Source organism: Lycium barbarum, chromosome 5, assembly GCF_019175385.1.
Source record: "Lycium barbarum isolate Lr01 chromosome 5, ASM1917538v2, whole genome shotgun sequence".
NCBI classification, from domain to species: Eukaryota; Viridiplantae; Streptophyta; class Magnoliopsida; order Solanales; family Solanaceae; genus Lycium; species Lycium barbarum.
The window spans coordinates 11,581,414-11,653,502 of NC_083341.1; the positions used below are offsets into that span (position 1 = coordinate 11,581,414).

Consider the following 72,089-nt stretch of genomic DNA (forward strand, 5'->3'; position numbering starts at 1 on the left):
AAATGAAATACTACACACTAAAATATTCAATACAAAACAAGGAGTTGAAGAAAGGTTTAAGAATTATCTCATTAAAGTGCTCCAATCTTCTCCTCCAATGGTGTAGGTGAAAACCCTAGCCTCCAAAACTTGCAAAATGACCAAAGATAGAAAATGTTTTGCCCTAGCCTCTCTTTTGTAGCTCCCCCCAATTTTTCCAAGTCCAAAAAATGTCAAAATCTGCCCCCATATTTCTGTTTTTGCAATTCTGCCCGTTTTTGCAAAACTGTCCACTTTTTGACAGTTTTGCAAATCTGTCCCGTTTTTGCAAAACTGTCCAGTTTTGACAGTTTTGCAAAAATGTCCAGTTTGACCTCTTTTTGACTTTCTTTTCACTTGGTATCTTCCGATCACTCATTTCAGCTACTTGGCTTGTTTTGCTCTATTTTGTTCCATTTTGGTCCATTTTGATCCATTTTGCTCTTTTATGCTCTCCGGGCATCTTTTCCTACAAAACAACATAAAAACACAAAAAGTAACAACAAAAGTGCTTAAGGAGTCACAAAAGCTTAAGGAATTAGCGTCGAATATCGCGTAATTTCACGACTGATCATGTACACCTCGTGAGCATGTTGACTAATTCCACAGAATACCTACCACCTCCTACCAGCAACAGGTAATGGCAACTCTGTCCACCAAGGCTAGGACAGATGGAAAGAAATCACCTAGTATTTTGTCTATGTTGGAATTTGAAGCTGAGACATCATGTTGTTCTACCCACATCATTGACCACTAGGTCACACCCTTGGATGCTATGCCATATACATTCGGACAGAGAAAAATAATAGTTAAACATAAATATATCCTCCGAGTAAATAGCACTTGGTTCTTCAATGTCACGCCTCGAACTGTGGTCTGGGCGCAACACGGCACTCCGTGCCTGACTGCCTGTGACTGAGCAAACCACATAGCTGGTTGAATCAATATGGACATATACTGAATAAGGAATATAATATGTATCATGCTATGTTACTGAAATGTCTAACTGAATAATCATAAATGAAGAATAAGTCTGAAATATATGATGTTGACACCCAATTTTGTCCCGCCTCTCCCCCGAAATACCTATTTATACTTCTGGTATTTTGAGAAATTAAAATATGCATTTAAATTTTACTATAATTATTAGTCTTTTATTAACACCCACGTTTATTATCCTACTGCAATTATTATTATTATTCTTATTTTTATCATTATTATTATCACTATTATTAATTATTGTTACTATTCTTAAATTATTATTATTACTAATTTGTCATTAATTATTATTATTCGGGTTATTCCCAATTACCATCATTATCATTATTATTATTAATTAGTATTATCAGTGTTATGTTGTTATCAATTATTAATCATCATTATCATCGTTGTTTCATTATGATCGTTGTTTTCATCGACAATTGTTATTTATTATTATTATTTTATTAGCATTATTATCATTATCATATCGTTTTATTACTGTCATTATTATTATTATTAATTATCACTTTTGTTATCATCAATAACTGTTATTCTTTTATTATTATTATTATCATTAATTTATTACCATTTACTGTTATTTTTATTATCAATAATTGTTGTTTATTATTATTATCATTATTTTTTTTATTTATTATTATTAATTACCATCTTTAGTATTATTATTAATTATTATCATCATTATTATTGCTACTTTGTTATTAATCATCAATATTTGTTATCCATTATTGTTGTTGTTATTATTATTATTATTATTATTATTATTATTATTATTATTATTATTATTATTATTATTATTATTATTATTATTATTATTATTACCACCACAATCATTATTAGGGGGCATCAGTATTATCATCATCATTTATCGTTATCATTGTTATTGATTATTGATACTATTATTATTATCATTATTTGCAGCGTTATCACCGCTAGTTATTCGTTACGGTGTTTAGTATCATTGAAACTGGCATTTCTCGGCATTTTATCAACTCCCGCATGCACATCGCATTTATTTTCGCGCATTTAAAATGATAGCTTTATTTATCGTTAACATTTTTATCACACGGTCATTGCAACAGCATAAATTTTATTATCCGGGTCTTTTCTCAATCACACATTTTTTCTTTTCGTACCAGGTAATATTCTGACACCCTTAGTACATCGTTGATCAAAATCGATCTCTTATTCAAATTTAGGAGTCAAACTATTTCTTGCACTCGGTCCGCATTTTGACTTACCGGACTCCAAATTAAAGCCCGATTGACTCCTGATAATTTTGGACTAGTCCATATCCCTTATCTCAATTTTTAGAATAATCCATGTTTAATTTACTAGTCCGTTCTTTTAATACCCAGTCTAAAATTTGACCCGGTCCACAAATGGACCGGGTCCAATTCATTTTTTAGCCAAATAAGGAAACCCTTTTAGGGTTTTCCCCATCATTTTTTCCTCTATACCACCGCCGCACCCTCCATCGTCTCCCTCCCCTTTTCCCCGTCGTCATCCTCATCACTCGCCACCTCCGCACCACCACCTCCACCTCCCACACCATCGCACCCTCACCGCCACCCACCTCCGCCGTCTCCACCCATCTCTCCGTCATCACCCCTCTCGCTGTCACCTACCGCCTCCACCAACCACCATCGTCGCGTGAATTCCACCGCTTCATCCGACATCTCTGACACTCCACCCCACGCCTCTGACACATCTATTTTCTCGTGTTCCCCCATCGCCTCTCTCCTCTCCCACGTTACACCCACGTCTCCACTGCTCTGACACCACCACGTTGCCACTGCTACACCCACGTGACCGCTGCCACCTCCATCATCCCCCATTCCTCTGTTCCCCACGCGTATCACCTTTTATTTCGACACAATGCAAAGCAAAATGGGGATAAATAGGGGTGGCGAATCGGCATCTTGGAGGGGAAGAAAGGGACGCAATCTAAAAACCCCCTAAGAATCGAAGTGCTTGAATCGCCAAAATTTCCCTTAAAAATACGAGTCTTTGATTGTTCCAGTTCTTCTTTTAAAAACATCGATTTTTAATTTTCTCGATATCGGCACAAGAATATCAAATCTGGTTATGTTCTTGCTTTGAGTGCTCGTTCAAATTTGAGCACCCACGATTTCGAATTTCGAAGTGTTTCGAGGTATATCGGAAGCTCGAGTTCCATTTCGCTGCACCCGGAGAAGGTGTGTCAATTCCTTTGTGTTTATTTTTTATCTTGTTGCATTTTTTTTAGCTTCATAGTTGTTGCGTGTTAGCATTAGATATTGTCTTCATGATTTAGCGATTATTATGTTTGATTCAGTGAGTGGTTGGTGAAGTATGTTATATGCTGATGGATTAAACAAATGCCTATGTCTTAATCGTGCTTAGTAGTCGACAGTGTCTATGTGTTTATCTCGGAATCGTGCAGTTTAGTCTCTATATGGTTGGTATATGTCCTGTTTTGGGTATGATAAGGTTATATTAGGTCTATAATGCTTTTATTGATATAAATTTGATTATGTGAGTTGATTAATGGTGGTGTTACTCATATTAAGTGTGCATAAATGGAGTGTTTAGTCCTGTCTAGATTATGTGTCCTCAATCAATGAATTTAAATCATGTTTAAGGGTATCCAAATTCTTGTGCTCATATGGTATTACTGGTTTGAGCCTTCAAAATAGTTATTCCTGAAACTGTTCGGTGTCCTTTCGTTTTGTCTTTTATCGAAGTACAGTCACAGCTCGATATAAGTGGGAATAAAAATAGGTATACAGTTATGTCCATGTAATTATCCATTTCCGCCAAGCGTTGAAGTTTGAGTTCTAACAAATGGATATAGGCTTGCTTATTTGTGACTCTTGGCTGAAAATCTTTTAAAAAGATCTGTTGTAGTTTGGTGTGAAGGACAAGGAGTCCAATGCTTAGTTTGGTGTTGTGGATTGAACGATTACCTATATGGGAAGCCTAAAAAAAGCAATCAATCTTGACGTGAGTTTGAAACATCTCTAGAAGCTTGAAGGTTCTAAATCTGTCAAGCCTTTGCGCTAAGTTAGGTTTGGATCTGTTTTTCATTCTCCTGTCCTTTGTTTGTCCAAATGATTGCATAAAAAAACGAATTAAAATATGTATGCTATCATGCTTATATGATGGAAGAACCAGAATACTTTGCCCTCTAGCTCAATATGAAACATAACTTCATTTAGCATTTTCTTTCACTTTTCATGCTTGTCCTCTCCCTATTCCCTTCTGATTTTTCAAATAGGCTTAAGGTACATAATTAACCAGTACATGTACACTTATCTGATTTCCTTTTGTGGTTTGTGATACATCATTGATAGTCTAGGGTCACTGGTTGTTCCCATTTCAGAGCAATGTAAATGCTGATGGTTGAGTTTGGAACTGAAATTACTCATCTCTGGTATAGAATGTTGATATGAACCAACGTAGACTAATTCTGTTTGAAAAGGATTGAGGAAAAGGATTTCAACTCTGAACCACGTATTGAACTGTTTTTTCTATCTATATGACTATAAATTACTTTATGTTAAGAAGTAATGGTTCGACATATGTTAGAATTCTGCGTTTATGCTGTAACTCGCCAGTTCTCTTTCACCTCGGCTGTTGTTTTCTTTGTTGTTCCATGATATATTAAATCTTGTGTTCAAATAATACATTACGTTGACTAAATTTGGAATTGGTACCACTGGACGGAAAACCTGTTTTTTTAGAGATGAATCGTGAGCGGTTGGCAGGGGTGATATTTGATGTAGTCATTAGTGTTTTCTTGATAATATAAAAATGTGGACTAGAATGTGTCCGAATACCGTGAATATCCCTCCTGAATTCAATAGATGTTCGTATATCACAAACCTGTCGTTCAGATTCCCACTTTCTTTTAAATTATGCATGTGCTATGTATGCAAAATGTCTTGATTTAAAATTCTTCAAAAAACATGTCTGAATATTATTAATACGCTCAGTCTGATGATATGCATTTTGTGCAAATAAACATGTATTAGCAAGTCCCGGGTATCATTGGGGTTGTTTAAATTATGTGCGTTGTTGCAAGTATATTTCAGTTGGTTATGTATATTTACGTATATTACTGGTAGACCTTTATTTAAAATAGCTATAAACGCGTATACCTGAAGTATACCTAAATAAACATAGCATATACACAATCTGCTAATTTGCTTTGAGTTTATATTTCATATGTTTAACCTTATTTATTGATCGTATACTAATTCTTTCCTTTCATTTTATGCATGACCATCGCATACGAGTCCAAGGGATTCGTTCTTCTTCCGCATTCGGCGTTGGGCCAAGGCCCAAAGAAACGTCATTCCTCTCTGTCCAGCCTCTTGTCCACATCCAATATATGCAAAAATATGTGGGCTGAGCCCATTTCCAGCAGCAGATTTGCAACAGTGGCCCTAGAAATGGGCCAATCCATTTTCTCTACCTCATTGTATTGTTGTGTATTTTTGATTTGCCATGTATGACTAACCTTTATCTTATTTTTATTTGTTTTGTTCTTACTTAGCTTAGATAAATTATAAGGGGATTAGCATGGAACTTAGTTTAGCATAATGGGTAGTAAATTTAAGAGAAAAACTAACAATTAATCCCATGAGTTTCATTTTTCATATTAAAGTTATTTAAAGTGTCTATAATATTTACTTCTAGAATAATTGATAGCATAAATTCATATTTTCAAGTTAAAGGAATCATATTTCATTCTTATTATCTCAATTTCAAAACACCACTAACATGCAAATGCAAATTCCAGTATATTTTATAAATCACTCTCCAAATTTTGAATCAATCACACGTATTTTAGCTAAGTTAATAAGAGTCAATAAAAAGAGAAGGGAAATTCACTCCTTTTGCCATATTCATATCACATGATTTTGTTCAAAATTTAAATGTGCTAAGTCCTTTCTTAAAAGTTATCACTTATATTGCACAATATTGCATCTCCTGCAAGCATCATTTTAAAATAGCATTTTTTTATTTAAAACCTTAGCAACATTTATAGTTTATTTTAAATAGCATTGGAGGTCTTTTTTGTGCAATTTATTCTCCAAGTCTTTTCTTTTAAGTAGCATTTTATTTTAAAGCCTTAGCAATTTTTTTATAAGTTTTATTTTAAATGGCATCTAAAAATCTTTTTTATGCAAATTATTATATTTTTTTTCTAAATTCTATCTTGAGCAATATTCTTATATTTTTCTTAAAAATCTTAGCAACATTTCTTAGCCCCTTTTCTTAAAATTTCAAGCATCTTATTTAGCATCAATTAATTAATCTAAGTTTGGCCGGATAACCGTAGTTAACGGATTCTAAAGGATGCCTAACCCCTTCCCTTTAGGATAACATAGAACCCTTACCTAGAATCACACTGATTAAGCAGACTATTAACGGAGGTTTTGTTAGCTTTACCTTAGTTAAAATCAGGTGCCCTAATTCACCTTAAAATCAATTAGGTGGCGACTCCTTAAAACAAAACAATTTGGGAATCTCCAATATGTTGTACTCCGCTCTAACCCGGTTAAAATGGGGTATAACAGCTTGGCGACTCCGCTGGGGACTTTTAGGTTCTTAACCATAACAACTTAGGTTAATAATTAAATTTGTTGGATGTTTGGTTGTTTTCTTTATTTTTTGCCTTTATTGCTTCTTTATTTTTTTATGTTCTTTTAAGTGATTGTTTTATTATGCAAATTTCTATGTAATATGTATGTTATTGCTTTCCTTAAATTGGCATTCCGCTCATATTTCTTCCATTCCTGGAAAACTCACACATATTCACACACTTAAAGCGGCTTCGCAGTTTGCGCCCGTGCACTACTAAATTACCCCTTTAGTTGGATTGGTCTAGTGGATTTAGTCGATCAGCGGTGCAGTCGACGGCCACGGACTTTCCACTCCCAAGTTGTCCGCTTGGGGGAGCCTTGCGTCATAAGAAAACAACTCCTACTCAGCCTAAGATAGAGCTAAGCCAAAACCCTTTAAGGGCATGCACGAACCTAGGAGGCTTAATACCCAGGGTGTATTAAGTCCATTAGTCAACCTCTTCCAAATGTCCAGGTGGGTCTACGACCCCGAGCGACGGTTATCACGTTATGTGCATTGATTTGAAGGATGAATGTGCGTTATGTGGACCATGTGCTATTTAGGTAGAACTAACCATTTGTGAACGCAGGTGACCATGAGTCAACACAATACCTACCCGAGATTCAGCATGGTTTTGAGCGTCCCTTCCCAACTAACAGCATGGTGGGTTGATTTGGGGGATTACGGACAACGGGTTGTACGTGGAGCATTGGGACACTTACCGTCTTTGATGGATATCCAGCCCTGCAGAGACATCATCGAGGCTGCAACCGTGTTTTGGGATGAAAAGAGGGTCGTGTTTAGATTTGGCAACATTGAGATGACTCCGTTGTTAGAGGAAATAGGAGGCTATATAGAAAATGTGGCATTATTACGTAAACCGAGAAAATGGCAGAACTGTGGCATGATTATTCCAAGGCAACCTTTACCAAAAGAATTTGCTGACAGCTTCGGGTTCAGAGAGGGTAAAGGTGTGGAATGTTTGCAGAAGTCTATGATACCACTCGAGTATTTGTATCACAGATTCGGTTATCAAAGGAGTTTCGTCGATCATCAGGATGAATTCTTCTCATATGACTCTTGGAAGCAGAAACGGTGCTTCGCTTTCGCAGTATGTTTTTTAGGGACTATAGTATTTCCTAAAGGAACCACAAAAGACATTCACACACATCTTGTTATTGTAACTAAGGCTCTTTTTGGTGGCATCGACGGGAAACACTACACTCTGGTCCCTATGGTCGTGGCAGATATCTACCGAGCATTAGGTCGTTGTAAACACGGGTATAAACATTTCGAAGGATGCAACTTGCTTCTGCAAATTTGGTTAATGGAACATCTTCGGAAAGTCAACGGGGGTCTAGAATTCCAGAAGCCGACGGGTGAGAATCACGTTCTGGGTCACGTTCCAGGTGCTATCTTAACAGCAAAATCATTTGAGAAACCAAAGTGTGTGAAGGAGTGGGTAGAATTTCTTAGCCATTTGAACGATGACTCGATGCAATGGATGTTCAGTTGGTTTCCGTCCGAGGTTTCGGTGTTTCGAACGAAGATCATACCATTTTTGGTCTTGATAGGACTTCGAGGTTTGCAGCCTTACGCCCCGCTGAGAGTTTTGAGACAATCAGGGAGGAAGAAAAACATACCTTTAGTGGCAGATATGAATCACTACTGTGCTGACTACAAAGAAGGGAAAATTCCTTTTGCAAAAGAGGTTATTCGCATGTGGAAATTGAAAGAGACTACAAAAGCAGATTCAGTGGAGCCAAATAGATACCAAGCCGGGTGCGAGGACAACTATATGGAATGGCTGGCCGCTGATTTGGAGGAATCAATCAAACCCGGCGTTAGTCTGAAAGATCGGATTAAGGATGGGGAAGCCGAAGCATTCATCTTACTCCGACAATTGCGTAAGAAAAATCTTGTTTCTGAAATTGAGCATCATGCGCAACTTAAGGAAAAGGAAAGGGAAGTAGAGAATTGGAAACAACAAGCACTTAGCTACGAGCAAAGCATGCAAGAGCTGGATACACTGCTGGCTGAGCAGGGCGATACTTGTATCAAAGAGGGCATCAAAACAGGGGGTGTTCTAGCTATGTCATACCTTGCCCAGAATCGCCGAAAGATTGATCAGTCAATTCGGGCAACCAAGAGACTCAAGAGCGACGGAGGGCCATCTTCATTTTAGTTAACTTGTTCAATAGGCAATGTAATAATTTCTTTTGCATTGGGATTTTAAGCACTGTATTCGTTTTTGGGCCTTCAATTAATAGCGCACTGGAATGACGCATGACTACATATTTTATCCTTCAAATCCACGCTAAGCCTACCTTTGGCACAAAAAGGGTCCCTTGCATAATAGGACGCATTGATATGTTTTGCTGTTCAATATATGTTTGTTTGCTATATGCGTTTCGTTTGCTACACAATATACGTTGGTTCGACATGCAATATGCGTTTCTTTCAACGTTATTTACTAAATTTTCACATTAATTTCAAAGCAAGCATTTGCCCTGTACTAACGCAGTTTTCTTCATTTTTGAAGGTTATTTTAATTCTTATTATCCCCCCAAAGGTTGATTCGCGTTGACTGCGAACTGGCAGACCATCCATACTTCACGAGATCAAAAGCACGAACATCCGGCAATATGAATGATTCAGGGGCATCCGAACAAACTGGCCTGGGACTCGTCACTCTTCCAAGAGAGGAACCTGAGGCTTCGGGAGGGGGAAATGATGAGCTCATTGCCCAATTGTTGCAGCAAATGGCCAATATGCAAACCGAAATTGAGCGACTGCGGAATCTCACCAATCTGTCCATCACCCTGAACGCCCCTCACCCTGAACAAAGAACAAACGCGACAATTCCACCATCCTTTTCGCCTGTCGATTCGCCCGCTCCACAACCTTCTCCCTCAAACCCTCCGCTTTACACAGTCCACCCAAATACCTCCAACCACCAACAAACTAACCAACAACAATCCACTTCACAACAATCGAATCCACAACAAGCCATTCCACACCAGATCCACCCACAACCAACCATCCCGCAACAAACTGTCCAACAGCAAACAACCCCGCAACAAGCCAACATACAACAAACTACCTCACAACCAAATGACCAGCAACAAGCCAACTTCCAACAAACCAATTCGCAACCTTTCACTACCCCTTACATTCCTCAACCTGCAGTTACCCAAATTAACCCACATACCCAAAACTACCAAGCAGTTCAACATACACCACTGGCGCGTATTGCTAGCCATAACACGCAATATGTGGCAGAAGCTCAGCCTTTCACTACCCAGATACAGGCCTTGCAGCATCCAGAGGTTGACCCTTATGAAGAGTTAGAAAGGGAAGCCAGGGCAAGAGCAGACGAGGATGTGGCAAAAGAGCTTCGCAGTCTGAGGGAAGCTGTCAGAAATATCCAGACCAACAGGGGATGTGAAGGGCTTGAATATGAAGATCTGTGCATTCACCCTGACATTGAATTACCCGCTGGGTATAAAGTGCCGAAGTTTGACATGTTCGACGGGAAGGGAAACCCTCGGGCTCATTTGAGATCATATTGCGATAAGCTTGTCGGAGTGGGTAAAGATCAAGCTATCAGAATGAAACTATTCATAAAAAGTCTAACAGGAGAGGCACTCGATTGGTACACATACCAAGACCCGCAGAGGTGGCACAGTTGGGGAGATATGGCCCAGGAATTCATGGACAGATTCAGGTTCAACACTGAGACTATCCCGGACAGGTTTTATTTAATGAAGCTGGAGAGAAAATCAACAGAAACTTTCCGGGAATACGCTATGCGCTGGAGAGCAGAAGCTGCGAAAGTCCAGCCTCCAATGGTAGAGAGTGAAATGACGATGCTTTTCGTACAATCTCTAAAGGACCCCACATATTATGAGAGAATGTTAAGTGTCATTGGGCAGAAGTTTGCTGAAGTCATCAGGATGGGGGACTTCATAGAAGAAGGGATTAAAACAGGGAGAGTTACAAATCTTGCGGCCTTGCAGGCCACAAATTAGGCCATTCAGGCAGATCCTGCTAAGAAGAAGAGAGACGGAGTATCCCCGGTCATGGCCATCCAAGATCAAAGACCAACCCAAAAATTAACCCGCCAATATTCTTCACCCCAGCCCTCACACTACAGCCAGTACACCCAAACACCTCAGCCTTATTACCAACCCCCACCTACCCCCCTTCCCGTCTATCATACTCAACCAACATACTATTCACCCCGGACCCCTCCCTACCAAAACCCACCATAACACCGTCTAACCTTCGCAACGCAACCCCAGTACCATCCGCCAAACCGCCCACAAAACACCCCTAGACCACGCCCAAATGTCGAAAGAAGACCAACCAAAACTTACACACCATTAGCCGAACCTTTAGCCCAACTGTACGAGAGGCTGAAAATGGCAGGGATACTCCAACCGATTCAAGGAAGAACTCCTGATCCCATCCCGGGATGGTATGACGGGACTAAACATTGTGCATATCATTCGGGAATTGCAGGGCATGATACCGGAAGCTGCTTTGCTCTCAAGGATAGAGTTGAGACATTAATCAAGGAAGGGGTCATACAGCTTAAGGAAGCTCCCCCAAACATAAACAACAATCCACTGCCGAATCACGGCGATGAAAATGTGCACATGATCACCCTTGATGAAGATTGCAATCTGGAGGGGACTATCGTGCCAGTTAAAGAAAGGGAGGAGGTTGAATCGTCAGCTTGTGTTGCTCCAATAATCACAGTTCAAAAGAGGGCTCCATTCGAAGTTCTCACTCTGGGGCCCAGGATCACAGCTTTCGTTGCCCCAACACCTTCTCGCAACACCAAAGCGGTCCCTTGGGATTATCAATCCGGTGAGAGAGATAAAGGGAAAGGGAGAGTGGTCGTGGAAACCATTGCCACCGGAATGACTAGGTCTGGACGGTTCTATGCCCCTGAAGAGATAGCACGAGGGGCGTCAAACAAGGAGAATGGTCCGAAAAAAACTGTTACAGAAGCTGAAGTCGAAGAATTCTGGAGGAAAATGCCGACGAAAAAATATTCTGTTATAGAACAATTGAAGAAAACACCAGCTCAGATTTCTTTGTTTGCATTGTTGATGAACTCTGAAGCGCACAGGAGTGCCCTAGTGAAAATACTAAGTGAAGCCTATGTTCCCGCTGAGACTTCCAGTGAGAAACTGTCGGCTATGGTGGGGGAAATCCTTGAGGCCCATCGAGTATCTTTTCATAATGACGAGTTGCCACCTGAAGGTTTGGGGCATAATAAAGCATTGAACATCACCATCAGATGCAGGGATAGGTTCATCTCCAAAGTATTGATCGACGGAGGCTCAGCTGTCAATATATGTCCTGTCGCTACTCTACGAGCCTTAGGGATCGATGTCGGGAAACTCCGCGGCAGTCAGGTCAGTGTCAAAGGTTTTGACGGAGCCCAAAGAGATGTTGTTGGAGAGATTGATCTGTTTCTGGAGATTGGGCCTGTGGAGTTCACAGTGAAGTTCCAAGTGATGGACATATCTACTAGCTACAACTTGCTGATCGGGAGACCATGGATCCACATGGCTGGCGCGGTTCCTTCTACTTTGCACCAGAGTTTAAAGTTCGTGTGGGATCATCAAGAAGTAGTAATCCATGGAGAAGGCAATAATTCTCTATACCCAGAATGTTCAATTCCTCCTATTCAAAGTGTGGAAAGGCTAGACGGATCTGTTTTCCATATCAAGGAGAACGTGTGCACCGCTCAAGTGAGGAAGATGGAATTGCCACAGGTACTTATGATGGTGGCGTGGGAGATGCTGAGAAATGGCTTCCGACCCGGTCAAGGCCTCGGCCCGAACTCAGATGGAATTGTGGAACCAATTCAACTGCCTGGGCACAAGTATACTTTCGGGCTCGGATATGAGCCCACCCCCGAGGAGATTGCTTCAGCTAGTCTCAGAAGAAAGAGCGACGTTCCCTTGCCAAAGCCTGTTCCTCGCCTGAATCAGTCATTTTCTAAAGCTTCCGATACTCAAGCACCACAGGAGATATTTGAGAATACCCTCCTGGAAAATTTTAAGAACTTGTTCATCACTGAAGAAGAAACCGAATGCAACATGGTTTCGGACGGTTGTTCTGAAGATTCGACTATTCGGGATGCAGAGCCGGGATGCCGCTTGAACAATTGGACTTGTACCCCGCCCCCGTTTCTTCGGGAGTCTTGGTAGACTAATTGTATTCAGCATTTGATGAAACAGACACGATTTGAAATTGAGGCCTGAATCGTGCCTATGCTTTTGTTATCTTTGCCTCCAAACTTTCAAAGTTTAAATGCAATTTTCAAGTCGTGCTTTTATTTATATTCTTCCTGTCTTTGTTTAATAAATTTCTTTTTACTTTTCAGCAATCAAATAAATAAATCTGCCGATACTGCGAATGTGACACATAATGAAACAAGCAAGCCCGTAGGAAATGCCGAGCAAGATTCTGAAGAATATGAAGAAGATATGCAACCTGAAGGATTAACCAAAGATTTCGAACATTTTGAGAATAAGCCAAAACCGAATCTGGATGAAACGGAAGTTATAAATTTGAGTAATTCAAAAATTATGATGGAAGTGAGAATCAGTGTCCATTTGACCCCGTCGCAGAGGGAAAAATTGATCAAACTGTTGAAAGAATATATAGATGTGTTTGCTTGGTCTTACGATGATATGCCCGGACTAAGCACTGACATCGTCTCGCATAAGTTGTCTCTTGATCCATCCTGTCCTCCGATAAAGCAAAAGAAGAGAAACATTAAATCGGATTTGAGCTTGAAAATCAAAGAAGAAATCTCCAAACAGTTTGATGCGAAGGTCATTCGGACTACAATGTACCCCACTTGGCTAGACAATATCGTTCCCGTACCAAAGAAGGATGGTAAAGTTAGAGTATGCGTGGATTACCGGGATCTCAACAAGGCTAGTCCAAAAGACGATTTTCCTCTCCCGAATATACACATGCTCATTGATAATTGTGCGAAGCATGAGATGCAGTCTTTCGTGGATTGTTACGCAGGATATCACCAGATTCTAATGGACGAAGAAGATGCAGAGAAAACAGCATTCATCGCACCTTGGGGAGTGTACTATTATCGGGTAATGCCTTTTGGGCTCAAGAACGCAGGAGCTACCTACATGAGAGCCATGACCACCATTTTCCATGATATGATCCATAAAGAGATTGAAGTCTATGTGGATGATATCATCATCAAATCGCGAAAGAGCTTAGACCATCTAACAGATTTGAGAAAGTTCTTCGACAGGTTGAGGCGATACAATCTGAAGTTGAACCCCGCAAAGTGTGCATTCGGTGTTCCTGCAGGGAAATTGTTGGGTTTTATTGTGAGCAGAAGAGGCATAGAGTTGGACCCCTCGAAGATAAAAGCCATTCAGGCATTGCCTGCTCCAAAGAGTCGGAAAGATGTGATGAGTTTCCTCGGGCGTCTCAACTACATCAGCCGGTTTATAGCACAATCGACGGTGATATGCGAACCAATAATCAAGTTATTAAGGAAGGATGCTCCTACCAAATGGACTGAAGATTGCCAAAGAGCCTTTGACAAAATCAAAGAGTATTTGTCTAGCCCGCCTGTTTTGGTACCTCCAGAAGCTGGAAGACCTTTGTTATTGTATTTGTCCGTATCAGAAAACGCTTTCGGATGCGTATTAGGACAACATGACGAAACAAGAAGGAGGGAGCGAGCAATATACTACTTGAGCAAAAAGTTCACGCCTTACGAGGCGCGATACACGTTATTGGAACGCACATGTTGTGCTTTGACTTGGGTTGCACAGAAGTTGAGACATTATCTGTCTGCATATACTACTTGCCTCATCTCAAGAATGGACCCACTCAAGTATATTTTTCAGAAGCCTATGCCTACCGGAAAGCTAGCCAAATGGCAGATGTTGCTGAGTGAGTTCGACATTGTGTATGTTACCCAAAAGGCTGTCAAAGGGCAGGCGATAGCAGATCATCTTGCAGAAAATCCTGTGGGTGGGGAATACATACCCCTTAAAACTTATTTCCCGGATGAAGAAGCGTTGTTCATCGGGGAAGATATCGCAGAAGAGTACCCGGGGTGGAGACTGTTCTTCGATGGGGCGGTAAATTCTAAAGGAGTCGGCGTTGGAGCAGTCTTGATTTCAGAGTCAGGGCAGCATTACCCCATTTCAGCAAAGCTCAAGTTCCCGTGTACCAATAATATGGCAGAATATGAGGCTTGTATTCTTGGCCTCAGAATGGCCGTTGACACGCATATACAAGAGCTTTTGGTTATAGGCGATTCAGATTTGCTGGTTCATCAAGTGCGAGGCGAATGGACCACTAAGAACCGGAAGATACTCCCGTACTTGCACTGCGTGAAAGATTTGTGTAAAAGATTCATCAAGGTAGAATTCAAACACGTTCCAAGGACACAGAACGAGTTCGCTGATGCGTTGGCCACTTTGTCTTCTATGATTCAGCACCCAGACAAGAATCGCATAGATCCTATCAAGGTAAATGTGCACGATCAACATGCTTATTGTTTCTATGTGGATGAGGAACCTGATGGAGAACCTTGGTACCACGACATTAAGAAATATCTTAAGACAGGAGACTATCCGGAAGGCATAACCAGTGTTCAGAAGAAAACACTTCGGAGATTAGCAAACCATTTCTTCCTAAATGGAGAAATCCTGTATAGGAGGACTCCGGATTTAGGGCTATTAAGATGTGTTGATGCTAAAGAAGCAGCCCGTTTGATTGAAGAAGTGCACGGCGGTACGTGTGGGCCTCATATGAATGGCTTTACACTGGCCAAGAAAATCCTTCGCGCAGGCTATTTCTGGATGACTATGGAATCAGATTGTATCCGTTTTGTGCAGAAATGTCACCGATGTCAGATTCATGGTGATTTGATTTGAGTTCCGCCAAATGAATTGAATGTGACGAGCTCTCCGTGGCCTTTCGCAGCTTGGGGTATGGATGTCATTGGTCCCATCGAGCCAGCCGCCTCGAATGGACACAGGTTCATTTTGGTAGCCATTGATTATTTCACAAAGTGGGTGGAAGCATCTTCGCACAAGTCGGTAACCAAGAAAGTGGTAGCAGATTTTGTTCGGAGCAACATTATTTGCCGATTCGGAGTCCCAGAATCAATTATAACGGATAATGGAGCTAATCTTAACAGTAATCTGATGCGGGAGATTTGCGATACATTTAAGATTACCCATCGCAATTCCACTCCTTATCGCCCTCAGATGAATGGGGCAGTTGAAGCAGCCAATAAAAACATCAAGAGAATACTGAGAAAGATGATCGATAATTACAGGCATTGGCACGAAAAACTGCCGTTAGCTCTTCTCGGATATCGTACTACTGTGAGGACTTCAACGGGGGCAACACCTTATCTTTTGGTCTATGGGACAGAGGCGGTGTTACCTGCTGAGGTAGAAATCCCATCTCTGAGAATCATCCAAGAAGCTGAGTTAAGTGACGCTAAATGGGTACAGAATCGATATGAACAATTGATGCTCATTGACGAAAAGAGATTGAATGCAGTTTGTCACGAGCAGCTCTATCAGAACAGAATGGCCAAAGCTTTCAACAAGAAAGTAAGACCGAGACAATTCAAAACGGGGCAATTGGTACTGAAACGCATATTTCCATGTCAAGATGAAGCTAAAGGAAAATTTGCACCTAACTGGCAAGGACCTTATATGGTCCATCGAGTATTGACTGGAGGAGTGTTAGTCTTAGCAGAAATGGATGGTGAAATTTGGCCGAAAGCTATCAACACAGACGCCGTCAAGAGATATTATGTTTAGGAGTTTTCTATTTATTTGTATGTAATATTCCGCAATACTTTCCATGTAATGGCACTACTCTCCCGTGGCGGGATGCGTAACAAACCTACACCGGGTTGGATTTTAAGATAAGATTTCCATCTTTTTGCTTGTAAGTATGAACTACGCTTGGCCTGATTCCCATGGGGGATACGTAGGCGGCCTGCATAGGCCTCGGTCATATTATTAGAAAATCCCATTTCAGTCCTGTTTGTAATATGAACTACGTTTTGACCTGATTTCCTGTCGGATACAGGATATGTAGGCAGCCTATATAGGCTCGGTCTCGCCATTTTAGAGGCTCAATATCCCTTGTGCCAGAAACTGGGACAATTTTTTTAAAGAGCGTCGCCGCAAGATGACATCGAGAGACTTGGAAGAATATTGTTTCAACAGAGTCATCGGGCAGAGGAAAACATTGGAAAAGGGGCATTCGCTTTGTTTCACAATGTGTCACAGTTCCGAGTTCAGCAGAAACCATTTATCGCTATACACATATTTTACTATGTCTATTTTACTTTGAAATAATGTAATTGTAATCAGACTGTTTACCAGTTGGCCAAGACTTAAAATGAGCGGAGGTTACAAGTTCAGACGAAGTTGGAGGCATGAAGCGCCAAGAGCCGGATCCTCCAAGTCAACGCGAATCAACCCCCTCCCCAAACTTACAAAATTTTCTTTGGATGCAGGTTTCCAAGTTGCAGAAGCTAAAACATGTACAGCCTTGTAAGGATGGCGCGTCGAACGGTTTGAGAGTTCTTCCATCAATTATGCCTTTAAATGTCAATAATTTTCGGCAATCATAATGAGCTAATCTTGCAAATTATCCTTTTCAAATATATATCAACGCACAAATATTTTCTATTGCCTTCGAATACATTGCTTTGTTTATTTTTAAGTACCCCTGCGTATGCTCGCCGTTTCCATATCAACTCACCCTTTCATATGATGCATGAGCTGCGCACCGCTCTTTGCATCGCTTTCATATATTTACTGGGCCATGCACCGCCCTTTTAAATTTCTGCATAAGGCCATGCACCGCCTTTCATATGATGCATGAGCTGCGCACCGCTCTTCGCATCGCTTTCATATATTTACTGGGCCATGCACCGCCCTTTTAAATTTCTGCATAAGGCCATGCACCGCCTTTCATATGATGCATGAGCTGCGCACCGCTCTTCGCATCGCTTTCATATATTTACTGGGCCATGCACCGCCCTTTTAAATTTCTGCATAAGGCCATGCACCGCCTTTCATATGATGCATGGGCTGCGCACCGCCCTCGCATCGCTTTCATATATTTACTGGGCCATGCACCGCCCTTTTAAAATTTCTGCATAAGGCCATGCACCGCCTTTCATATGATGCATGGGCTGCGCACCGCCCTTGCATCGCTGTTATATATTTACCGGGCCATGCACCGCCCGTTTAAATTTCTGCATAAGGCCATGCACCGCCTTTCATATGATGCAGCAGCTGCGCACCGCTCCTCGCATCGTTTTCATATATTTACTGGGCCATGCACCGCCCTTTTAAATTTCTGCATAAGGCCGTGCACCGCCTTTCATATGATGCATGAGCTGCGCACCGCTCTTCGCATCGCTTTCATATATTTACTGGGCCATGCACCGCCCTTTTAAATTTCTGCATAAGGCCGTGCACCGCCTTTCATATGATGCATGGGCTGCGCACCTCCCTTTGTATCGCTTTCATATTGCCTGGGCCATGCACCGCCCTTTTAAATTTCTGCATAAGGCCATGCACCGCCTTTCATATGATGCATGAGCTGCGCACCGCTCTTCGCATCGCTTTCATATATTTACTGGGCCATGCACCGCCCTTTTAAATTTCTGCATAAGGCCGTGCACCGCCTTTCATATGATGCATGAGCTGCGCACCGCCCTTCGCATCGCTTTCATATCGCCTGGGCCATGCATCGCCCTTTTAAATTTCTGCATAAGGCCATGCACCGCCTTTCATATGACGCATGGGCTGCGCACCGCCCCTTTGCATCGCTTTCATATTGCCTGGGCCATGCACCGCCCTTTGTAATTCCTGCATAAGGCTGAGCACCGCCTTTCATATATTACATGGGCCATGCACCGCCTTTTGTAAATTTCTGCATAAGGCTGAGCACCGCCTTTCATATATCACATGGGCCATGCACCGCCCTTTTAAATTTCCGCATAAGGACATTGCACCACACCTGCCTTGTTTTATTATTTTATTAGTACCCTGCACATGCTTGCAGCCGCATTGCACCGCATTTGCGTCGCTGTATTTCAATATTTATTCTTACTGACTATTTTCATCTAGTTTTTAGTTTCGCAGGAGCTTTAGCGCAACGTGGAACTATTTCTTCGGCAGCGAACTGGGGCAATACGTCGGGAAGGACAAGCAGACTTCTCGACAAGGGTCAAAGATCTACCTCGAACACTCGGCTCCAAATTCGAATTTCCCGTTCACATTCCAGCACAATCAATTTTCAGGGTTCTATCACAATACCCAGTGTCATCATAATTCGACACTGGGACAATATTTTTTGCGAAGATTCGCATCAAATCGTGAGTTGCCAGTCATAAGTGTCGTAGACATTTCAGAACTACACGCGGCCTGATTCTCGTACAGCCCGAGATATGTAGGCGATTCAGAGACCAGAATTCGGCCGTAATACTCTTTACCTTTAGGCTCCACAATCCTTTAGCCGGGACAAAATAGGCTACTAAGTCAACGTCTTTGCCCGAAAATTCTTTCATCATTACCAGGCAAAGAGGGACAAGTTGTTGACACCCAATTTTGTCCCGCCTCTCCCCCGAAATACCTATTTATACTTCTGGTATTTTGAGAAATTAAAATATGCATTTAAATTTTACTATAATTATTAGTCTTTTATTAACACCCACGTTTATTATCCTACTGCAATTATTATTATTATTCTTATTTTTATCATTATTATTATCACTATTATTAATTATTGTTACTATTCTTAAATTATTATTATTACTAATTTGTCATTAATTATTATTATTCGGGTTATTCCCAATTACCATCATTATCATTATTATTATTAATTAGTATTATCAGTGTTATGTTGTTATCAATTATTAATCATCATTATCATCGTTGTTTCATTATGATCGTTGTTTTCATCGACAATTGTTATTTATTATTATTATTTTATTAGCATTATTATCATTATCATATCGTTTTATTACTGTCATTATTATTATTATTAATTATCACTTTTGTTATCATCAATAACTGTTATTCTTTTATTATTATTATTATTATCATTAATTTATTACCATTTACTGTTATTTTTATTATCAATAATTGTTGTTTATTATTATTATCATTATTTTTTTTATTTATTATTATTAATTACCATCTTTAGTATTATTATTAATTATTATCATCATTATTATTGCTACTTTGTTATTAATCATCAATATTTGTTATCCATTATTGTTGTTGTTATTATTATTATTATTACTATTAGTATTATTATTATTATTATTATTATTATTATTATTATTATTACCACCACAATCATTATTAGGGGGCATCAGTATTATCATCATCATTTATCGTTATCATTGTTATTGATTATTGATACTATTATTATTATCATTATTTGCAGCGTTATCACCGCTAGTTATTCGTTACGGTGTTTAGTATCATTGAAACTGGCATTTCTCGGCATTTTATCAACTCCCGCATGCACATCGCATTTATTTTCGCGCATTTAAAATGATAGCTTTATTTATCGTTAACATTTTTATCACACGGTCATTGCAACAGCATAAATTTTATTATCCGGGTCTTTTCTCAATCACACATTTTTTCTTTTCGTACCAGGTAATATTCTGACACCCTTAGTACATCGTTGATCAAAATCGATCTCTTATTCAAATTTAGGAGTCAAACTATTTCTTGCACTCGGTCCGCATTTTGACTTACCGGACTCCAAATTAAAGCCCGATTGACTCCTGATAATTTTGGACTAGTCCATATCCCTTATCTCAATTTTTAGAATAATCCATGTTTAATTTACTAGTCCGTTCTTTTAATACCCAGTCTAAAATTTGACCCGGTCCACAAATGGACCGGGTCCAATTCATTTTTTAGCCAAATAAGGAAACCCTTTTAGGGTTTTCCCCATCATTTTTTCCTCTATACCACCGCCGCACCCTCCATCGTCTCCCTCCCCTTTTCCCCGTCGTCATCCTCATCACTCGCCACCTCCGCACCACCACCTCCACCTCCCACACCATCGCACCCTCACCGCCACCCACCTCCGCCGTCTCCACCCATCTCTCCTTCATCACCCCTCTCGCTGTCACCTACCGCCTCCACCAACCACCATCGTCGCGTGAATTCCACCGCTTCATCCGACATCTCTGACACTCCACCCCACGCCTCTGACACATCTATTTTCTCGTGTTCCCCCATCGCCTCTCTCCTCTCCCACGTTACACCCACGTCTCCACTGCTCTGACACCACCACGTTGCCACTGCTACACCCACGTGACCGCTGCCACCTCCATCATCCCCCATTCCTCTGTTCCCCACGCGTATCACCTTTTATTTCGACACAATGCAAAGCAAAATGGGGATAAATAGGGGTGGCGAATCGGCATCTTGGAGGGGAAGAAAGGGACGCAATCTAAAAACCCCCTAAGAATCGAAGTGCTTGAATCGCCAAAATTTCCCTTAAAAATACGAGTCTTTGATTGTTCCAGTTCTTCTTTTAAAAACATCGATTTTTAATTTTCTCGATATCGGCACAAGAATATCAAATCTGGTTCTGTTCTTGCTTTGAGTGCTCGTTCAAATTTGAGCACCCACGATTTCGAATTTCGAAGTGTTTCGAGGTATATCGGAAGCTCGAGTTCCATTTCGCTGCACCCGGAGAAGGTGTGTCAATTCCTTTGTGTTTATTTTTTATCTTGTTGCATTTTTTTTAGCTTCATAGTTGTTGCGTGTTAGCATTAGATATTGTCTTCATGATTTAGCGATTATTATGTTTGATTCAGTGAGTGGTTGGTGAAGTATGTTATATGCTGATGGATTAAACAAATGCCTATGTCTTAATCGTGCTTAGTAGTCGACAGTGTCTATGTGTTTATCTCGGAATCGTGCAGTTTAGTCTCTATATGGTTGGTATATGTCCTGTTTTGGGTATGATAAGGTTATATTAGGTCTATAATGCTTTTATTGATATAAATTTGATTATGTGAGTTGATTAATGGTGGTGTTACTCATATTAAGTGTGCATAAATGGAGTGTTTAGTCCTGTCTAGATTATGTGTCCTCAATCAATGAATTTAAATCATGTTTAAGGGTATCCAAATTCTTGTGCTCATATGGTATTACTGGTTTGAGCCTTCAAAATAGTTATTCCTGAAACTGTTCGGTGTCCTTTCGTTTTGTCTTTTATCGAAGTACAGTCACAGCTCGATATAAGTGGGAATAAAAATAGGTATACAGTTATGTCCATGTAATTATCCATTTCCGCCAAGCGTTGAAGTTTGAGTTCTAACAAATGGATATAGGCTTGCTTATTTGTGACTCTTGGCTGAAAATCTTTTAAAAAGATCTGTTGTAGTTTGGTGTGAAGGACAAGGAGTCCAATGCTTAGTTTGGTGTTGTGGATTGAACGATTACCTATATGGGAAGCCTAAAAAAAGCAATCAATCTTGACGTGAGTTTGAAACATCTCTAGAAGCTTGAAGGTTCTAAATCTGTCAAGCCTTTGCGCTAAGTTAGGTTTGGATCTGTTTTTCATTCTCCTGTCCTTTGTTTGTCCAAATGATTGCATAAAAAAACGAATTAAAATATGTATGCTATCATGCTTATATGATGGAAGAACCAGAATACTTTGCCCTCTAGCTCAATATGAAACATAACTTCATTTAGCATTTTCTTTCACTTTTCATGCTTGTCCTCTCCCTATTCCCTTCTGATTTTTCAAATAGGCTTAAGGTACATAATTAACCAGTACATGTACACTTATCTGATTTCCTTTTGTGGTTTGTGATACATCATTGATAGTCTAGGGTCACTGGTTGTTCCCATTTCAGAGCAATGTAAATGCTGATGGTTGAGTTTGGAACTGAAATTACTCATCTCTGGTATAGAATGTTGATATGAACCAACGTAGACTAATTCTGTTTGAAAAGGATTGAGGAAAAGGATTTCAACTCTGAACCACGTATTGAACTGTTTTTTCTATCTATATGACTATAAATTACTTTATGTTAAGAAGTAATGGTTCGACATATGTTAGAATTCTGCGTTTATGCTGTAACTCGCCAGTTCTCTTTCACCTCGGCTGTTGTTTTCTTTGTTGTTCCATGATATATTAAATCTTGTGTTCAAATAATACATTACGTTGACTAAATTTGGAATTGGTACCACTGGACGGAAAACCTGTTTTTTTAGAGATGAATCGTGAGCGGTTGGCAGGGGTGATATTTGATGTAGTCATTAGTGTTTTCTTGATAATATAAAAATGTGGACTAGAATGTGTCCGAATACCGTGAATATCCCTCCTGAATTCAATAGATGTTCGTATATCACAAACCTGTCGTTCAGATTCCCACTTTCTTTTAAATTATGCATGTGCTATGTATGCAAAATGTCTTGATTTAAAATTCTTCAAAAAACATGTCTGAATATTATTAATACGCTCAGTCTGATGATATGCATTTTGTGCAAATAAACATGTATTAGCAAGTCCCGGGTATCATTGGGGTTGTTTAAATTATGTGCGTTGTTGCAAGTATATTTCAGTTGGTTATGTATATTTACGTATATTACTGGTAGACCTTTATTTAAAATAGCTATAAACGCGTATACCTGAAGTATACCTAAATAAACATAGCATATACACAATCTGCTAATTTGCTTTGAGTTTATATTTCATATGTTTAACCTTATTTATTGATCGTATACTAATTCTTTCCTTTCATTTTATGCATGACCATCGCATACGAGTCCAAGGGATTCGTTCTTCTTCCGCATTCGGCGTTGGGCCAAGGCCCAAAGAAACGTCATTCCTCTCTGTCCAGCCTCTTGTCCACATCCAATATATGCAAAAATATGTGGGCTGAGCCCATTTCCAGCAGCAGATTTGCAACAGTGGCCCTAGAAATGGGCCAATCCATTTTCTCTACCTCATTGTATTGTTGTGTATTTTTGATTTGCCATGTATGACTAACCTTTATCTTATTTTTATTTGTTTTGTTCTTACTTAGCTTAGATAAATTATAAGGGGATTAGCATGGAACTTAGTTTAGCATAATGGGTAGTAAATTTAAGAGAAAAACTAACAATTAATCCCATGAGTTTCATTTTTCATATTAAAGTTATTTAAAGTGTCTATAATATTTACTTCTAGAATAATTGATAGCATAAATTCATATTTTCAAGTTAAAGGAATCATATTTCATTCTTATTATCTCAATTTCAAAACACCACTAACATGCAAATGCAAATTCCAGTATATTTTATAAATCACTCTCCAAATTTTGAATCAATCACACGTATTTTAGCTAAGTTAATAAGAGTCAATAAAAAGAGAAGGGAAATTCACTCCTTTTGCCATATTCATATCACATGATTTTATTCAAAATTTAAATGTGCTAAGTCCTTTCTTAAAAGTTATCACTTATATTGCACAATATTGCATCTCCTGCAAGCATCATTTTAAAATAGCATTTTTTTATTTAAAACCTTAGCAACATTTATAGTTTATTTTAAATAGCATTTGAGGTCTTTTTTGTGCAATTTATTCTCCAAGTCTTTTCTTTTAAGTAGCATTTTATTTTAAAGCCTTAGCAATTTTTTTATAAGTTTTATTTTAAATGGCATCTAAAAATCTTTTTTATGCAAATTATTATATTTTTTTTCTAAATTCTATCTTGAGCAATATTCTTATATTTTTCTTAAAAATCTTAGCAACATTTCTTAGCCCCTTTTCTTAAAATTTCAAGCATCTTATTTAGCATCAATTAATTAATCTAAGTTTGGCCGGATAACCGTAGTTAACGGATTCTAAAGGATGCCTAACCCCTTCCCTTTAGGATAACATAGAACCCTTACCTAGAATCACACTGATTAAGCAGACTATTAACAGAGGTTTAGTTAGCTTTACCTTAGTTAAAATCAGGTGCCCTAATTCACCTTAAAATCAATTAGGTGGCGACTCCATTAAAACAAAACAATTTGGGAATCTCCAATATGTTGTACTCCGCTCTAACCCGGTTAAAATGGGGTATAACAGCTTGGCGACTCCGCTGGGGACTTTTAGGTTCTTAACCATAACAACTTAGGTTAATAATTAAATTTGTTGGATGTTTGGTTGTTTTCTTTATTTTTTGCCTTTATTGCTTCTTTATTTTTTTATGTTCTTTTAAGTGATTGTTTTATTATGCAAATTTCTATGTAATATGTATGTTATTGCTTTCCTTAAATTGGCATTCCGCTCATATTTCTTCCATTCCTGGAAAACTCACACATATTCACACACTTAAAGCGGCTTCGCAGTTTGCGCCCGTGCACTACTAAATTACCCCTTTAGTTGGATTGGTCTAGTGGATTTAGTCGATCAGCGGTGCAGTCGACGGACCACGGACTTTCCACTCCCAAGTTGTCCGCTTGGGGGAGCCTTGCGTCATAAGAAAACAACTCGTACTCAGCCTAAGATAGAGCTAAGCCAAAACCCTTTAAGGGCATGCACGAACCTAGGAGGCTTAATACCCAGGGTGTATTAAGTCCATTAGTCAACCTCTTCCAAATGTCCAGGTGGGTCTACGACCCCGAGCGACGGTTATCACGTTATGTGCATTGATTTGAAGGATGAATGTGCGTTATGTGGACCATGTGCTATTTAGGTAGAACTAACCATTTGTGAACGCAGGTGACCATGAGTCAACACAATACCTACCCGAGATTCAGCATGGTTTTGAGCGTCCCTTCCCAACTAACAGCATGGTGGGTTGATTTGGGGGATTACGGACAGCGGGTTGTACGTGGAGCATTGGGACACTTACCGTCTTTGATGGATATCCAGCCCTGCAGAGACATCATCGAGGCTGCAACCGTGTTTTGGGATGAAAAGAGGGTCGTGTTTAGATTTGGCAACATTGAGATGACTCCGTTGTTAGAGGAAATAGGAGGCTATATAGAAAATGTAGCATTATTACGTAAACCGAGAAAATGGCAGAACTGTGGCATGATTATTCCAAGGCAACCTTTACCAAAAGAATTTGCTGACAGCTTCGGGTTCAGAGAGGGTAAAGGTGTGGAATGTTTGCAGAAGTCTATGATACCACTCGAGTATTTGTATCACAGATTCGGTTATCAAAGGAGTTTCGTCGATCATCAGGATGAATTCTTCTCATATGACTCTTGGAAGCAGAAACGGTGCTTCGCTTTCGCAGTATGTTTTTTAGGGACTATAGTATTTCCTAAAGGAACCACAAAAGACATTCACACACATCTTGTTATTGTAACTAAGGCTCTTTTTGGTGGCATCGACGGGAAACACTACACTCTGGTCCCTATGGTCGTGGCAGATATCTACCGAGCATTAGGTCGTTGTAAACACGGGTATAAACATTTCGAAGGATGCAACTTGCTTCTGCAAATTTGGTTAATGGAACATCTTCGGAAAGTCAACGGGGGTCTAGAATTCCGGAAGCCGACGGGTGAGAATCACGTTCTGGGTCAGGTTCCAGGTGCTATCTTAACAGCAAAATCATTTGAGAAACCAAAGTGTGTGAAGGAGTGGGTAGAATTTCTTAGCCATTTGAACGATGACTCGATGCAATGGATGTTCAGTTGGTTTCCGTCCGAGGTTTTGGTGTTTCGAACGAAGATCATACCATTTTTGGTCTTGATAGGACTTCGAGGTTTGCAGCCTTACGCCCCGCTGAGAGTTTTGAGACAATCAGGGAGGAAGCAAAACATACCTTTAGTGGCAGATATGAATCACTACTGTGCTGACTACAAAGAAGGGAAAATTCCTTTTGCAAAAGAGGTTATTCGCATGTGGAAATTGAAAGAGACTACAAAAGCAGATTCAGTGGAGCCAAATAGATACCAAGCCGGGTGCGAGGACAACTATATGGAATGGCTGGCCGCTGATTTGGAGGAATCAATCAAACCCGGCGTTAGTCTGAAAGATCGGATTAAGGATGGGGAAGCCGAAGCATTCATCTTACTCCGACAATTGCGTAAGAAAAATCTTGTTTCTGAAATTGAGCATCATGCGCAACTTAAGGAAAAGGAAAGGGAAGTAGAGAATTGGAAACAACAAGCACTTAGCTACGAGCAAAGCATGCAAGAGCTGGATACACTGCTGGCTGAGCAGGGCGATACTTGTATCAAAGAGGGCATCAAAACAGGGGGTGTTCTAGCTATGTCATACCTTGCCCAGAATCGCCGAAAGATTGATCAGTCAATTCGGGCAACCAAGAGACTCAAGAGCGACGGAGGGCCATCTTCATTTTAGTTAACTTGTTCAATAGGCAATGTAATAATTTCTTTTGCATTGGGATTTTAAGCACTGTATTCGTTTTTGGGCCTTCAATTAATAGCGCACTGGAATGACGCATGACTACATATTTTATCCTTCAAATCCACGCTAAGCCTACCTTTGGCACAAAAAGGGTCCCTTGCATAATAGGACGCATTGATATGTTTTGCTGTTCAATATATGTTTGTTTGCTATATGCGTTTCGTTTGCTACACAATATACGTTGGTTCGACATGCAATATGCGTTTCTTTCAACGTTATTTACTAAATTTTCACATTAATTTCAAAGCAAGCATTTGCCCTGTACTAACGCAGTTTTCTTCATTTTTGAAGGTTATTTTAATTCTTATTATCCCCCCAAAGGTTGATTCGCGTTGACTGCGAACTGGCAGACCATCCATACTTCACGAGATCAAAAGCACGAACATCCGGCAATATGAATGATTCAGGGGCATCCGAACAAACTGGCCTGGGACTCGTCACTCTTCCAAGAGAGGAACCTGAGGCTTCGGGAGGGGGAAATGATGAGCTCATTGCCCAATTGTTGCAGCAAATGGCCAATATGCAAACCGAAATTGAGCGACTGCGGAATCTCACCAATCTGTCCATCACCCTGAACGCCCCTCACCCTGAACAAAGAACAAACGCGACAATTCCACCATCCTTTTCGCCTGTCGATTCGCCCGCTCCACAACCTTCTCCCTCAAACCCTCCGCTTTACACAGTCCACCCAAATACCTCCAACCCCCAACAAACTAACCAACAACAATCCACTTCACAACAATCGAATCCACAACAAGCCATTCCACACCAGATCCACCCACAACCAACCATCCCGCAACAAACTGTCCAACAGCAAACAACCCCGCAACAAGCCAACATACAACAAACTACCTCACAACCAAATGACCAGCAACAAGCCAACTTCCAACAAACCAATTCGCAACCTTTCACTACCCCTTACATTCCTCAACCTGCAGTTACCCAAATTAACCCACATACCCAAAACTACCAAGCAGTTCAACATACACCACTAGCGCGTATTGCTAGCCATAACACGCAATATGTGGCAGAAGCTCAGCCTTTCACTACCCAGATACAGGCCTTGCAGCATCCAGAGGTTGACCCTTATGAAGAGTTAGAAAGGGAAGCCAGGGCAAGAGCAGACGAGGATGTGGCAAAAGAGCTTCGCAGTCTGAGGGAAGCTGTCAGAAATATCCAGACCAACAGGGGATGTGAAGGGCTTGAATATGAAGATCTGTGCATTCACCCTGACATTGAATTACCCGCTGGGTATAAAGTGCCGAAGTTTGACATGTTCGACGGGAAGGGAAACCCTCGGGCTCATTTGAGATCATATTGCGATAAGCTTGTCGGAGTGGGTAAAGATCAAGCTATCAGAATGAAACTATTCGTAAGAAGTCTAACAGGAGAGGCACTCGATTGGTACACATACCAAGACCCGCAGAGGTGGCACAGTTGGGGAGATATGGCCCAGGAATTCATGGACAGATTCAGGTTCAACACTGAGACTATCCCGGACAGGTTTTATTTAATGAAGCTGGAGAGAAAATCAACAGAAACTTTCCGGGAATACGCTATGCGCTGGAGAGCAGAAGCTGCGAAAGTCCAGCCTCCAATGGTAGAGAGTGAAATGACGATGCTTTTCGTACAATCTCTAAAGGACCCCACATATTATGAGAGAATGTTAAGTGTCATTGGGCAGAAGTTTGCTGAAGTCATCAGGATGGGGGACTTCATAGAAGAAGGGATTAAAACAGGGAGAGTTACAAATCTTGCGGCCTTGCAGGCCACAAATTAGGCCATTCAGGCAGATCCTGCTAAGAAGAAGAGAGACGGAGTATCCCCGGTCATGGCCATCCAAGATCAAAGACCAACCCAAAAATTAACCCGCCAATATTCTTCACCCCAGCCCTCACACTACAGCCAGTACACCCAAACACCTCAGCCTTATTACCAACCCCCACCTACCCCCCTTCCCGTCTATCATACTCAACCAACATACTATTCACCCCGGACCCCTCCCTACCAAAACCCACCACAACACCGTCCAACCTTCGCAACGCAACCCCAGTACCATCCGCCAAACCGCCCACAAAACACCCCTAGACCACGCCCAAATGTCGAAAGAAGACCAACCAAAACTTACACACCATTAGCCGAACCTTTAGCCCAACTGTACGAGAGGCTGAAAATGGCAGGGATACTCCAACCGATTCAAGGAAGAACTCCTGATCCCATCCCGGGATGGTATGACGGGACTAAACATTGTGCATATCATTCGGGAATTGCAGGGCATGATACCGGAAGCTGCTTTGCTCTCAAGGATAGAGTTGAGACATTAATCAAGGAAGGGGTCATACAGCTTAAGGAAGCTCCCCCGAACATAAACAATAATCCACTGCCGAATCACGGCGATGCAAATGTGCACATGATCACCCTTGATGAAGATTGCAATCTGGAGGGGACTATCGTGCCAGTTAAAGAAAGGGAGGAGGTTGAATCGTCAGCTTGTGTTGCTCCAATAATCACAGTTCAAAAGAGGGCTCCATTCGAAGTTCTCACTCCGGGGCCCAGGATCACAGCTTTCGTTGCCCCAACACCTTCTCGCAACACCAAAGCGGTCCCTTGGGATTATCAATCCGGTGAGAGAGATAAAGGGAAAGGGAGAGTGGTCGTGGAAACCATTGCCACCGGAATGACTAGGTCTGGACGGTGCTATGCCCCTGAAGAGATAGCACGAGGGGCGTCAAACAAGGAGAATGGTCCGAAAAAAACTGTTACAGAAGCTGAAGTCGAAGAATTCTGGAGGAAAATGCCGACGAAAGAATATTCTGTTATAGAACAATTGAAGAAAACACCAGCTCAGATTTCTTTGTTTGCATTGTTGATGAACTCTGAAGCGCACAGGAGTGCCCTAGTGAAAATACTAAGTGAAGCCTATGTTCCCGCTGAGACTTCCAGTGAGAAACTGTCGGCTATGGTGGGGGAAATCCTTGAGGCCCATCGAGTATCTTTTCATAATGACGAGTTGCCACCTGAAGGTTTGGGGCATAATAAAGCATTGAACATCACCATCAGATGCAGGGATAGGTTCATCTCCAAAGTATTGATCGACGGAGGCTCAGCTGTCAATATATGTCCTGTCGCTACTCTACGAGCCTTAGGGATCGATGTCGGGATACTCCGCGGCAGTCAGGTCAGTGTCAAAGGTTTTGACGGAGCCCAAAGAGATGTTGTTGGAGAGATTGATCTGTTTCTGGAGATTGGGCCTGTGGAGTTCACAGTGAAGTTCCAAGTGATGGACATATCTACTAGCTACAACTTGCTGATCGGGAGACCATGGATCCACATGGCTGGCGCGGTTCCTTCCACTTTGCACCAGAGTTTAAAGTTCGTGTGGGATCATCAAGAAGTAGTAATCCATGGAGAAGGCAATAATTCTCTATACCCGGAATGTTCAATTCCTCCTATTCAAAGTGTGGAAAGGCTAGACGGATCTGTTTTCCATATCAAGGAGAACGTGTGCACCGCTCAAGTGAGGAAGATGGAATTGCCACAGGTACTTATGATGGTGGCGTGGGAGATGCTGAGAAATGGCTTCTGACCCGGTCAAGGCCTCGGCCCGAACTCAGATGGAATTGTGGAACCAATTCAACTGCCTGGGCACAAGTATACTTTCGGGCTCGGATATGAGCCCACCCCCGAGGAGATTGCTTCAGCTAGTCTCAGAAGAAAGAGCGACGTTCCCTTGCCAAAGCCTGTTCCTCGCCTGAATCAGTCATTTTCTAAAGCTTCCGATGCTCAAGCACCACAGGAGATATTTGAGAATACCCTCCTGGAAAATTTTAAGAACTTGTTCATCACTGAAGAAGAAACCGAATGCAACATGGTTTCGGACGGTTGTTCTGAAGATTCGACTATTCGGGATGCAGAGCCGGGATGCCGCTTGAACAATTGGACTTGTACCCCGCCCCCGTTTCTTCGGGAGTCTTGGTAGACTAATTGTATTCAGCATTTGATGAAACAGACACGATTTGAAATTGAGGCCTGAATCGTGCCTATGCTTTTGTTATCTTTGCCTCCAAACTTTCAAAGTTTAAATGCAATTTTCAAGTCGTGCTTTTATTTATATTCTTCCTGTCTTTGTTTAATAAATTTCTTTTTACTTTTCAGCAATCAAATAAATAAATCTGCCGATACTGCGAATGTGACACATAATGAAACAAGCAAGCCCGTAGGAAATGCCGAGCAAGATTCTGAAGAATATGAAGAAGATATGCAACCTGAAGGATTAACCAAAGATTTCGAACATTTTGAGAATAAGCCAAAACCGAATCTGGATGAAACGGAAGTTATAAATTTGAGTAATTCAAAAATTATGATGGAAGTGAGAATCAGTGTCCATTTGACCCCGTCGCAGAGGGAAAAATTGATCAAACTGTTGAAAGAATATATAGATGTGTTTGCTTGGTCTTACGATGATATGCCCGGACTAAGCACTGACATCGTCTCGCATAAGTTGTCTCTTGATCCATCCTGTCCTCCGATAAAGCAAAAGAAGAGAAACATTAAATCGGATTTGAGCTTGAAAATCAAAGAAGAAATCTCCAAACAGTTTGATGCGAAGGTCATTCGGACTACAATGTACCCCACTTGGCTAGCCAATATCGTTCCCGTACCAAAGAAGGATGGTAAAGTTAGAGTATGCGTGGATTACCGGGATCTCAACAAGGCTAGTCCAAAAGACGATTTTCCTCTCCCGAATATACACATGCTCATTGATAATTGTGCGAAGCATGAGATGCAGTCTTTCGTGGATTGTTACGCAGGATATCACCAGATTCTAATGGACGAAGAAGATGCAGAGAAAACAGCATTCATCGCACCTTGGGGAGTGTACTATTATCGGGTAATGCCTTTTGGGCTCAAGAACGCAGGAGCTACCTACATGAGAGCCATGACCACCATTTTCCATGATATGATCCATAAAGAGATTGAAGTCTATGTGGATGATATCATCATCAAATCGCGAAAGAGCTTAGACCATCTAACAGATTTGAGAAAGTTCTTCGACAGGTTGAGGCGATACAATCTGAAGTTGAACCCCGCAAAGTGTGCATTCGGTGTTCCTGCAGGGAAATTGTTGGGTTTTATTGTGAGCAGAAGAGGCATAGAGTTGGACCCCTCGAAGATAAAAGCCATTCAGGCATTGCCTGCTCCAAAGAGTCGGAAAGATGTGATGAGTTTCCTCGGGCGTCTCAACTACATCAGCCGGTTTATAGCACAATCGACGGTGATATGCGAACCAATAATCAAGTTATTAAGGAAGGATGCTCCTACCAAATGGACTGAAGATTGCCAAAGAGCCTTTGACAAAATCAAAGAGTATTTGTCTAGCCCGCCTGTTTTGGTACCTCCAGAAGCTGGAAGACCTTTGTTATTGTATTTGTCCGTATCAGAAAACGCTTTCGGATGCGTATTAGGACAACATGACGAAACAAGAAGGAGGGAGCGAGCAATATACTACTTGAGCAAAAAGTTCACGCCTTACGAGGCGCGATACACGTTATTGGAACGCACATGTTGTGCTTTGACTTGGGTTGCACAGAAGTTGAGACATTATCTGTCTGCATATACTACTTGCCTCATCTCAAGAATGGACCCACTCAAGTATATTTTTCAGAAGCCTATGCCTACCGGAAAGCTAGCCAAATGGCAGATGTTGCTGAGTGAGTTCGACATTGTGTATGTTACCCAAAAGGCTGTCAAAGGGCAGGCGATAGCAGATCATCTTGCAGAAAATCCTGTGGGTGGGGAATACATACCCCTTAAAACTTATTTCCCGGATGAAGAAGCGTTGTTCATCGGGGAAGATATCGCAGAAGAGTACCCGGGGTGGAGACTGTTCTTCGATGGGGCGGTAAATTCTAAAGGAGTCGGCGTTGGAGCAGTCTTGATTTCAGAGTCAGGGCAGCATTACCCCATTTCAGCAAAGCTCAAGTTCCCGTGTACCAATAATATGGCAGAATATGAGGCTTGTATTCTTGGCCTCAGAATGGCCGTTGACACGCATATACAAGAGCTTTTGGTTATAGGCGATTCAGATTTGCTGGTTCATCAAGTGCGAGGCGAATGGACCACTAAGAACCGGAAGATACTCCCGTACTTGCACTGCGTGAAAGATTTGTGTAAAAGATTCATCAAGGTAGAATTCAAACACGTTCCAAGGACACAGAACGAGTTCGCTGATGCGTTGGCCACTTTGTCTTCTATGATTCAGCACCCAGACAAGAATCGCATAGATCCTATCAAGGTAAATGTGCACGATCAACATGCTTATTGTTTCTATGTGGATGAGGAACCTGATGGAGAACCTTGGTACCACGACATTAAGAAATATCTTAAGACAGGAGACTATCCGGAAGGCATAACCAGTGTTCAGAAGAAAACACTTCGGAGATTAGCAAACCATTTCTTCCTAAATGGAGAAATCCTGTATAGGAGGACTCCGGATTTAGGGCTATTAAGATGTGTTGATGCTAAAGAAGCAGCCCGTTTGATTGAAGAAGTGCACGGCGGTACGTGTGGGCCTCATATGAATGGCTTTACACTGGCCAAGAAAATCCTTCGCGCAGGCTATTTCTGGATGACTATGGAATCAGATTGTATCCGTTTTGTGCAGAAATATCACCGATGTCAGATTCATGGTGATTTGATTCGAGTTCCGCCAAATGAATTGAATGTGACGAGCTCTCCGTGGCCTTTCGCAGCTTGGGGTATGGATGTCATTGGTCCCATCGAGCCAGCCGCCTCGAATGGACACAGGTTCATTTTGGTAGCCATTGATTATTTCACAAAGTGGGTGGAAGCATCTTCGCACAAGTCGGTAACAAAGAAAGTGGTAGCAGATTTTGTTCGGAGCAACATTATTTGCCGATTCGGAGTCCCAGAATCAATTATAACGGATAATGGAGCTAATCTTAACAGTAATCTGATGCGGGAGATTTGCGATACATTTAAGATTACCCATCGCAATTCCACTCCTTATCGCCCTCAGATGAATGGGGCAGTTGAAGCAGCCAATAAAAACATCAAGAGAATACTGAGAAAGATGATCGATAATTACAGGCATTGGCACGAAAAACTGCCGTTAGCTCTTCTCGGATATCGTACTACTGTGAGGACTTCAACGGGGGCAACACCTTATCTTTTGGTCTATGGGACAGAGGCGGTGTTACCTGCTGAGGTAGAAATCCCATCTCTGAGAATCATCCAAGAAGCTGAGTTAAGTGACGCTAAATGGGTACAGAATCGATATGAACAATTGATGCTCATTGACGAAAAGAGATTGAATGCAGTTTGTCACGGGCAGCTCTATCAGAACAGAATGGCCAAAGCTTTCAACAAGAAAGTAAGACCGAGACAATTCAAAACGGGGCAATTGGTACTGAAACGCATATTTCCATGTCAAGATGAAGCTAAAGGAAAATTTGCACCTAACTGGCAAGGACCTTATATGGTCCATCGAGTATTGACTGGAGGAGTGTTAGTCTTAGCAGAAATGGATGGTGAAATTTGGCCGAAAGCTATCAACACAGACGCCGTCAAGAGATATTATGTTTAGGAGTTTTCTATTTATTTGTATGTAATATTCCGCAATACTTTCCATGTAATGGCACTACTCTCCCGTGGCGGGATGCGTAACAAACCTACACCGGGTTGGATTTTAAGATAAGATTTCCATCTTTTTGCTTGTAAGTATGAACTACGCTTGGCCTGATTCCCATGGGGGATACGTAGGCGGCCTGCATAGGCCTCGGTCATATTATTAGAAAATCCCATTTCAGTCCTGTTTGTAATATGAACTACGTTTTGACCTGATTTCCTGTCGGATACAGGATATGTAGGCAGCCTATATAGGCTCGGTCTCGCCATTTTAGAGGCTCAATATCCCTTGTGCCAGAAACTGGGACAATCGTTTTAAAGAGCGTCGCCGCAAGATGACATCGAGAGACTTGGAAGAATATTGTTTCAACAGAGTCATCGGGCAGAGGAAAACATTGGAAAAGGGGCATTCGCTTTGTTTCACAATGTGTCACAGTTCCGAGTTCAGCAGAAACCATTTATCGCTATACACATATTTTACTATGTCTATTTTACTTTGAAATAATGTAATTGTAATCAGACTGTTTACCAGTTGGCCAAGACTTAAAATGAGCGGAGGTTACAAGTTCAGACGAAGTTGGAGGCATGAAGCGCCAAGAGCCGGATCCTCCAAGTCAACGCGAATCAACCCCCTCCCCAAACTTACAAAATTTTCTTTGGATGCAGGTTTCCAAGTTGCAGAAGCTAAAACATGTACAGCCTTGTAAGGATGGCGCGTCGAACGGTTTGAGAGTTCTTCCATCAATTATGCCTTTAAATGTCAATAATTTTCGGCAATCATAATGAGCTAATCTTGCAAATTATCCTTTTCAAATATATATCAACGCACAAATATTTTCTATTGCCTTCGAATACATTGCTTTATTTATTTTTAAGTACCCCTGCGTATGCTCGCCGTTTCCATATCAACTCACCCTTTCATATGATGCATGAGCTGCGCACCGCTCTTTGCATCGCTTTCATATATTTACTGGGCCATGCACCGCCCTTTTAAATTTCTGCATAAGGCCATGCACCGCCTTTCATATGATGCATGAGCTGCGCACCGCTCTTCACATCGCTTTCATATATTTACTGGGCCATGCACCGCCCTTTTAAATTTCTGCATAAGGCCATGCACCGCCTTTCATATGATGCATGAGCTGCGCACCGCTCTTCGCATCGCTTTCATATATTTACTGGGCCATGCACCGCCCTTTTAAATTTCTGCATAAGGCCATGCACCGCCTTTCATATGATGCATGGGCTGCGCACCGCCCTCGCATCGCTTTCATATATTTACTGGGCCATGCACCGCCCTTTTAAAATTTCTGCATAAGGCCATGCACCGCCTTTCATATGATGCATGGGCTGCGCACCGCCCTTGCATCGCTTTTATATATTTACCGAGCCATGCACCGCCCGTTTAAATTTCTGCATAAGGCCATGCACCGCCTTTCATATGATGCAGCAGCTGCGCACCGCTCCTCGCATCGTTTTCATATATTTACTGGGCCATGCACCGCCCTTTTAAATTTCTGCATAAGGCCGTGCACCGCCTTTCATATGATGCATGAGCTGCGCACCGCTCTTCGCATCGCTTTCATATATTTACTGGGCCATGCACCGCCCTTTTAAATTTCTGCATAAGGCCGTGCACCGCCTTTCATATGATGCATGGGCTGCGCACCTCCCTTTGTATCGCTTTCATATTGCCTGGGCCATGCACCGCCCTTTTAAATTTCTGCATAAGGCCATGCACCGCCTTTCATATGATGCATGAGCTGCGCACCGCTCTTCGCATCGCTTTCATATATTTACTGGGCCATGCACCGCCCTTTTAAATTTCTGCATAAGGCCGTGCACCGCCTTTCATATGATGCATGAGCTGCGCACCGCCCTTCGCATCGCTTTCATATCGCCTGGGCCATGCATCGCCCTTTTAAATTTCTGCATAAGGCTATGCACCGTCTTTCATATGACGCATGGGCTGCGCACCGCCCCTTTGCATCGCTTTCATATTGCCTGGGCCATGCACCGCCCTTTGTAATTCCTGCATAAGGCTGAGCACCGCCTTTCATATATTACATGGTCCGTGCACCGCCTTTTGTAAATTTCTGCATAAGGCTGAGCACCGCCTTTCATATATCACATGGGCCATGCACCGCCCTTTTAAATTTCCGCATAAGGACATTGCACCACACCTGCCTTGTTTTATTATTTTATTAGTACCCTGCACATGCTTGCAGCCGCATTGCACCGCATTTGCGTCGCTGTATTTCAATATTTATTCTTACTGACTATTTTCATCTAGTTTTTAGTTTCGCAGGAGCTTTAGCGCAACGTGGAACTATTTCTTCGGCAGCGAACTGGGGCAATACGTCGGGAAGGACAAGCAGACTTCTCGACAAGGGTCAAAGATCTACCTCGAACACTCGGCTCCAAATTCGAATTTCCCGTTCACATTCCAGCACAATCAATTTTCAGGGTTCTATCACAATACCCAGTGTCATCATAATTCGACACTGGGACAATATTTTTTGCGAAGATTCGCATCAAATCGTGAGTTGCCAGTCATAAGTGTCGTAGACATTTCAGAACTACACGCGGCCTGATTCTCGTACAGCCCGAGATATGTAGGCGATTCAGAGACCAGAATTCGGCCGTAATACTCTTTACCTTTAGGCTCCACAATCCTTTAGCCGGGACAAAATAGGCTACTAAGTCAACGTCTTTGCCCGAAAATTCTTTCATCATTACCAGGCAAAGAGGGACAAGTTGTTGACACCCAATTTTGTCCCGCCTCTCCCCCGAAATACCTATTTATACTTCTGGTATTTTGAGAAATTAAAATATGCATTTAAATTTTACTATAATTATTAGTCTTTTATTAACACCCACGTTTATTATCCTACTGCAATTATTATTATTATTCTTATTTTTATCATTATTATTATCACTATTATTAATTATTGTTACTATTCTTAAATTATTATTATTACTAATTTGTCATTAATTATTATTATTCGGGTTATTCCCAATTACCATCATTATCATTATTATTATTAATTAGTATTATCAGTGTTATGTTGTTATCAATTATTAATCATCATTATCATCGTTGTTTCATTATGATCGTTGTTTTCATCGACAATTGTTATTTATTATTATTATTTTATTAGCATTATTATCATTATCATATCGTTTTATTACTGTCATTATTATTATTATTAATTATCACTTTTGTTATCATCAATAACTGTTATTCTTTTATTATTATTATTATTATCATTAATTTATTACCATTTACTGTTATTTTTATTATCAATAATTGTTGTTTATTATTATTATCATTATTTTTTTTATTTATTATTATTAATTACCATCTTTAGTATTATTATTAATTATTATCATCATTATTATTGCTACTTTGTTATTAATCATCAATATTTGTTATCCATTATTGTTGTTGTTATTATTATTATTATTATTATTATTATTACTATTATTATTATTATTATTATTATTATTATTATTATTATTATTATTATTATTATTATTATTATTATTATTATTACCACCACAATCATTATTAGGGGGCATCAGTATTATCATCATCATTTATCGTTATCATTGTTATTGATTATTGATACTATTATTATTATTACTATTATTATTATCATTATTTGCAGCGTTATCACCGCTAGTTATTCGTTACGGTGTTTAGTATCATTGAAACTGGCATTTCTCGGCATTTTATCAACTCCCGCATGCACATCGCATTTATTTTCGCGCATTTAAAATGATAGCTTTATTTATCGTTAACATTTTTATCACACGGTCATTGCAACAGCATAAATTTTATTATCCGGGTCTTTTCTCAATCACACATTTTTTCTTTTCGTACCAGGTAATATTCTGACACCCTTAGTACATCGTTGATCAAAATCGGTCTCTTATTCAAATTTAGGAGTCAAACTATTTCTTGCACTCGGTCCGCATTTTGACTTACCGGACTCCAAATTAAAGCCCGATTGACTCCTGATAATTTTGGACTAGTCCATATCCCTTATCTCAATTTTTAGAATAATCCATGTTTAATTTACTAGTCCGTTCTTTTAATACCCAGTCTAAAATTTGACCCGGTCCACAAATGGACCGGGTCCAATTCATTTTTTAGCCAAATAAGGAAACCCTTTTAGGGTTTTCCCCATCATTTTTTCCTCTATACCACCGCCGCACCCTCCATCGTCTCCCTCCCCTTTTCCCCGTCGTCATCCTCATCACTCGCCACCTCCGCACCACCACCTCCACCTCCCACACCATCGCACCCTCACCGCCACCCACCTCCGCCGTCTCCACCCATCTCTCCGTCATCACCCCTCTCGCTGTCACCTACCGCCTCCACCAACCACCATCGTCGCGTGAATTCCACCGCTTCATCCGACATCTCTGACACTCCACCCCACGCCTCTGACACATCTATTTTCTCGTGTTCCCCCATCGCCTCTCTCCTCTCCCACGTTACACCCACGTCTCCACTGCTCTGACACCACCACGTTGCCACTGCTACACCCACGTGACCGCTGCCACCTCCATCATCCCCCATTCCTCTGTTCCCCACGCGTATCACCTTTTATTTCGACACAATGCAAAGCAAAATGGGGATAAATAGGGGTGGCGAATCGGCATCTTGGAGGGGAAGAAAGGGACGCAATCTAAAAACCCCCTAAGAATCGAAGTGCTTGAATCGCCAAAATTTCCCTTAAAAATACGAGTCTTTGATTGTTCCAGTTCTTCTTTTAAAAACATCGATTTTTAATTTTCTCGATATCGGCACAAGAATATCAAATCTGGTTATGTTCTTGCTTTGAGTGCTCGTTCAAATTTGAGCACCCACGATTTCGAATTTCGAAGTGTTTCGAGGTATATCGGAAGCTCGAGTTCCATTTCGCTGCACCCGGAGAAGGTGTGTCAATTCCTTTGTGTTTATTTTTTATCTTGTTGCATTTTTTTTAGCTTCATAGTTGTTGCGTGTTAGCATTAGATATTGTCTTCATGATTTAGCGATTATTATGTTTGATTCAGTGAGTGGTTGGTGAAGTATGTTATATGCTGATGGATTAAACAAATGCCTATGTCTTAATCGTGCTTAGTAGTCGACAGTGTCTATGTGTTTATCTCGGAATCGTGCAGTTTAGTCTCTATATGGTTGGTATATGTCCTGTTTTGGGTATGATAAGGTTATATTAGGTCTATAATGCTTTTATTGATATAAATTTGATTATGTGAGTTGATTAATGGTGGTGTTACTCATATTAAGTGTGCATAAATGGAGTGTTTAGTCCTGTCTAGATTATGTGTCCTCAATCAATGAATTTAAATCATGTTTAAGGGTATCCAAATTCTTGTGCTCATATGGTATTACTGGTTTGAGCCTTCAAAATAGTTATTCCTGAAACTGTTCGGTGTCCTTTCGTTTTGTCTTTTATCGAAGTACAGTCACAGCTCGATATAAGTGGGAATAAAAATAGGTATACAGTTATGTCCATGTAATTATCCATTTCCGCCAAGCGTTGAAGTTTGAGTTCTAACAAATGGATATAGGCTTGCTTATTTGTGACTCTTGGCTGAAAATCTTTTAAAAAGATCTGTTGTAGTTTGGTGTGAAGGACAAGGAGTCCAATGCTTAGTTTGGTGTTGTGGATTGAACGATTACCTATATGGGAAGCCTAAAAAAAGCAATCAATCTTGACGTGAGTTTGAAACATCTCTAGAAGCTTGAAGGTTCTAAATCTGTCAAGCCTTTGCGCTAAGTTAGGTTTGGATCTGTTTTTCATTCTCCTGTCCTTTGTTTGTCCAAATGATTGCATAAAAAAACGAATTAAAATATGTATGCTATCATGCTTATATGATGGAAGAACCAGAATACTTTGCCCTCTAGCTCAATATGAAACATAACTTCATTTAGCATTTTCTTTCACTTTTCATGCTTGTCCTCTCCCTATTCCCTTCTGATTTTTCAAATAGGCTTAAGGTACATAATTAACCAGTACATGTACACTTATCTGATTTCCTTTTGTGGTTTGTGATACATCATTGATAGTCTAGGGTCACTGGTTGTTCCCATTTCAGAGCAATGTAAATGCTGATGGTTGAGTTTGGAACTGAAATTACTCATCTCTGGTATAGAATGTTGATATGAACCAACGTAGACTAATTCTGTTTGAAAAGGATTGAGGAAAAGGATTTCAACTCTGAACCACGTATTGAACTGTTTTTTCTATCTATATGACTATAAATTACTTTATGTTAAGAAGTAATGGTTCGACATCTGTTAGAATTCTGCGTTTATGCTGTAACTCGCCAGTTCTCTTTCACCTCGGCTGTTGTTTTCTTTGTTGTTCCATGATATATTAAATCTTGTGTTCAAATAATACATTACGTTGACTAAATTTGGAATTGGTACCACTGGACGGAAAACCTGTTTTTTTAGAGATGAATCGTGAGCGGTTGGCAGGGGTGATATTTGATGTAGTCATTAGTGTTTTCTTGATAATATACTGGACCCAACCGTGCTATGCTGTTACGTCGTGTGACAGACAATTATGTTTCTTCGCGCATGCAGTGGAAGAGCATCGTACTAAGACGGAGTACAACTGGTGACATGTGTACCAGTTCCATTTACACATCCAATCATATCCGGACATTTTTGATTGAAAATGTACCAAATGGTTATTCTGTGTAACCCTCAACCGCCACCACCACGTGATCAATACTAGGGTACCACTACTGCTTCTGGACTTGGAGATTCGTCGATACCTCAGTAAATTCCTTACGAAAATATATCAACTTTTGAGTTGTTTGTTCCATCTCCTTCTCATTCTCAACCAAGAATTGATCAGAGGGTTCAAAATGAGAGTGATTTTTAGCTTTTTTCGGTTAACCATGCAGAGTTAGTTGAGGACCTGAAGAATCTTGAGATTGGGACTAGTTCTCATGCTAAGGTGAATAAAATAGATGATGAAAAGGGGAAAAGGCCTGTGGAGTTTGAGTCACAGGATTAAGAATTTCCAAACATCTATTGGGTTTCTGACTCAATGTTTTACAATTAAAATTTAGTTGCTACAAGTTACAAGTTCTCTCTTATCAATTTAATGGAAATATATATTCTAAAATATTGGTTAAATTTTAAATAATTTTACTCTCGATAAGCGAAACATGATAACTAAATTTAAGGAGGAGTATTATCTCTGCAACCTTAACAACTACTCCAACTTAAATGGCGAGTTTGGAAGATACGTGGTTAATAAAATTTAGTTCAATTAAGAAAAGTAGTTTAGTTTAGTTTCCTCAAAACCATTCATCCTCTTCGTCGGTGTGCATACATATCACTTTCCTTATATCGATTAGTCTAATTTAGTATCGACGCCTCAATTATATGCTGACATGTGATCCTATTTTTCTAACATATAATGGAGTACTCCGTGTAAATCAACGTTTACTGAATTTGTTTCTTAATCATTTGTAATTATTTATCAAGTAAACAAATTTGCTTCTTACTCTGTAAAACAGACGTTGATGCACCATTGAAAGGCGAAGGAATTTTGCTACAAGAATAGAAGGATTGACACTTGATGGATATCTGGACCCTAATGGCATGCATATTGCAAATTTACCTCTAGAGTTGAACAATGACAATTTCATAAAGCAAGATCAAAGTCTTCACAAATCTTATACGAGCTGAGCTCCATGAGGGTGTTTTTCGCTCTCTTTTACACTTCTTTTGATACCGAAATTCTCATTTAATTTGGTTTTTGTTGATCGTTCCAACATGAAAGTTTCATTTCAAAGAAGGATAGCGTATAGCCGTATATAGTAACTATATATATCAGGTACATTTTGTGTATGCATGTTTTGCGTTTGGAAGAGTTCAAATTAATATGTTGGATCCAATGCAGAAATATGCCTACTCTTTTAACTTTTGCTTGTTTAGCACAATGATTTACAATCTGTTACTTTGGGGAAAATATTGGAGATATTTTTTCGAGGATAGTTGATGCGAGAAGGAAAAAGAAAAGAATAAAATTATTTGAATAGTTTTTTTCCGTAAATCTCATTTAACTAGCCTGCTTAATCTTTTGGGTTTGGGGAAACAATATCACATTCACTTTTTAAATGGCTAATAAACCCCTTTGATAAAAAAAATCAACCGTCAAAATTGAGTTGAATCGTTAAAACGTCAAAAATGACGTTGAATTAAGTCAGCTATTATATATTTATCAAAAAAATAAAAAGAATAACTAAAAGTACCCAATGTGTTGCATAGAAATGAGTAATTATTTAATTTACCTGAAAAAATTGAGGTAAAAAAAAATTAAACAGCATATTATGGATTTTTTATTTTTTATTTTTTATTTTAACTTCTCTTTTGTGAAAAATTGATTGGCTTATGGTCGGACTCCTAAAGAAGTGCAGTGCTCAGATTGAACCACTTCTATTTTAACCTTAATTAGGAGGAATTTGACCCACAAACCTAGGCCCACAACTCTTTAGTCCTGGCTCTTGTCGAGTTTTTCCGGCCCAACCCAGTTGTCAAATTTACTTTTAAAGGAGAAAATTCACAATTCTTTATAAACTAGATGATGTCAAGCCCGTGCAAGCACGGCCCTGCAAAGAAAATGAGTCATTTAGTAATGAAATATGAAAGTATTATTACTTAACCATAATTATAATTATAATTCTAATAGCATTTGTTATATTACACACCTTAGTGTATTTTTTGGTTCAATCTAAATCCTCATTCTTCTTTTAATTTCTTCTGTTAATTTTCTTTAAGTTTAGTTTTGCTATTTTATGAACTCATTATGACTCAGTTTTGAATGCACCTTTTATATTTTAAAATCAAACAATTATACCCCTATAATGAAAATTCTAAGTGTGCCCCTCCTAAGAGGTATATCTGTAACTAAGTATATTAGAATATTAGTTAATAAAAAGTAAATTAAAATTATAATAAGCAGCTATTATTTTAAAATTATAATAAGAAGCTATTATGTAATTATCTTTATGAAATTTAATAAAGAAGATATATATATATATATATATATATATATATATATTTGAATATCTTTATTCACACATTTGATTAAAATAGAGGATAAAATATTTTTTGAAACATGTATATTTCGGAACTTAATAATAAAAAATGAACACAATTTAACTTAATAAAATATACCGACTATTAATAATAATTCATACACTTTAAACATGTAATTTATTTGTGTTTTTATTAATAGATATAAATCTTTTTAAATATTTATTTATACGGTTTTATATTGAAAAAATAGTGAAAAGAAGATCTAGAAAAATTTAGAACCAAGTAGAAAGGAAGGTAAAAACTAAACGATAATGTGTTGTTGTTTCATTTTCAAACACGTTCGATAGGTGCTATTAAAGTCATTTACGTCCTTAATATGAAAGTTTGTGCCAAGAAGCAGCCGTGTCGATGCACAGAATTGATTGGCTCTTCTAATATAGTAAAAATAAACTTATCACTAAACGCTACTCTTATCGAACAGAATTTTGCTATCAAATGATTTGAAAACCATTATTCCTTTTTAGGATACTACACTTATGATCCGTTAGTTATGGTAAATTCGGACTTTGATCAATAAATTTATGGTTCGTATATACATAGGAAGTGTTAAATTTAGATTTAGAGATATCCTCAACTAGAAAGTGACGGTAAAACTTTAACCTAATACATGGATAAATAAATGATTTAATAATTAATATTTTATTAAATTTATGAGGATTTACAAGTTGATGAATAAAAAATGCACATTTCAATTAATTATAGGTTAAATGCATTTAATCATATATTACAAATTTTCACAAAAAAAAAATATATATCACAAAGATCAAAACCATTTTCAGGGATGAAAAGCAAAAATTCCCTTTCTTTTTTCTTTCTCTATATCTAGAATTGCATCTATCATAGCTAATACCTTAAGTCCTAGTTCCATATACACACTTATACCATACTACATATACATAAGCACATTGACATATGAATATTTTGATCGATTTAACTTATATATATTAATAGAGTAAATTTAATTTGTCGTAACATGTTGTCTATTTTATTTATTTGGTTACCTATTTCACTTATTATGAAATTTTATGACCTTCAGACTTTCATTAAATGAATTGATAGTCTAAAAATTCTCTATGGTATTAGCTGAACTTTTTGATGTTTGTATTTCTTCTTCTTCTTTTTCTTTTTTCCTTTTTTTCTTTGTTATTAAATGTTAATTAAAAGAACACATGACCAATTTGGTCGTTAGGATGCCTTTTGGCGTTTCGCTTCATTCATTTACAATGTGGCTATTATTATCGAGCAAAATATGGCAGAATTTTGATGTAGTGTAAAAATTGTCATTTTATCACCTAATTTCTTATCCTCGTTAAAGCTCTTTGATGACTTTTTCTTCATATAAACACAAACTTAACCAATAAAAAGTTATAACCTCACACAAATTTGTTTTTATATCCTTATCGGTCCAGATTCATAGAAGAAGATAACCTTTTACCTCTTCTTTTTTGTTTTTTCCTGATACAATACAAACACCTGGAGTTTTGCATGTAGGTAGTAGTTGCAAGTGTTATACAAAAAATATTAATGGAGTTATTTGAGTAAATATTCGGACGGAGAAAACAATAGCTAAACCTAAACTTTAAAGTAAATAGAACTGGGTTCTTCAAGCTATAAATAACCCTATTGTTCATCCACTAATTCCACAATTATACTCCTACTCTGCTAGAAATTACCTCCTTCCGTTTCAGGAAAAAATCAATAGTTTATATTTCCGCTGTTGTAAAGACTTTTTTTCCTTCTTTCAAGCAGTTGATATTCCGTTTGTGCAAAATCATACATTTACAAATCAATTTTTCCTTTTCTTTTTTAATAACCGTGGTGTTCGGGCCAGCTTGTGCGCACCTCAAGAACTTTACGTGTAAATTGTTTCTAAAAGTAGAAAAATGACATTCTCTTTGAAATAGACAAAAAATGTATGCCACCTACATTTTGTTAAACAACCGTGGTGCCGGGGCCAGTTTTTGCGCACCTCGAGAATTTTACATGTAAATAGTTGCCAAATATAGAAAAAATGACATTCTCTTTGAAATAGACAAAAGAGAGTATGCCACCTACATTCTTTTTTTTTTTGTATACCCGTGATGTCCGGGCCAACTTGTGCGCATTACGACTAATTCCACGGGATACATACCACCTCCCATCAGCAAACCAGGTAACTCTGTATAGTAAGGTTAGGACAGATGGGAAGAAATCACCTAGTGTCTTGTTTCTTTTGGAATTTGAACCTGAGACCTCATGGTGCTCTGCCCACATCATTGACCACACCCTTGGATGTTATGCCACGTACATCCGGACGGAGAAAACAATAGTTAACCATTAATAAATGGCTCAAGTTAATAACACTTGGTTTTTCAAGCTATAGATAACCCCGTTGTTCATCCACCAATTTCACAATCATACTCCTACTCCGCTAGAAATTGCCTCCTTCTGTTTTAGAGAAAAATCTAAAGTTTCTATTTCTGTTGTTCTTAGGAGAAAATAAGTGTTTTTAGAGTGTAGTAGAAACTAGTTTTTATAAGCTAAAACAAGCAGCTTTTCGGTAAAACACCTTTTTAAACAACACTTTTGATTAAAAAAAATACATTTAAAAACACTTTTTAAAAGCTGAACAAAATACTAATTGCTGCTCAAAAGTGCTTTTAAATTGATTCGCCAAACATAGATATTTTCTCACCAAAAACACCTTCTTTTTTTAAATGCTTTTTCAAAATAAGCCGATTTTAAAATTTTGGCTAAAAAGGCTATAAATGAGTTTGGAAGATATGTGGTGAATATAATTTGTTCAATTAAGAAAAGCAATTTAGTTTAGTTTAGTTTCCCCAAAACCATTCATCCTCTTTGTCGGTGCGCATATATATTACACCAAACACTGACACACATTTGTGCGGTCTCTCTTGCTCTCTCTCTCTCACACACACACGCACTTTCCCGCACGCTGTCAACACGTGCTCGGCATTTATCAGTGACGATCCTATTTTAAAAAATGCCACATACATCCGGAGGGGGAAAACTATAGTTAGATAAAAATATATCTTTAGAGTAAATAACACTTGGTTCTTCAAGCTATATGAAGTAGCCCCATTTTTCATCCAGCAATTCCACAATCACTTTCCTGCCCTCTTGCAAAATATGACGAAATGTGGTAGCTAGGATGCCTTTTAGATTTGAAGAACACATGGCCAATTTGGTAGTTAGGATGCCTTTTAGATTTTCCTTCCTTCATGTAAGATATGGCTATTCTCATGCAAAATATGACGAAATTTTGATGTAGTGTAAAAATTGTCATTTTATGACCTAATTCTTATTCTCATTTAAGGGTTTTGGATGACTTTTGCACATATAAACCCAAACTTAACCGATAAAAAGTTGTAACCTCACACAAATTTGTTTTTATACCCTTATCGGTCCAGATTCACAAAAGAAATTAAACTTTTTATCTCTTCTTTTTCTTTTTTTTCCTGATACAATACAAACATCTAGAGTTTTGCATGTAGATAGTAGTTATAAGTAGAATACAAGAAATATTAATGGAGTTTATTTATTTTATGAGTGTTAAGTATTACTTCCGTCTGAATTTATATGACACTTTTTGCTTTTTGAGATTCAAATTATATAAACTTTATATTTCAAATGTAATAATTCATCGTAGATATTGACACGAGAAGAATTGAAACTTATATATAATGTGTTTTATATGGTTTTTGAATGTTTAAATTTAATTTTGAAATATTAAGTTGTTCTAATCAGCTTAGATTCAAAGATTAGTCAGGTACTCTCCGGAAGCAAAAAATGTAACATAAATTAAGACGAAGTGAGTATTTTTTTTTTCCTACCATTGGCAACAGAAGTATTTTGAATTAGCGGATAAATATTCAAATAATGTGAAAAATGGAACATAGTAGTCTTACATAAGCGGTCAAAATGGGTCAGCCCAAGCCTCGCGGGCCAAGGATTTTGATGGGCTGGGGCGGGTCGGCCCTTAATTTGTAACGGCCTTAAAATGGCCAGCCCTACAACGGTCATGGGCTGGGGCGGTCCAACCCTTCATTTTTTTCATTATATTTTTATAAGAAAATTTGTTTTCAATCTAATTTTGAGCCTCTAAGTGTACCAATTTGCTAATATTTATAACATAAAATTATATGGAAGTACATAATTTTACAACAACATATATAGAATAAACACCTATACATCGTCAAATATATTTGAATCTGTTTGTAATAAAGGTGTCTTAATTAACATCTTCATCTACATTCATATGCAACTTTAATTAGTTAAGCATTATCAAATAACTAAATTTTAGAAACTAATTCTTAATATTTAAATTCACTTAATATATTACCACTTTGAATTTGGTAAAGCTCTGCAATTAATTTCGAGTAACAACAAGTTTTTGACAATTTCGTGATGGCAATTTTTATGCTTGGTGATTAGAACTTTTAGTATTAGGGCGTACTTGGACTTGGTGATTAGGAACTTAATATTAAGGATTTAACGTTAAATGAGAAAAGTATTGTGGAAGATACGAAGACTAATTCGGTAATCACTATTCCTATTTTTAACTTCTTTTTTCACAATTTTCTTTTAAATTTCAAGTTAAAATTAAATTGCAATCATGACTACAAGTTCTATACTTGGTGATTAGGATTTAACGTTAAATGTGTAAAGTATTGTGTAAGATACTAAGACATATTTGGTAATCAGTATTCCTAGTTTTTACTTCTTTTTTCACAATCTTCTTTTAAATTTTAAATTAATCTAAATAGCATTTTGGCCCAAGGGCCGGCCTCGGCCCAGCCTCGATTAGGCCTCAAGGGCTAGCGGGCTAACTTGGGCTGGGCTTATAAGCCTCAATTTTAAATGGGTTTAAAAAATCCCAACCCAGCCCTACCCCAATAGCGGGCTGGGTTGGGCTGGCCTCAAGGACCAAACTCATATTGACAGCTCTAGTCTTACTTATGTTAACCAAGAATGTTTTTGTAGTCATGACACTTCTAGTTCCGTGTAATTGATACTACATCTTTTTCTTTGACTTAAATATTGGAGTTTAACTTATGTATACAAATATTTTACAATATCAGATCATTAAAAAATAACTATATAAAACATATAAAAAGTTTTTTTTTAAAATAATAATCTATTACAATAAATTAAATTACACCGATAGTGTATATAAGTAAATCCTTACAATTATATATATGTCAAACACTGATAAAATTAAAGCATAATTTAAGTTTGATAAGTAGGCATTTTCGCCAACTTATGCTACTTTTAATGATAAATTCATGTTCATTTTGCGAGATTAATAGATTTAGGTTTGGAGAGCTTTTGAAGAGCATGAGGATTGAAATAGCTTCAAATACTTGAGAAAATTGGACATGGAAGCCAAAATTTGAAGGAAAATGGCTAAAAGAGCAAAAGGAAAAAATTGTGTGGGCCACATAGCGCACTCACGTAGCCACCCACATAGCTAAGGGGAAGAAAATATTGCTTCTGGAAGTACCCAGGTGAGCTATGTGGGTGGGAAGCTTACCCACATATCTCACTCACGTAGCTAGGCGAGAAGGGTATTTGTGCCACATTTTTTGGATGACTTTAAATAGAACTTTAGGGCATTTTCATAGAGGATCTTGACACCTTTGAGCTTAGGAGAGCCTCCATAGCTACTTTTGGCATGTTTAGAGAGATTTCATCAGAGTTTGAATTTTCTGACTTAATTACTCTTTAATTATGTCTTTAATTTCCCTTTATCTTGTATTTTCTATTTCTAGTATGAGGAGTTTAACTCCGTAGCTGGGGTTGTGACTCTTATGACATTCTGGAAGCTCTAGGTTTCTCAAAGGGTGAACTTCCCTTTAGATATTTGGGAGTGCCACTCAGTGTCAAAAGATTATCTATTATTCAATGTAAACCCTTGATTGATAAGATGTTGGGTAGAATAACTACATGGACTTCAAAATTTCTTTCCTATTGAGGCAGGGAACAATTTCGTAAAAGTGTTTTATTTTCAATACAGACCTTCTGGTCTCAGATATTTGTTCTGCTAAAGAAAGGGGTGCAGATGATTGAATCAACTGGCAGGAGATTCCTCTGGACAGGAGGAATTGAACTATCACATAAAGCACTTATAGCATGGGATAAAATCTGTCTTCCTAAAGCAGCTGGAGGACTTAACATCCCTGATATTATGACCTGGAATAGGGCAGCAATCACAACTTTTGAGTTATTTGTTCCTCCTTCTCATTGTCAACCAAGAATTGATCAGAGGGTTCAGATTTTTGTCCATATGCACATTTAATCTTTAATTAATTTGTTTTGGCCCCTTTATGCATGAAATATATTATATTTGTACTATTTTAGAACTATACAACCGTCAAATTTGAATTAACAACACAAACTTACTCATATTAAATGAGTAATTAAGTAGTGGAATTGTTAATAGTTATGGTAAATTTGTTAATTTTCACCAGCAAATAGTTCGAAAGTACACATGTCAACTAATTAAAGGTTAAATGTGCTTAACTAATTAAAACTTAAATGTGCTTAATTGGATATTACAAGGAAGAAAATCAAAATTATCAATAAATGTCGAATCAAAAGTGTTATTAACCCTTTAAAGACATAGTTTAAGAATAGCCCCATATAAGGGGACCACTTTTGTTATTTCCACTGCAACCTTAACAACTATTCCAACTTAATAGATTGTTTCCCTAATTTTTTGGGAGTCCCAAAGTGTTTATTTTTAAAAAAATGAGGTTTTTGACCAAATTTTTAGGAGAAAATAAGTGTTTTTTAGAGTGTAGCAGAAACTAGCTTTTATAAGCTAAAACGAGTAGTTTTCTCGTATAACACCTTTTTTAAAAACACTTTTGATAAAAATACATTTCAAAACTCTTTTTAGAAGTTGAACAACTACTAATTGCTGCTCAAAAGTGTTTTTAATTTATTCGCAAAACATCGATATTTTATCACCGAAAACAATTTTTTTCTTTTTGAAAAGCATTATAAGCTAAAACGAGTAGTTTTCTCGTAAAACACCTTTTTTAAAAACAATTTTGATAAAAATACATTAAAAAACTCTTTTTAAAAGTTGAACAAATACTAATTGTTGCTCAAAAGTGATTTTAATTTATTCGCAAAACATCGATATTTTATCACCGAAAACAATTTTTTTCTTTTTAAAAATGCTTTTCAAAATAAGCCGATTTTGAAAATTTGGCTTAGAAGGATATAAATGATTTTGGAAGATATGTGGTGAATATAATTTGGTTCAATTAAGACAAGCAGTTTAGTTCAGTTTCATTTCCCCAAAACCATTCATCCTCTTCGTCGATGCGCATATATATATTACACCAAACACTTCCATACATTTGCGCTCTCTCTCTCTCTCTCTCTCTCTCTCTCTCTCTCTCTCTCTCTCTCTCTCTCTCTCTCTCTCTCTCTCTCTCTCTCTCTCTCTCTCTCTGTCAACATGTGCTCTACATTTTTCAGTGGCGATCCGATCGAATAAGAAGTATGCCACATACATCCGCATGTGAAAAAAAATAGTTAAATGAAAATATATCCTTAGAGGAAATAACACTTGGTTCTTCAAGCTATAAATAACCCCATTGTTCATCCACCAATTCCACAATCATACTGCTACTCTACTAGAAATTGCCTCTTTCTGTTTGAGGGAAAAATCTAAAGTTTCTATTTCTGCCGTTGTAAAGAGTTTTTTTTTCCTTCTTTCTAGAAGTTGATTTTCCGTTTGTGTAAAATCCTACTTTACAGATACATTTTTCTTTTCTTTTTTATAATCGTGGTGTCCAGGCTAGTTTGTGCGGACCTCGTACGCACCTCGAGAAATTTACATGTAAATTGTTTCTAAATATAGAAAAATGATATTCTCTTTGAAATAGACAACTACATTTTTTTTATAACCGTGGTGTCCGGGCCAGTTTGTGCGGACTTCATGTGCACCTCGAGAATTTTACATGTAAATTATTTCTAAATATAGAAAAATGACATTCTCTTTGAAATAGACAAAAAAAAAAAGTATGCCACATACATTTTTTTTTTATAACCGTGGTGTCCGGGCCGGCTTGTGCGCACTTCCTGCGCACCTCGACTAATTCCGCGGGATACTTGTCACCTCCCACCAGCAACAGGTTACAAGTAACTCTATCCACCTAGGCTAGGACAGATGGGAAGAAATCACCTAGTGTTCTGTCTTTATTGGAATTTAAACCTCAGACCTCATGCTGCTCTACTCACATCATTGACTACTAGGTCACACCCTTCGATGCTATGCCACGTACATCCGGACGAAGAAAACAATAGTTAAACATTAATAAATGGCTCAAGTAAATAGCACTTGGGTCTTCAAACTATAGATAACCCCAATTCCACAATCATACTCCTACTCCGCTAGAAATTGCCTCCTTTTGTTTTAGGGAAAAATCTAAAGTTTCTATTTCTGTTGTTCTAAAGAGTTTTTTTCCCTTCTCTTTAGTACTTGATTTTCCATTTCTTTAATATAATACATTTACTAGTAAATTTTTCTTAGTTTACATTTTCATCCTTTATTTCTTCAATTGTATCATCCCTATACATTAATAAATGGCTTAGAGGAATGACCGCCATTTAAGCTACAATGCATCATCTTCCCCATTTCACAATCAATTTAGGAGGCAAGAGGCAAATCACAACAATTTTCATGAATTCACCAATCCAGCTCTATAAGAGTCGGACGATTTCCGTATGTACACTTACAAATTACAAAAATGGCCTAAACTTCATAATCACCACCGGACCTCTGGCCCCTTTACACACCGAGGGGAAAAAGCATGTCGGCGTGATCCAAGAAGATACAACTACTTGCCAATCCCTTGCTCGGGTTTAAATTCGCATCTTGCATTAAAGGAGATAATTGTGTCAAGAAGTTTTTAAGTACTTGTTACACCTCACGATGTATAGAACCCATTCCTGTCATGCGGGAACATTGTGTAACTGATGAGTATGTTTCTTTGTGCATACTCTGGAAGAGCTTTGTCTTGAGAGGAAGTACAATTGGTGTTATGTGTACCTGTACCCTTTACATATCCAGCCATATCCCGACATTTTAATTGAAAATGGACCAAATGGTAATTTGATCGTTATTCCTTGTAAGCATCAGCCGCTGCCACCACCACAAGTTCAGTACTATGGTACTATTGCTTTTGGACTTGGACATTCGTCTACTCCTTAGCAAATTCCTCCAAAAAAAAAAAACAACTTTTGAGTTATTTGTTCCACCTTCTTCTAAATCTCAACCAAGAATTGATCAAAGGGTTAAGATTTTGATCCATATGCACATTTAATGATTAATTAATTTGTTTTGACCCTTTTTATGCAGTAAATATATAATATTTGTACTATTTTATAACTATACTACCGTCAAATTTGAAATAACAACACAAACTTACTCATATTACATGAGTAATTAAGTAGTGGAATGGTTAATAGTCATGGTAAATTTGTTAATATTCACGCACAAATAGGTCAAACGTACACATTTCAATTAATTAAAGGTTAAATGTGCTTAATCATATATTACAAGGACTAAAATAAAAATTACCAATAAATATCGAATCAAAATTTTTATTAACCCTTTAAAAAAACTAGTTTGAGCATACCCCCAATATAAGGGGACCAATTTTGTCATTTCCTCTGCAACCTTAACAATTACACCAACTCTCTCTCTATCTCTATCGATCTATCTCTCTATCTCTCTATCCGATCTATCTATCTCTATCTCTCGCGCGCGCATTGTCAACCCGTGCTCGGCATTTTCCGGTGACGATCTGATAAAAAATAAAGTGTGCCATTGGTCATCCACCAACTCCACAATCACTTTCCTACTCCGCTATCCATTAACTCCTCAATCACTTTCCTATTTCACTAGAAATTGCCTCCTTCTATGTCAGGGAAATATCTAAAGTTTTTACTTATGCTGTTCTAAAGTGTTTTTTTCCTTCTTTCTAGCAGTTGATTTTCTGTTTGTGTAAAATCATACATTTACGAGTAAAATTTTCTTTGTTTACATTTTCATCCTGTATTTCTTCAATTGTATTATCCCTATACACTAATAAATGGCTTACAGAACTTATCGCAGTTTGAACTACTACTCATCACCTTCCCCATTCCACAATCAATTTGGGGGGCAAGAGGCAAGTCACGATAATTTCCAAGAATTCATCAATCCAGCTCTATACGAGTCGGATGATTTTCGTATGTACACTTACAAAGTACAAAAATGTCCAAAACTTCGTAGTCACGATTGGACCTCTTGCCCCTTTACACACCAAGGGGAAAAAGCACGTCGACGTGACCCGAGAAGATACAACTACTTCCCAATCCCTTGCCCGGGTTACAAATTCGCGTCTTGCATTAAAGGAGATAATTGTGAATTGTGCCATGGAGTTTTTGAGTACTGGCTACACCCCGCGAAGTACAGGACACATCCGTGCCATGCTGGCACGTCGTGTAACAGACGAGTATGTTTCTTTGCGCATACACAAGAAGGGCTTCGTCCTGAGACGAAGTACAATTGGTGTTATGTGTACCGATACCCTTTACATATTCAGCCATATCCGGACATTTTAATTGAAACTGGACCAAATGGTAATTGGATGGTTATTTCTTGTAGTCCTCGGCCGTCGCCACCACCACAAGATCAGTATTATGGTACTACTACTTTTGGACTTTGAAATTCGTCGACTCCTCAGCGAATTCCTCAAAATAATATATAAACTTTTGAGTTATTTGTTCCTTCTTCTTCTCATTCTCAACCAAGAATTGATCAGAGGGTTCAGATTTTTGTCCATATGCACATTTAATCTTTAATTAATTTGTTTTGGCCCCTTTATGCATGAAATATATTATATTTATACTATTTTAGAACTATACCACCGTCAAATTTTAATTAACAACACAAACTTACACATATTAAATGAGTAATTAAGTAGTGGAATGGTTGATAGTTACTGTAATTTTGTTAATGTTTACCAACAAATAGTTCGAAAGTACACATGTCAACTAATTAAAGGTTAAATGTGCTTAATTGGATATTATAAGGACTAAAATTAAAATTATCAATAAATGTCGAATCAAAAGTGTTATTAACCCTTTAAAGAACTAGTTTGAGCTTACCCCGGGGACCAATTTTGTTATTTCCTCTACAACCTTAACAACTATTCCAACTTAATAGCCTGTTTCCCTAAATTTTTAGGCGAAAATATGTGTTTTTTAGAGTGTAGCAGAAACTAGTTTTTATAAGCTAAAACGAGGAGTTTTTCCCGTAAAACACCTTTTTAAAAACACTTTTGATAAAAATACATTTAAAAACGCTTTTTATAAGTTGAACAAATACTGATTGCTACTCAAAAGTGATTTTAATTGATTAGCAAAACATCGATATTTTCTCACCGAAAACATTTTTTTTTTCTTTTTAAAAATGCTTTTCAAAATAAGCCGATTTTGAGAATTTGGCTTAAAAGGATATAAATGATTTTGGAAGATATGTGGTGAATATAATTTGGTTCAATTAAGACAAGCAATTTAGTTCAGTTTCATTTCCCCAAAACCATTCACCCTCTTCGTCGGTGCGCATATATATATATATATTACAGCAAAAACTTCCATACATTTGCGCTCTCTCTCTCCCATGCGCTCACTGTCAACATGTGCTCAACCTTTTCCGGTGACAATCTGATAAAAAATGAAGTATGCTATGTACATCCGGATAGGAAAACAATAGTTAAATGAAAATATAATCTTAGAGTAAATAACACTTGGTTCTTCAAGCTATAAATAACCCCATTTTTCATCCACCAATTCCACAATCATACTCCTACTCTACTAGAAATTGCCTCCTTCTGTTTGAGGGAAAAATCTAATGTTTCTATTTCTGCCGTCGTAAAGAGTTTTTTTCCTTCTTTCTAGCAGTTGATTTTCCGTTTGTGTAAAATCATATATTTACAAATAAATTTTTCTTTTCTTTTTTAAAATCGTGGTGTCCGGGTCAGTTTGTGCGCACCTCGTTCGCACCTCTAGAATTTTACATGTAATTTTTTCTAAATATAGAAAAATGACATTCTCTTTAAAATAGACAAAAAAAGTATGCCAACTACATTTATTTATAACCGTGGTGTCCGGGCACACTTCATGCGCACCTCGAGTATTTTACATGTAAATTAATTCTAAATATAGAAAAATGGCATTCTCTTTGAGATAGACAAAAAAAAAATGCTTCATACATTTTTTTTTTTTATAACCGTGCTGTCTGGGCCGGCTTGTGCGCAGTTTGTGCGCATTTCGACTTATTCCACGGGATACTTGCCACCTACCACCAATAACAGGTACCAGGTAACTCTGTCCACCAAGGCTAGGTCAGGATGGGAAGAAATCACCGACACTAGTGTTCTGTCTTTGTTGGAATATGAACCTCAGGCCTCATCCACATCATTGACTACTAGGCCACACCCTTGGATGCTATGCCACATACATCCGGATGGAGAAAACACTAGTTAAACATTAACAAATGGCTCAAGTAAATAGCACTTGGTTCTTCAAGCTATAGATAACCCCATTGTTCATCCCCCAAATTCCACAATCATACTCCTACTCCGCTAGAAATTGCCTCCTTCTGTTTTAGGGAAAAATCTAAAGTTTCTATTTCTGTTGTTCTAAAGAGTTTTTTTCCCTTCTCTCTAGTACTTGATTTTCCATTTCTTTAATATAATACATTTACTAGTAAATTTTTCTTAGTTTACATTTTCATCCTTTATTTCTTCAATTGTATCATCCCTATACAATAATAAATGGCTTACAGGAATGATCACCATTTAAGCTACTATTCGTCATCTTCCCCATTTCGCAATCAATTTGGGGAGCAAGAGACAAACCACGACAAGTTTCACGAGTTCATCAATCCAACTCTATACGAGTCAGATGATTTTCATATGTACACTTACAAATTACAAAAATGGCCAAAACTTCATAGTCACCACCGAACCTTTTGCCCCTTTACACACTGAGGGGAAAAAGCATATCGACATGACCCAAGAAGATATTAAATTTGCATCTTGCATTAAATGAGATAATTGTGAATTGTGTCACGAAGTTTTTAAGTACTTGCTACACCTCGCGATGTATAGAACCCATTCCTGTCATGCGGCAACGTCGTGTAACTGACGAGTATGTTTCTATGTGCATACCCTGGAAGTGCTTCGTCCTGAGAGGAAGTACACTTGGTGTTATGTGTACCAGTACCCTTTACATATTCAGCCATATCTGGACATTTTAATTGAAAATGGACCAAATGGTAATTTGATGGTTATTCCTTGTAATCGTCACTCGCTGCTGCCACAGCGCCACCACAAGTTCAGTACTATGGTAAACTGCTTCTGGACTTGGACATTCGTCTACTCCTCAGCAAATCCCTCAAAAAAAGAAAAACAACTTTTGAGTTATTTGTTCCACCTTCTTCTTCTAAATCTCAACTAATAATTGATCAAATGGTTCAGATTTTGGTCCATATGCACATTTAATGGTTAATTAATTTGTTTTGGCCCCTTTTATGCAGGAAATATATTATATTTGTACTATTTTAGAACTATACTACCGTCAAATTTGAAATAGCAACACAAAATTACTCATATTACATAAGTAATTAAGTAGTGGAATGGTTAATAGTCATGGTAAATTTGTTAATAATCACGCGCAAATAGGTCAAAAGTACACATTTCAATTAATTAAAAGTTAAATGTGCTTAATCATATATTACAAGGACTAAAATAAAAATTATCAATAAATGTCGAATCAAAAGTGTTATTAACCCTTTAAAGAACTAGTCTGAGCATACCCCCTATATAAGGGGACCAATTTTTTTTTATTTCCTTTGCAACCTTGATTACTCCAACTCTCTCTCTCTCTCTCGCTCTCTCGTACGCGCACTTTCAACTAATGGTCGGCATTTTCCGGTGACGATCAGATAAAAAATAAAGTGTGCCATTGGTCATCCACCAACTCCACAATCACTTTCCTACTCTGCCATCCACTAACTCCACAATCACTTTCCTGTTTCACTAGAAATTGCCTCCTTCTGTTTCAGGGAAAAATCTAAAGTTTCTACTTCTGCTGTTCTAAAAAGTTTTTTCCTTCTTTCTAACAGTTGATTTTCTGTTTGTGTAAAATCATACATTTACGAATATATTTTTCTTTGTTTACATTTTCATCCTGTATTTCTTCAATTGTATTATCCCTATACACTAATAAATGGCTTACAGAAACAATCGCCGTTTCAACTACTATTCATCACCTTCCCCATTTTGCAATCAATTTGGGGGGCAAGAGGCAAGTCACGATAATTTCCAAGAATTCATCAATCCAGCTCTATACGAGTCGGATGATTTTCGTATGTACACTTACAAAGTACAAAAATGTCCAAAACTTCGTAGTCACGATTGGACCTCTTGCCCCTTTACACACCAAGGGGAAAAAGCACGTCGACGTGACCCGAGAAGATACAACTACTTCCCAATCCCTTGCCCGGGTTACAAATTCGCGTCTTGCATTAAAGGAGATAATTGTGAATTGTGCCATGGAGTTTTTGAGTACTGGCTACACCCCGCGAAGTACAGGACACATCCGTGCCATGCTGGCACGTCGTGTAACAGACGAGTATGTTTCTTTGCGCATACACAAGAAGGGCTTCGTCCTGAGACGAAGTACAATTGGTGTTATGTGTACCGATACCCTTTACACATCCAGCCATATCCAGACATTTTAATTGAAAATGAACCAAATGGTAATTGGATGGTTATTTCTTGTGATCCTCAGCCACCGTCACAACCACATGATCTGTACTATGGTACTAATGCTTCTGGATTTGAAAATTCATCGACTCCTCCGCAAATTCCTCAAGAAAATACATCAACTTTTGAGTTGTTCGTTCCTCTTTCTTCTTCTCAATCTCAACCAAGAATTGATCAGAGGATTCAAAATGAGAGTGATTTTTCGCTTTTTCTGGCTAGTCATGCAAAGTTAGCTGAGGAGCTGAAGAATCTTGAGATTGGGAGTACTTCTCATGCTAAAGTGAATAAAATACATGATGAAAAGGGGAAAAGGCTTGTGGAGTTTGAGTCACAGGATCAAGAATTTCCAAACATCAATTGGGTTTCTGACTTGTTGGTCGATGAATTTGAGGGCGCGAGCTTGTAATATTTTTTTTTTGTATGTGACGTATGATAGTAATTGATAATTAATTAATTGAAGATGATTTTTTTGAATTAACAACGCAAACTTAATAACTACACGTTATATTTATTATTTTTTCTTAATGGGCGCGAAAGAAAAATACTTTAGGACAGAGGGAGTTGTTTGAACATACCCCAATATAAGTGACCAATTTTATTATTTTTCTCAGCAACCTTAACAACTACTCCAAGTAAAATGAGTTTGTAAGATATGGGGTCCAAATATTTTGTTTCAATTAAGAAAAGCAGTTTAGTGTAGTTTAGTTGAGTTTTCCTTAAACCGTTCATTCTATTTGTCGGTGCGCATATATATACTCCAATACTGCCACACATTTGATCTCTCTCTCTCACGCGCTGTCAACACGCGCCGGCGAAGATCCCATTTTCCGGCTGACAGGGAACATAAACATTATAACGGTTCCCTTCGCCTTTGGATAAATCATGAATCCCGAATAGTTAGTTTTCCTAAATATATACTTTCTCTTTTTAATTACATTTCTAGCATTTGTTTTGTGTGTATAAATGTGATTGAAATGTTGATTTCTGTTTGGATTGCGGTGATGTTGTTGATTGTGCAATTGAATTTTGTATTTCATGCTGTGCCCTTTAGATCCATGAAATTTACTCTTTTTCAATTTGTTTGTCGTACTTTTCTTTTTAGTCTGTTAATTTTTTTTTTTTTTTTAAAATTCATTAATTCCAACTTTTCACGTGGCATGTTTAAGACATTAAATGTTATTTTGGTATGTATCTTTAGTTTAAGAACACAATACTCAAAAGTGTTCTATACTTTCTTAAATATCGTGCCAAGTCAAAACCAGACAAACAATTGACCATTTACTTTGATTCTTATTTGATGATTTATGAGATTGGTTGATGCCATTTTGGGTGTCCTAATATACAATTCAATCTAGAAAAAGGGAAGAATATAAGCTTTCTATGTGCATTGGTTTATCCGTCACGTGTGTTTGTTGGTGTTAGGATTTTTTTTTTGCGTGAGATGCAAACAACAAGGTAGAAAATATGAATGTAAAATTGTCTAATATAAATGCCATTAATCATAAGCGTTTATATAGGGCACAAACAAAGTAGTAGACTCTTACAATATTATATTCTTACTAAAACAAAATAACTGAATATTCTACTAAATGAACTATTAGACTCCTCCTACGACTAAAAAACTAATTATTCTAGAAAACTGTATGCAACATCCAACAATTGGCTGCAGGAGGCTGCACCATGGATTAGTCTAGGTACACACAAGTTGGCCTGACACTAACATAATGAAAAGATAAAAAAAAAAAAAAAATTGTCTTCCCAAGGGTGTGTGTAGTGGTCAATGAAGTGGATTGATTTACCCGGTACCTTTGCTAGTGGGAGGTAGCAGGTACCCTGCGGAATTAGTCGAGGACTCGAGGTGCAGGCAAGTTGGTCCTGACACCACGGTTATAAAAAAATAACTGGCTTGATCACTTTATTGACTTAGTCGAGGTGCTTGTAGAGAACTTTTGCTTGATTTGATTCATAACGATCAGGTTCCTGGATTCTATCAATGTTTCACTTGATTCTTCCTGATTACTTGTTTGCACGTTAACACAAAATGCCTGAAGGTTTGCTAGATGGGACCTTCTATTTTTTTGTTGTGGTGATTTCAATCTATCTGGCTAGAAGTTTGTTGATATTGTCAGCTCAAATGGAACTTAATGCTGTCTCATTTTATGCTTTCTGCAGTGACTACTTGTTCAAACTTTTGTTAATAGGAGATTCAGGTGTTGGAAAGTCATGTCTTCTCCTGAGATTTGCCGTAAGTATTTTCATCTCACACTCAATTTTGTCTTACTTTTAGTTACTCTTGCATACGAGCTGAATTTTACCTGCACGATTCATATATTGACTGATATAGGCAATGAAACTTGGAAATTGCACACATTGATAAGTGGTAGTGTATTTACCAGCAGATGTGAAAGTTGCCCATGTTGCTCCTAATGTACTCTGTATTCTACCTAAGCGTTTTAGTACTGTGTTTAGCTACAGTTCTAGTTCATTTAGCTTTTACTTAATGTCGAGGTCTGACCTTTCTGTCAAATACATAAGCATTGAGTGAAATTAAAGCAGCAATTGATTGTTGGCAAGGGCATAAAATAGAGAAAAGCAAGAGAACAACATGGAGAACTGAGCCTACCTGCATTTCTTGGGCTGTGTGGGAACTGGGAAGAAAGAAATGATAGAGGCCTTAAGGATAAAAGTACAGCCAGTTTTTTGCTTCATCCAAAAAAAAAAAAAAATAGTACAGCCAATTTTTTGTTTCAAATGTAGATGTCCGTAGTTGTTAAAATCCTGTTGTAAAACATCAACTCTATTACAGATTTCATACATTCCTTGCAAGTTCAAAGAGAGGGAGGAGGAAAGTTTTTGGGACCTTGTTGGTGCAGTTTTATATGAAATTTCTTACATCATCACAAAGATGGTAAAATGGGCAGCCCGGTGCATAAAGCATCCGGGGAAGGGCCGCACCCCAAGGGGTGTGATGTAGACAGCCTAACCTAAGGAATGAAGGATCTCTTCTGCTGTGTTGTTAACTTTAAATGGTAATGTTAGATTGTTTTGATAGTTTAGGCAGACATATTATCATTTTATGAAGTTTAGCATTGGTGATGGGCATTGGATTTAATTGTTTAATACATTTCTTGCTTTGTGTCCGGCAAACCATGTTGCATTTTCAGAATTTAATGGTCTAAGTTAATTAACTGTTTCATATCTTCTGATGCAGGATGATTCTTATTTGGACAGCTACATCAGCACAATTGGTGTTGACTTTGTAAGGCAAACTTAATAATAGTGAATTTCATATATAACATACTTACAGCCGATGATGTTCCTATTTTATGTTGCAGAAAATACGTACAGTGGAGCAAGATGGGAAGACTATTAAACTTCAAATTGTATGGTTTTTCTTGTCTTCTTTCTTTTATCTTTGAGAGCTGACATTATTTATTCATGTCATTTTGTTTTGGAAAGATCAAGTAGCTTTAGTGTAAAAAATTAGCTAGGTGATGAACACAAGTTCTAATATTTCTGTTAAAATATTCTCTGTTGTTTACCATGAATTTATGAACGTTATGTGCAATATATTTTAAGATTCTGTCATGCAGAGATCTGGTGTTCTATGATTGAGCTGTGTTCTTTTACAAGTGTACATGATCTGGATTAATGTCCTAGCTATTGTTCCTGTCATTATGTATTTTCAAAGTCCTTGTCTGTTTTACATTTGCCAGTGGGACACTGCCGGACAAGAACGTTTCAGGACAATCACAAGTAGTTACTACCGCGGGGCACATGGCATTATAGTATGTTTCCCTGATTCCTTTCTAAAGCAATCAATCAGCTGATGTCTTCTTTTTCGCTTGATAAAATCTTTTTTCTTCTACCTTTTTTTTAAATATTCTGGCAGATAGTTTATGATATAACTGATCAAGAAAGCTTCAACAATGTTAAGCAATGGTTGAGTGAAATTGATCGCTATGCAAGTGAAAATGTAAACAAGCTTTTGGTTGGAAATAAGTGCGACTTGAATGATAACCGAGCGGTGTCATATGATACAGCAAAGGTTAAGATCAAGCATTCTGTTCATTTTCCTTTTTGGGTTTATCCTTCTAGTACAATGCTTCTTGATTGACTGAAATAGTTTTTGATTAACATACAAGGCGTTTGCTGATGAAATTGGCATTCCATTTATGGAGGCAAGTGCAAAGAGTGCCACTAATGTTGAGCAAGCTTTCATGGCAATGTCAGCTGACATAAAGAACAGGTATTTTCTATTCATTGTTCTGGTTTTGTTGCTTTTATCTGTCAGAGCTACCTCCTTCTTGGGGTGGTTTTGTGTGTCGTGGGGGGGGGGGGGGGGGGGGGATTGTGCACCATGGAGTAGTGTATATTCATCCTATAAAGCTGAATTGAGTTGATATCACCCTCCTTATTTTTTGCTTAGAACTTGCATTCACGCAGTTGAGTTTGACAATGAAACTATTTTCAAAACTTTATGGAGTAATTGTTTGAAACTGATTAGTCCCACTAAGATGATACATTTTGATTTGCTAAAAAGTGGTATTTTTCACTAATGTCCAAACACACATTTTAGTTATGATAGACTCTAACTAAAGCTTTGGCTAAATTAGGTAAAAAAGGTTCAAAGCAAACAGGTAAGTAATCCATATATATTTTGCCAATATTTCTTTAAGCTAATATATCGCTAGGCAGTGTACCTGATGGCTAGTTATCAAAGTTGTCCCTTACAGTATGGAAAACAATAGGCACTTGGAAAATTAATGAACACTAGTATCAATTTAGAGCTTTTAGTGTGCCCTAAATCGACAGTATAGTGTGAGAGCCTAACATGTCTAAAACGAACCCCTGACCTCGGCTACGCAAGATGATCACTTGACCATCAAGCCAAACAAGGTAATCCAGCTAGTATATTTTTGATTTGACTTTTGTTTACATAATATAGGATGGCAAGTCAGCCAGCATCAAACAATTCAAAGCCACCCACGGTTCAGATACGAGGACAACCTGTTAACCAAAAGAGTGGCTGCTGTTCTTCTTAGATGTCGGGTTCCGCTAGCTAGAATTGCTTTCAGATTCACCATTCCAATCACAATGCCTTGTTTTTGAAGCTGTGGCAGTTCATTCTTTTCATCTACCGGTATTCAAGTGCCCTGTACAAATCACAAGAATTCCCCCCTTTGATATTTTCACTTCATTGGGTTTCCATGTCAAATTTCCAGTGTGTGTTTCTGCAGTTTCTGGCAATATATGTTGCAGCAGTTGATTTTATCAGATAGGGATAGTGATAGAGCTGTAATGCTGTTGTACCTGACTATCAAATAAAATGCTCTGCGAAAATGTTCTTGTGAGATGTTTAACTTAACAAATCTCAACCATTTGATACTGATTTCTAGTGTTTTTTTCTTGTGGTCTGATTCTGGTAATATGAACTGCATAATGACCAAATTGTTACAAGTTCTCTAATACAAAAGCTGCAGATTTTGTTCGCCTCTTTACCTCAGAAAAGTGTGAATCAAAGGAAAAAGTAGCTAAGCAAGCTTGTATCAACACAAAAATCGCCTAACTTTTAATCTATAGTGATAGTGCTGGATATTTAGAGTGTGAACATAATACAGATATCACTGGACATTTAGAGGATGAACGACATAATATGGGGGTCAAACATTTGTTACTAAGAATAGAGATGGCTTTGACCATCTGACTATGATACCATACAAAAAAAAAAAAATGTATAAGTGGGTTTTACTCATCTCAAAAGTTAGCTTATGACACGAGGATTTGCTAAGACAATATAAGAAGACAACAAGTGAATCCCTGGAGTAACGAGAAAAAAAAAATTAATTAGTTGAGTAGTCGACAACACTCCTTATGACTAGTGAATTCAGCTTTTCAGAGAGACCATAACCTAGAAAAAAGTAGTTAGAGTTTTAAACCTCTCTCTAATAACAATAATGTAATCTTTCAAGTCGTGGCCCCTTAAAAAAAGTGGTCTCAGTGAACTATCTAAAATGTTCGTGTAAACAAATATATGGAGCACAGAGTATTTTTTTTTCCGACAAAATTGATTTAAGTCAGAAGAATTGCCACAGATAAATGAGGACAAATATTTTATGTAAGAGTTATTATTAGTAGTATTACATATCATAACTTAACCATTTAGACTTGTAATTCATAGTTAAATGACTTCTTAAATTAACAAATCAAAGGATGTTACTCTTCCTAATATCAAACGATGGAGGGGTGCAAATGCCGTTCATTCTTTACTGATTTACATGGTATTAACTCAAGAATTTTGGAGTTAATAAAAATTAATTTTCATTTGAGGGGTCTCAAATTTTAATAATAAATTTAAGTGTTAAGTAGACTTTACCTCTTCTGGGTTCCCCCTATAACATTACCATCCTCTGTTTACAGATACTTCATTTGTTTCAATTATATATGTGTCTTAATTTCCTTTTTAGTCTGTCTAAAAAATCGTTATTTTTTTATAATTAGCATACTTTTGAAATCAACATCTCACATGGCTTGCAAAAAATCACAAGATTCAAAGAATATTTTGGTACTTTATACGATCATCTCTAATTTAAGATCAAAAGATAAAAAAAAAAAAACTTTATTTTCTTGTGCTCTATGCACAATCAAACTAAGACACAAAATAACGGAATGAGTATATAATTAAGACTATTTGAGTTAAGGACTAAATTGTTATAGATAAAAATGGGGACAATTGGCAATTAACATTGCAATAGATTTTTCTGTAAGGAAAGTGTCATTTCACTTACCATGAATAGTTACTTGCAGTATTTGATAGGTGGATAATTTAAAAAATTATTTTATATTACCGTTTTGATAAAAATTAAAAAAATTTATTATACATACTCTTGCTAGTCTTTTTTTAAAAAGAGCCACATTTGCATTTCTTTCGTCTTTTTTGTTTTTGTTTTTGTTTTTCTCCCTCTTTATTATCAAGTGTACAAAATGGAACAAATGCTCAATTTGGTTGTTGGGATCCCTTTGGCTTTGAGTTTCGATTCTTCCTTTACAACGTGGCTATTTTCATACAGAAAGCCAATTTGTAAGTATTGAAAATTCTTGACACCATCAAGAATTGTCATTTTATTAGCTAACTTTTTATCCTCATTTAAAGCTCTTTGATGACTTTCTTGTCATATAAATCCAAACTTAACTGATTAAAAGTTATCACCTCACGAAAATTTTCTTCTCTTTTTCATTTTTTTTCTGATATCATACAAACACTTGTAGGATTGCATGCAAGTGGTAGAAAGTTTTCTTCTCTTCCTCTTTCGTTTTTTCTCATATCATACAAACACATGTAGGATTGCATGCAAGTAATAGAAAGTTTTCGTCTCTTCATTTTTTCGTTTTTTCTCATGTCATACAAACACTTGTAGCATTGCATGCAAAGTAGTAGTTTTTCATTTAAAACTAATTAGCTGACTAAAAGTTATCACCTCACTAAAGTTTTCTTCTCTTCCTTTTTCGTTTTTTTTTCTGATATCATACAAACACTTGTAAGATTGCATGCAAGTAGTAGAAAGTTTTCTTCTCTTCCTTTTTTCATTTTTTCTCATATCTTGCAAACACTTGTAGGATTGCATGCAAGTAGTAGAAAGTTTTCTTCTCTTCCGTTTTCGTTTTTTCTCACATCATACAATCACTTGTAGGATTGCATGCATGCAAAGTAGTAGTTTGTCATGTAAACTCAAATTTAAAATTTTCTTTTCCTTTTTTGTTTTTTCTCATATCATACAAACACTTGTTGGATTGCATGCAAGTAGTAGAAAGTTTTCTTCTCTTCCTTTTCGTTTTTTCTCATATCATACTAACACTTGTAGGATTGCATGCAAGTAGTAGAAAGTTTTCTTCTCTTCCTTTTTCGTTTTTTCCTGATTTCATACAAACACTTGTAAGATTGCATGCAAGTAGTAGAAAGTTTTGTTCTCTTCCTTTTCGTTCTCTCATATCATACTAACACTTGTAGGATTGCATGCAAGTAGTAGAAAGTTTTCTTCTCTTCTTTTTTCGTTTTTTCCTGATTTCATACAAACACTTGTAGGATTGCATGCAAGTAGTAGAAAGGTTTCTTCTCTTCCTTTTTGTTTTTTCTCATATCATACAAACACTTGTAGGATTGCATGCAAGTAGTAGAAAGTTTTCTTCTCTTCCTTTTTCGTTTTCTCTCATATCATTCAAACACTTGTAGGATTGCATGCAAAGTAGTAGTTTTTCATAGAAACACAAACTTAACCGATTAAAATTTGTCACCTCACTAAAGTTTTCTTCTCTTCCATTTTTGTTTTTTCTGATATCATACAAACACTTGTAGGATTGCATGCAAGTAGTAGAAAGTTTTCTTCTCTTCCCTTTCGTTTTTTCTCATATCATACAAGCACTTGTTGGATTGCATGCAAGTTGTAGAAAGTTTTCTTCTCTTCCTTTTTTGTTTTTTCTCATATCATACAAACACTTGTCGGATTGCATGCAAAGTAGCTGTTTGTCATATAAACCCAAACTTAACTGATAAAAAATTATCACCTCACTAAAGTTTTCTTTTCTTCCTTTTTCGTTTTTTCTGATATCATACAAACACTTGTAGGATTGTATGCATGTAGTAGTTAAGTAGATTAATAGAAAAAATAATGGAGTTTATTCTACCTTTGGCGACGAAGTCCTTTGAATACAAGACACATACTCAAATGATGTGAAAAAATATTGGCTATAATAGTCTTATGTTTAACCAAGAATGATTTATACTCCAACTTTCTCAATTTATATGGCGGTGTTCCGATTTCAAGAGTCAAATAAAATTTTCTTGTACTACAATTTTTTCATGTCTTTTAAATTTTGTAAATTGTTATGACTTGTAGTACTTGTTATAAGTAATCTATTTGTTTCAATTTATGTGTCATGATTTTCTTTTTAGTCTATTTAAAAAAGACGTTACACATCTCACATTGCATATTCACTATACACATCTTTAATTTAAGATCAAAAGATTTAAAAAAATCTTTACTTTCTTAAATTCTAAGCACAATCAAAATAAGACACAAAATAAAACGGAAGGAGTATATAATTAAGACTCTTTGATCTAAGGACTAAATTGTTACGGATAAAAATAGAGACAACTGGTAATAAACATTGCAATAGATTATTTTCTTGTTTTGTTTGTTTTTTTTTTTTTTAAAAAAAAAGAAGAAGCGTAATTTCACTTACTAGGAATAGTTACTTGAAGTATTTGTTAGGTGGATAATGTGAAAAATGTTTTATATAATTGTATATAAGAATTAAAATTGATGATACGTACAGAGAAGCTAATACCATTGAAGATTACTTGGCAAAACTTGCATTAACTAGTGGAAATGAAACCTTGTATACCTCCTTTGAACTTCTACCAAAGAAAGTTAAAGGTTTAATTCAACTAGACAAATGGAGGTTCCCCTCAATGAGAAGGAGATATGACAAATGTAATTTCTTTGTTAGTTGAGAGTATATATTTTTGCTAGAGAAGGATAATGTATAGGCTTAATCCTTCCTCTCTTGTTGTAACATAACATGTATATGATATTGGTTAGAGGTATTGGTCCATGTCCCCCTCTAACATGTAATTTTTTTGGAACCCGCGACTTAAATAGCACAAAAAAAAAAAGTTGAACCAAACTAGTACAAAAAAAAAAAACATAAGTAGTATTCACGCACGAAATTCGTGCGTGAAAGGACCAAACTGCAAAAACACAGTTTTGGCCTTTCACGCACGAATTTTGTGCGTGAATGGGGTCACCAAAAAAAAAAAAGAGAACATTAGTAGTCACGCACTAATTTTGTGCGTTAATGTTGGAGCTTTTTTTTTTTTTTTTTTTTGCGTTACCTTTCCAATCACATTTTTTTTCATACTTTGGGCAAATATTAGTCATGTTTTAAAATCCCAAAATATCAATATTTTATATAAAACTTAATATTTGTTTTTGCGTACAATAATGTCGGCTCATTACATGAAGTCCACCTAAACGTTTGGATCGTCGTTTTAGGGGTTCTAAAGTGCCCCAAAGCAAGTTTTGAAACTTGTAATATTTATAGGGTTTTGATTTAAGTGTTTTATTATATTTGAATGTACAAATTTAAATATTTGATTTAATAATAATTCATCCAATACGAGAGGTCTATACTAATTAAAAAATAATTCATTCCATTTAATTACAATACTAATTCAATTGTATTGTAATTAAATGGAATGAATTATTTTTTAATTAGTATAGACCTCTCGTATTGGATGAATTATTATTAAATCAAATATTTAAATTTGTACATTCAAATATAATAAAACACTTAAATCAAAACCCTATAAATATTACAAGTTTCAAAACTTGCTTTGGGGCACTTTAGAACCCCTAAAACGACGATCCAAACGTTTAGGTGGACTTCATGTAATGAGCCGACATTATTGTACGCAAAAAAAAAAATATTAAGTTTTATATAAAATATTGATATTTTGGGATTTTAAAACATGACTAATATTTGCCCAAAGTATGAAAAAAAACGTGATTGGAAAGGTAACGCAAAAAAAAAAAAAAAAAAAAAAAAAAAAAAAAAAGCTCCAACATTAACGCACAAAATTAGTGCGTGACTACTAATGTTCTCTTTTTCTTTTGGTGACCCCATTCAAGCACAAAATTCGTGCGTGAAAGGCCAAAACTGTGTTTTTGCAGTTTGGTCCTTTCACGCACGAATTTCGTGCGTGAATACTACTTATGTTTTTTTTTTTTTTTGTACTAGTTTGGTTCAATTTTTTTTTTTTTGTGCTATTTAAGTCGCGGGTTCAATTTTTTTGTGATCAATTGACATGGTAGGGGTCTAGCTTAACCCTCCACGCCATTGGGATCATAACCATGGTGATGGCCTAAATTAAAAAAATAAAAAATGATGATGATGCGTACAGAGAGCTCTTGCTATTTTCTTTTTCAAAAGGAACCACATTTGCATTTCTTAGCCTTTTTTTTTTTTTTTTTTTTTCCTCCCCCTTTGTTATCAAGTGTACAAAATGGAACAAATGGCCAATTTTATTGTTGGGATGCCTTTCAGTTTCGCTTCTTTTTTTTCAACGTGGCTATTCAATGCAAAAAGCCATTTTGTAAATATTGAAAATTCTTATAACACTGTTAAGAATTGTCATTTGTGACCTAATTTTTTTTATCCTCATGATTTAAGGCTTTTGATGACTTTCTTGCCATATAAACTCAAACTTAACCGATTAAAAGTTATCACCTCATAAAATGTTTCTTCTCTTCTTTTTTCGTTTTTTTTTTTTTTTACTGATATCATACAAACACTTGTAGGATTGCGTGCAAGTAGTAGAAAGTTTTCTTCTCTTCCTTTTTCGTTTTTACCGATATCATATACAAACACTTAGGATTGCATGTAATTTGGCATATAAACCCAAACTTAACCGATCATTAAAAGTTATCACCTCACCAAAATTTTCTTCTCTTCCTTTTTTTTTTTATATGATATCATACAAACACTTGTAGGATTGCATGCAAGCAGTAGTTAAGTAGATACAAGAAAAAATAATGGAGTTTATTCTACCATAATTTTTTGCATGTCTTTTTAATACTATAAATTGTTAATTATTATGACATATAGTATTTTCTTACATAATTTTCAGATATGCAAATTTTATTTCAAAATTTTTTAAAATTCTATGTCGCATTTACAATCAAAATTTAAAATTTTAATTCTCGAAATTTGAACTATAACACATAAATTGGGACGGAGTAAATAATCATGACACCTCTTTTTCTTTGCCCTTACGATTAGAGCTTAATAAACTTTTATGTACCGACAATATAGAAGAATTACGTTACTTATAGCCTGTTTGGCCAAGCTTATTTTTCTCCCAAAAGTACTTATTTTTTCAATAAGTACTTATTTTAAAAAAAAGTGAGGTGTTTGGCCAAGCTTTTGGGATAAAATAAGTGTTTTTAGGGAGTAGCAGAAGCAGTTTTTCAGAAGCTAAAAAAAATAGTTTTTGCCCAAAAGCACTTTTTTGAAAAGTACTTTTGAGAAAAATACACTTAGAAACACTTTTTAAAAGCTTGACCAAATACTAATTGCTGCTCAAAAGTACTTTTTAAATTAATTGGCCAAACACAAACTGCTTTTAGCCAAAAGTACTTTTGAAAAAAAGTACTTTTTAAAATAAACTGTTTTTATAAGCTTAGCCAAACAGGCTATTAAGAATAACTATAGGTAATTAATAATAAAAAGCTTAATGAACTTCTAAAAAGTAAAACTGGCTGCCTCCGATAAAATATTAAAGGGAAAGAGTTTCAGTTATATATCATCATCAATACGAATTATTTTTTTTTATGAATCCGATGACTTTCATATGTACATTTTTTGGTCATAAAAATATACATACGAAAGTCATCGGCTTCATAAAGAGCTTGAACGATGAGTTCGTGAAATTTTCATGACCATGCCTCTTGCCCCCCAAATTGTTTGCGAAGTAGAGAAGATGATGAGTATATTAGCTGATGAAATGACGATATTCCTATAAGCCATCATTAGTGAATAGTGATGATTACACCAACTTCGTAGAATATGTTCGCTTGCAAGATCCAAAAATGCCCAAAACTTCGTAGCCATGAGGACTTCTTGCCCCTTTACACAAACGAGGGGAATAAGCTCGTCGTCGCGACCCACAAACACATAACTACTTTCTAATCCCCTTGTCCTAGTTTCGAAAAGCACTTCTGATAAGGAGTACCTCTCAAACTAAGCTAATATTGACAACTTGACCAAATAGGCAACAACAACTTTGAGTTGTTTGTTCATTTTTCTCAATCTCAATCAAGAATTGAGATGGTTCAAAATGAGACTAAGTTCTCACTATTTTTGGCTGATATAAACACTGAGTTCGAATTCGAATAACTTGACGGATTGACTGCAGAGGCGGATTTAGCCTTATAGCACCGGATTCATCTAAAATAAGTATTTTCGATGCGGAGTATAAATTATGTGTAAATACTCACCAAGATTGTGATGAATAGTCTGTCCGAACCCATAGTTGAACTCATAAAATCTAAATTTTGGGTTTGTCTCTAGTGACTGACCATGAATAGAGAATTGACGCGAAGCTTTTGGCAATGATTTATTTTTCTCTCCTGTAAAACTTATGTTTGTCGATTAAGCCCTGATTTAATTAATAGCGAAAAGGAAATTTCTATCAAGTCAATATCCCCACGAGTCCTGTAACTAAACTGTATATTTTAGAGACAAACTTACTGTGTTTTTTCACTATGCAGTTCTCTACATCATCATATTAAATGTTATCTTTTTGTTTTTCATCTGGT

At 37.4% G+C, this 72,089-nt stretch overlaps 3 protein-coding genes across 3 annotated transcripts; all 3 read left to right on the forward strand.

Moving 5' to 3' along the window:
- Positions 1-26,496: 26,496 nt before the first annotated feature.
- LOC132639198 (uncharacterized) lies at positions 26,497-34,696 on the forward strand. Its single transcript, XM_060355667.1, has 5 exons — positions 26,497-26,893; positions 28,068-28,341; positions 29,647-30,113; positions 31,362-33,421; positions 33,479-34,696. Exons 1-5 carry the CDS (start codon positions 26,497-26,499, stop codon positions 34,694-34,696), a joined length of 4,416 nt encoding a protein of 1,471 aa, XP_060211650.1.
- Positions 34,697-57,819: 23,123 nt separating this feature from the next.
- On the forward strand, positions 57,820-59,202 carry LOC132640456 (zinc finger CCCH domain-containing protein 24-like). The gene has a single exon (XM_060357052.1). The coding sequence runs from the start codon at positions 58,175-58,177 to the stop codon at positions 59,117-59,119; it is 945 nt and encodes a 314-aa protein (XP_060213035.1). The 5' UTR covers positions 57,820-58,174; the 3' UTR covers positions 59,120-59,202.
- Positions 59,203-59,380: 178 nt separating this feature from the next.
- Positions 59,381-64,105, forward strand: LOC132640458 (ras-related protein RABD2a-like). Its single transcript, XM_060357053.1, has 8 exons — positions 59,381-59,609; positions 60,886-60,958; positions 61,925-61,972; positions 62,049-62,096; positions 62,430-62,501; positions 62,606-62,761; positions 62,859-62,962; positions 63,662-64,105. The coding sequence occupies exons 1-8, from the start codon at positions 59,596-59,598 to the stop codon at positions 63,756-63,758; spliced, it is 612 nt and encodes a 203-aa protein (XP_060213036.1). The 5' UTR covers positions 59,381-59,595; the 3' UTR covers positions 63,759-64,105.
- Positions 64,106-72,089: the final 7,984 nt, after the last annotated feature.

Coding starts and splice junctions, on each gene's coding strand:
- LOC132639198 (XM_060355667.1), top strand. CDS start 26,497: ATGAATCACTACTGTGCTGACTACAAAGAAGGGAAAATTCCTTTTGCA. Junction 26,894..28,067: donor GGCTGAGCAGGGCGATACTT/GTATCAAAGAGG, acceptor ACTACCAAGCAG/TTCAACATACACCACTAGCG. Junction 33,422..33,478: donor AACATGCTTATTGTTTCTAT/GTGGATGAGGAA, acceptor AAATATCTTAAG/ACAGGAGACTATCCGGAAGG.
- LOC132640456 (XM_060357052.1), top strand. CDS start 58,175: ATGGCTTACAGAAACAATCGCCGTTTCAACTACTATTCATCACCTTCC.
- LOC132640458 (XM_060357053.1), top strand. Junction 61,973..62,048: donor GCACAATTGGTGTTGACTTT/GTAAGGCAAACT, acceptor TTTATGTTGCAG/AAAATACGTACAGTGGAGCA. Junction 62,502..62,605: donor GCGGGGCACATGGCATTATA/GTATGTTTCCCT, acceptor ATATTCTGGCAG/ATAGTTTATGATATAACTGA.